The sequence below is a fragment of the Micropterus salmoides genome, unplaced genomic scaffold (genome assembly GCF_014851395.1).
Source record: "Micropterus salmoides isolate LMB-PRFRI ecotype aquatic unplaced genomic scaffold, ASM1485139v1 Ms_hic_scaffold_17, whole genome shotgun sequence".
Taxonomy (NCBI): domain Eukaryota; kingdom Metazoa; phylum Chordata; class Actinopteri; order Centrarchiformes; family Centrarchidae; genus Micropterus; species Micropterus salmoides.
The window spans coordinates 189,020-260,810 of NW_024040817.1; the positions used below are offsets into that span (position 1 = coordinate 189,020).

Here is a 71,791-nt window from a genome sequence, read left to right on the forward strand (position 1 = left end):
TAGGCTAAGGTTAGCTGCTCATGTTTAACGCATTGTACATGATATCTAGCAGAAATATTTTTCTGTGACTGTGGTAAATGGAGTTTATGGTCCCACAGCATAAACTAGACTTTAGACCACTGATATTACATTGGAAATATAGACTGTTATCTAGATTTTTGAGGTGTTGCTGCCTTGTTATGTTTTCTCCTTTAGATGTGACATAGAAGCATTTATTATACTCATTTATTTTCCTCCCACAGTTGCACTCTAGATCATTGGTGACAGCTATGTGCAGCATGAGAGCCAGAGAGCTGCAGAGAGCTTAGGAAGCATCTTCACCCTGCCGGATGTCTCTTGGTCTGACTGGCTTCTCCCTTTCTTTTCCCCTCCCTGCGAAGAAGTGCAGCACTGGATGTCCTCATCATCCACTGTGGCGGCAGCTGCACGGGGAGGTCAGCATTGTGAAGCTGGTCAACATGATGGAGGACCTGCACCGGCTTTACCTCCAGCACCCTGGCATGAAGATCCTGTTTTCATTTGTGACCCAAAGTGTTGGTGGAAGGCTGGTGCCCATCAGTGAACAGTGTTATGGCTGTATTTGTTTGTAGCTTAAATGATGCCATGATTGAGAACCGTCGCATCTGACATGGCAGCCCTGGGCTATATTTGAAAAATCTAATTCATTTCACAACTAGCATAATTATGTTTTTAAGTAAAGTAGGTAATTGCCTTAAAGGCCACCTCCAAATGCAGTGATCTGCTTTCAGTTGGCAGTTTCACAGCTTTTGAATTTTGCTTTTAGGACCCTTTTTTTGCTCCTAAACATAGCTGACCGTCATGGCTAATATTGTTTATTTATGTTCAAAATGGTTATTAAAAAAGTAACACGCCCACCTTTATCCCCCTTTCTCCCTACCACTCTATGGCCCAGTCTATTTATTTGAATAAATGTGTTTATTACATGTCCACATTTGTGAATATTTTAAAAATAACACATGGTTTACATTGCAATAAATTGTATTTATAAATTTCCACTCCTTTTGTCTTTTATACTGACTGGAAATGTTAAATTTCACATTCTGATATACTGTAATTCTAGTTCAAACACACAAGAACATGTGCACATCCAACAAACCTGTGGGCATAGTGCTGAATGAAAGGCCTTAGAGTGAAAATTTAAGAATGACCTGCACACTGCGTAATTATGAATCCCCGTAGGCAGTATCATTTATTGCAATGTTTCAAACTCTGAGGTCTTCTCAGGCAAATACACAGGTATTGTGAAATTTATACAGTGAGGTTTAAAAACAACCAGCTGATCAATAGCTGCCTTCTATCAGCAATGGCGCCACCAAGGGGGGCCCGGGGGGGCCACGGCCACCCTAAGAAAATGGGTGGCCACCCCAGTGGCGCCCCCTGGCAAGGAGCATATGCATAAAATGCTATATACTGTTTATGTATATAACCCCTGGGTTTGAGTTAAAATGTCAATAGCAGCTTTCCTACAAGTGTTCTCATGTTAGGCTCTGTCACTTTAAGAGGGTAACCTCTGACCCTGAGGTGTGACTATGGCTGTGTCCGAAATCCCCACTCATTCACTACTCCCTACCCCCTATGTAGAGAGTTGTATGTAGAGCATTAAATAGTGAGCTCACTCGCATTGTTAAAACACTTTCGTACCCCGATCGTTATTTCAGCGCCGTTAATTACGTCATTGCCATCGGCCAATCAGTCTGGTTTTAGGAAGTACCACAGCACTGAGACTGCCCTGCTTAAAGTCACCAATGACCTTTTAATGTCTGCTGATGAAGGTATGTGCTCAGTCCTGGTACTCCTGGACCTTAGCGCTGCTTTTGACACCGTTGTTCACAACATCATGTTAGACAGACTGAGGCACTGGGTGGGGATCTCTGGTACTGCTCTAGAATGGTTTTCATCCTACCTGTCAAATAGGAAGTTTTGCGTGTCTGTAAACAACTATGTCTCTTCGTTCTGTCCAGTTAAATATGGTGTGCCTCAGGGGTCGGTCTTAGGACCCATTTTGTTTTCCTTGTATTTGCTTCCCCTTGGACATATTATCCATAAACATGGCATTTCTTTTCATATTTATGCTGATGACACACAATATACTTGCCCGTCAGATCCACAGACCCTGGAATGCTGAGTTCACTTAACAACTGCCTAAGTTAAAAAATGGATGTCAAATAATTTCCTCCAGCTGAACTCAGACAAAACAGAAATCCTGGTCATCAGGTCTCAGCAGATGACAAATCAAATACTGCCATCTGCTGGTTCCCTAGTAAATCACATTAAGCCTGTGGCAAAGAACCTTTGTGTTTGGTTTGATAGTAATTTAAATTTCGAGCAGCACACCACAAAGCTTGTTCAATCATGTTTTTATCAACTTAGAAATATAGCTAAAATTAGATCTATGTTAACTTTTAAGGACACCGAGACCATTTTACACGCCTTCATCTCATCACGCTTGGATTATTGCAACAGCCTTTTCACCTGTTTAACCCAAAAATCTATTGATCGACTCCAGACTGTCCAGAACTCAGCTGCCAGGCTTTTAACCAGAACAAAGAAATATAACCACATTACTCCTATTTTAGCTTCATTACACTGGCTCCCAGTATGTTTTAGAATTGACTTTAAAATTCTATTGATCACTTTTAAAGCTCTTCATGGCCTCTCGCCTTGTTATATTTCTGACCTTTTAGTCCCATACGCACCAGCACGTACCTTGAGATCCTCGGGCAGAGGTCTTTGGTCTGTTCCAGAGTCTCGACTGAAAATTAAAGGGGACAGAGCGTTTTCTGTCAGGGCCCGAGGCTCTGGAACAGCCTGCCCGAGGAAATCAGGTCGGCTGAGTCGGTGAACTCTTTTAAGTCCCTTCTTAAAACATACTTTTATAGGAGAGCTTTTCCCGATCTTATTTAACTTTATTTTATCCCTTTTATTTTATTGTATTTTACTAATTTTATATTAATTTTTCATGCTCTTATCTTGTTTTTTTGTATTATTCTTTACACTTGTTAAAGCACTTTGTAACTTGTTTTGAAAAGTGCTCTACAAATAAGGATTATTATTATTATATTATTATTATATGTTTCTTATGATCGCAGGATCTCTGGATCTCTGGAATGTTTCCAGAGATCTACTGGATCTCTACTTCTGACTCGCAAGGAAAACCTTTTGCAAAACTATTTAACTTGCAAAACTTTCTGACTCACAAGGAAAATATTTAGTTTTCAAAGAGGACATATTAGCAATCAGAACTTTTCTGTGACACACAAAAAGGCCTGTTTATTTTTGATTACAAACTTTTTATTGCAGTGCGATAAATATGCTCTCAAAAAAATTTTTTTATTTGCTTGCATTAAAAAGACAAAAAACCTTATTATTATACAAGCCTTTCCTAACGTGTTATCCAAAATGATTTATCCAGAGCAGAAGGGGCATCAGTGGCAGGACAGATCTAGGTCTGATAAGAACTGTGCTCTATAATATTTTCATTTTTAGGCCTCCCATGGCTCTGTGGATGGAAATGTTGGTCAGTCCACTACTTTGGTCCATATTGAAATATGATGGATTGCAGTGAAATTTGTACAGAAACTTTGGTTGATGACGTTTCCTCCTCCGCCACCGGCAGGTCAATGTTTTCTTATTCTGTTAAATTCTCATTGCTTACACCATGTGGTCATTGAGAAAGCACTAACATTCAATATTGTTAACTCAATCAGCACAGATTGAGCTCAGTTGACCCTTCTACCACATCCCCCGACGATTGAGACAAAAGCCAACAATATGAACGACAACAACACTCTTCCTGTCAAGCTGGGTAGGCTGGGTTGTCCTCTATTCATTATTACATTAAAAAGCAGAACAGTAGGGCTTTATAACGTTACATTCAGTAGGAAGTTAGCTAGCGTTAGCTAACTAACATTAGGAACAATGCATTCTGGATTTATTTCAGGTTTTGGAAAGAGAGTAAATCGTACTTCTCCTTTCAACCTCTCTGGGTTGCGACTGTAATTATTATAAGGGCCCCAGCGTTTGACCATATCTTAGAAAAATACAGCCAAAAAAAGCTACAAAACAACTCCTTTTGCATTAGAGTCAATGGAGCGCAGCCATGAAAGTGTCGGACCTCAGTTAGAGAGAGTCCTATACTGCGCTGTGATTGGCCAGCTGCATATTCGGGGCGTGGCTTAGCGAAGGGTCAATTAGCACACAGTTACCCAGGTGGAAACACAAGGAGGAGGAAGAAGATCAGTATGGAGAAGATGAAGAGATGAAGGAAGAGGAGGAACAGTAGGAGTAAGAGGAGGAGAAGGGATAGGAAGAAGAAGAGGAGGAGGAGGAGTTTCGGAGGGCTTGTGTGTCATGTCTGAGGTCAAAGTTTGGTTTTTCTGCAAGATTGAATGGTTTTAATTGGAGAGCTTCATTTTGACCTGAAAATAGGATGTTTGGGAAATTGGTTGAGCAGTTGTGGATTTGTGTTTAGAGTTTCGAGAAAAAGAGGCATAATTTTAAGAAATGTGTTTAAGCAATCGAGAAAAAACTGTAATAGTGAGAGAAGACTTGTTTACTTTAGTGTCACGTACCCACGTACAATCTTTCCCTAACCTTTTGGATGTTTCATTCAGGATGTGAATCCATATTTCTAGTGTCAAAGTGCTGTGCTTTGTTCACCAACCATCCACCCTGATCACCTGCCTGTGCCGTCCAGAAACATAGCCCTTTCTACACAGCTGAAACAATTAGACACCTATTTACAACCTGACAATCAATTAATTGTTTACGTCATTTTACAAGCAAAAAATGCCAAAGACAAGTCCTATAGAGTCACAGTTGTGAATATTTATCTCTTTTCTCTGTTTTTTATCTTTTGGTTTGGGACTGAAAAACTCAAAAAAGTCAACTCTGGTAAAATTGGATGAACATTTTTCTATATTGTCTGAAGTTTCATTGACTAAACCATTGATCTGAGACAATAATCACTGAATGAATCGATAACAAAAATAACTTGTAAAAGAATGTGAACAGAATCCAGGCAGTGATTTTGTTTCTCAATAGCCTGTTGAAAACAGACGCATCGGTACCGGGGGCAACGGTGCTGTGGGCGAAATTACTAAATGAAGAAAAAATTTTTGCCTTTTTAAATAATGTTGTTGTTGTTAATGTTGTAGCTTCGAGTCTAAGCGGGCGCCATCTGGATCACTGCGCAAATACCTGCGAACTGTCTGCCTGCACTCGACATTTCTGCAGAGAGGAAACATGGTGGTGCAGTGGTTAGCACTGTCACCTCACAGCAAGAAGTTCGTGGAGTCAAACCCTGGCCTTTCTGTGTGCAGTTTGCATGTTCTCCCCGTGTCTGCATGGGTTCTCTCTGGGTGCTCCAGCTTCCTCCCACTGTGCTGGTTTGGATAATTGGTGTCTCTGAAATTGTCCTTGTGTAGTGGTTGTCTGTCTATGTGTGGCCCTGCGATGGACTGGTGACCTGTCCAGGGTCCAGGGCCCTGCTTTTGCTCAGTGTAAGCTGGGATTGGCTCCAGCCCCCACGACCCTGTACGGTGGTTGACGATGGATGGATGGAAATTTACATGTAAAGGATACTGAAAGGTTATTAGTCACCTAATCAAGTGATTTGTAACTGTTATAGTTTGTCTTTCTATTTTGGGAAACTTGTATTTTTGACAATGATAAGTGACACGAATATTTATGCATAGTGACTTTATTGGTTGTTTATAGTATAGATATTTCATCAGGTGAAGCAGTAATGAGTCATGAGTTGGTGCTAGGGCCAAGGATCTCTGATAAACTCCAGCCAGAAGTTTTTTTTTAGATATCATCATCAGTTACAGTTGGACAGATTGCCTCAAGTCCATTTTGTAATATCAGTGAGCAGTATTGTGAGGTTTATGCTGCACTTTGAGACTTCTTGCCCTTGTTGACTCAGAAGTTGAGACTGAAAGTTGATGCTTGACAGTAAAAATCATTTCACCACAAGTTCCATTCAGTAGCTCTTCTGGAGCTTTGGATCAATTACATGATCTTCTTCAGCAGATGGTGAAAACGCAGAGGTCAGGGAATATTTTAAGCCAAAACACAAAATCCCAGAAAATGATCAGAGGAATTAAAATTTGAAAATCTACATTTCAGTGTAAACATGCCGACTCCATCTGCTGAGAAACATCATGTGATGTAACTGAAAGATCCACAATAGTTTGTGGTTTATTTGTTTATTTGCTTTTACTTTCTTTCTATTCTTTGTACCATTTTGGGCTAGGGCAACGTGCAATAGTACTGGCTTCTGGAATTATACTGTAGTTTAGTCAGATGGTGGTGATCTCTGTACATGTTTAGTGACCTCGGATTGACCCACTTTTAATGTGAAGTGTAACAATGTGTGAGTGAGTGACTGGTGGAGCAGAAAAAACACCTGACAGAAACTTCTTAAAGGAGAAAATCAGCTCTCACACAGTAAAGGGGTTCTGCTGAGAGGGCAGTTTCCTACATATTCACATGTTTACATGTAGAGGATTCTGAAAAGTCTAGTAGTTAACTGATCTAGTGATTTGTAACAGTTTGTTTTGTCTTCTTTGTTTGTGAAAATTATATTTTTAAAAATATTAGTGACACTAATATAAATGCAGGTTTTACATATTTAGGTGTGTGTAATATGGAAATTTCTTCAAGTAAAGTAGTGTTGGGTGTTTCAGGGGATGCTGAGGCCAAGGATCTCAGAGAGCTTCCTCAAGAAACTCCAACCAGAAAACATGGAAGTCATCATCAGTTACATTACTGTTTTTATCAGCAGATGGAGTTCACCTAGCTGTCATAGAATATTTTAACTTAGTGGACATAAAGTCTGCATCTGCTGGATTTGGTCTGTTTTCTTTTTTTGTTGTTTCCAAGGTTAAGAATAATCATTTACTTCAGTATGTTGGTGGAGTTTGATTTGCATGTTAGAGAAAATGTGTTATTCCAAATTCTTTATATGTAATATTTACGGATATAGTTATAACAAGAAGGTTACTTATTTCTTTTGCATTTTTATGCTTTAAGTTAATATTTAGCTTTTCTATAGAGGACGTTTATATTATTTTGTGCTTTCAGGGATCTACTGGTTTTGTTTGGGCAGTCTCTGATCCTGAATGTTTCTGATGCTGATCTGTGTCTTCATATTTCGGATTAAATGTGTATTGTTGAAATTGCTTTAATCCAGTATGAGTCTGAGGTCAAAGGTCATGAACAAAACTTTTCTTATATGCTTTTCCAGGCTGGCTACTCTGGATTATTTGGCAAATCAGAAAAGACAGTGGGATTATAAAAAGATCTGAATAGATGGTAAGAAGCTGTGATGGAGAAAGTAATTTCATTTCAGATTTATATATATAATATATTCAGATAATATTATTTTGCTTTTTTTTTTTTTTTTAATTGAGCTTATTTTGCTACATGTTCATTGGTGGTTAAAGCAAAACTTGTGAAATCTTCAACCTTGTAGAAACATTGTGTGTGTACAGTATGTGTGTGTGTGTCCTCAGTGAAGTGTATCAGTCTCTGCAGTAGCTTCCAGCTGCAACAGTCAGTTCAGTTTCTGTTCAGTCTGACTGAGGGAGGTTTTTGTACGACGCTTTTTCACTGTGTGAACACATCCTGACTGTTGATATAGTGAAAACTCTGACAGTAGTAAACTGCTGCATCATCAGTCTGGACTCCACTATGGTCAGAGTGAAGTCAGAGTTTGATCCACTGCCTGTAAAACGATCTGGAATCCCTGATTCTCGAGTGCTAGCATAGTAAATGAGCAGTTTAGGAGTTTCTCCAGCTCTCTGTTGGTACCAGGCTAAAAGGTGGTTGTTGCTATAAACATAAACATTCTGACTGGTCCTACATCTGATGGAGACGGAGCCTCCCAGAGCAGAGCTCACTGCTCCAGGCTGAGTCACTGTGACCTGGCCTCTGGACTCTGAGGATACAGAGACAAGAACATAAAGCAGCGTCATGGTTTTGTGGGCTTCATTTCAGAGGGACGGATGTTCATAGAGGAGAGGAGTTTGATTCTCTGGACTTTACCTGTGAAGCAGCAGCAGAGGAGAGTCCAGATGAGGACGCAGGTCAAAGTCATGTTTTTGATGAGGAGGATTTCTGTGGCTTCTGTTGTCATGAAGGACAGCTGTCAGTCATCCAGTGTTCAACTCTCAGGACTATAAACTCTCCCAGAGCACTGGAGCATGGTGCTGCTGATGCAAAGTGGCTCTCTATGGAAATGCTCTGACTGACTCCAGCAGGGACTTGGATTACTCTGATGATGCTGTTTATCAATGGATCAATCAGTATTGATAAGACATTTAAAAAATATATTTTACATTATTTTGGTTTCATGCTTCTAGACACATACTGACTTATTTCAGTTAATTGCTAGAGAAGAAAATGTATAAATTTATTTTAAAATTAACAATTAAAACATTCATTCAAGTCTTATTTTCACATGTCAGCTGATAAAATGTTACAAACAGAAACTATTTTTGGTGAGTTTGTTTGTGTCAAAGTCAGAGAGCCGTGTCTCTCTACAGTGAGAGGTTTTTGTACGGCGGAGTTTGTATCAATGTGGGAAACGTTCGGTGGAGGAACCAGACTGGATGTTGGAAGTAAGTTTCTGCTCATATACTAAATACAATATTTTCAAGTCATACTTTAAATTCAGCTTTTGAAAGTTTAAGACAGTGTGGTATCCAATATATGTGCATTTGACTCATAACAGTTTAAGCACTTTAGCAGCAGGACAGAGGGTCAGTGACCTCCTAAGGGGAGAGCAGTGATTGGTGGTTATGTAGGGACTGAACCCTTCTATAGAATTTGACCTCCAACCCCTTGTTTTGTTACCTCAGAATAGTACTGTACCCTTCTATGGGTCGGAGCTTTATTTTGCAGACTCAAACCCTTCTATGGTTCCTAACAGATACCTACACATATCCTATATAAGCTGTGTTTGATGTGCAGAGAGACAGAGTGGCCATCGGGCTGGGTCACTCTCCAAGCTGCTGCAGAGCTTGTAATTGATGCTGAACTCCTTGATTTAATAAACTTTTATGATCAAGAACAGTGTCATTTCTTCTCAACACATCATCGCAGCATTATTGTTCGGACACCACAACAGGTAAATAGATCTTGGTTTAATTATAAAACTTTTATTGTTCATGTTTTAATTTCTCTTCCTTTACCATGGAGGCTAACTCAGAGCAGGGTTCGAATCATTGAATCACTCATCAATTATTGAAGTGGAGAAAATATAAAACTTTAATGTAAAAATGTTTAGATTAGTTTAGTTTAAAATGTTCACCACAATAATAGCTGTTGTTCTGATTAAATATAATTCACTTTCTACAGGTGAAATTGAAGTGAAGATAACAAAGGGTGTTTTAAAAATGTTGCATATTGTTATTTATTTGGAAAAAGAATACAATATTTCCACATATGAAAGTGAAAGGACAACTTGCACTACTTTTGTAAGTTAACAAAATGGTCAGAATATCTGTCAGTAAGTGAAGTTATATAGCTGAGGAGTGATACTTGAATGTTTGAATTTGCACTTGAACAGTAACGACGTTTAAACTGTATCTAGTGGTTCAACTCATCATTATAGCTGTTAATGTAAGTGAAGAAACACTTTGGTGATGATTGAAATCCAGATAAAGAACATCTTGTTGTTCTCAGTTCATTTCTGTTTTGGTTTCCACTGAAAAAATTATTGTATTGTTAAATTTGTTGATGATCTTGTTAAGAAAGTTTGTTATTATTTCCAGTGTAGTTTGATATATTTCAGGTCGTTCTGTATGATGATTCTCTCTGTGCTGATTTGCATGAGAGGCTTCTTAAAGGGAAGTGAAACAATGTGTGAGTGAGTGGCTGGTGGAGCAGAAAAACCATCTGACAGAAACTCCTTAAAGGAGAAAATCAGCTCTCACACAGCAAAGGTGTCCTCTAAGCTGATTGGTGTCTCCTTGGTGATGTCCGTCCCAGCCTGACGGTGCTGCCCCCTCCAGTGAGGAGCTGCTGCAGGGGAAGGCAAGAGGAGGAGGAAGAGGAGGAGTCCTGCTCATCTTGTGTCCTTCACAGTAGCATCCATAATTTGGACCTTCAGAAATTAGAACAGGTTGCAACAATCTAATGGTTATTTCTGCAGTACAGTGTTGTAAAAATATTCATTTTTGGCAATAAAGGTAAAAATTATACTTTTGGTTTACATACGTTTATGCTTTGCTTTTCTTGTATGTCACTGTATACAACACTGTGCTACTGTTACAGCAGTAATATTTTGACAAATAAATATATACCATGTGTGCAGCATTGGTGTTTACAGTGAACTTCTCAGCACATTTTAGCAGATTACTTACACTGTAAAACAATTTATGAAAGTGTACACATAGGCCTATGAAAGACAAAAGAGTATTAGATTTAGAACAATAGTGTGTAAATGGTATATCCAAAAACGTACTGTTATGAAAAAAGTGTTTGCCATTTGATGCAAGTGCTTCATTTTGGGATGTGTTTAAGGCATTTTGAATGCAGTGTTATATTTTGAAGGCGATATGAAGCATTTGCATTTTGTGTGTGCAGTTTTGCGAATTGTGTTTAGAGTTTTGAAAAAAGGAGACATAGTTTTGAAAATGTGTGTAAGCAGTTGGAATGAACTGTAATGTAATATTAATGCAACCAAGACATTATAAAAATCTGTTTATTCTAGATGGCAGAAACTGCTTCACGACACAAACTGCAAATTAGTTATTTAGTGACAAAGCTAATTTTTAAAAGTATTTCATGGTAAGTCAGATTTACAATATTTGACTCATAAATGAAGATGTGCTATTGGTAGAAACTCTCATGTTGAAATGGGTTTAGAAATGTCCTGAAAGTTTCATGAATCTAATTAATATAAAAAGTTTATGATTAATTTATTTCATTTGAATTATGAGGTAAGTTATTATCATCAAATTATATCAGTATCAGAATCAGTAGTTTGATCTCAAAATACAACATGTGTGTTTACGTTTGTAGAAAACTAAACTGTGTGACTTCAATATAAAACTTTTAATCTATTTTATTTGAAATGTAATCTATAAAGGAAATTAATGTGTTTGACTTCATTGTCAGTAAATTACTAAAGTATTTCTATAACTTTCCAGCTGAAGGAGGTTTTTGTACGACGTTGTATCACTGTGTGAACGGACGGCTGTAATACTGCTGACAGTAATAAACTCCTACATCTTCAGTCTGGACTCCTCTGATGGTCAAAGTGAAGTCAGTTCCAGACTGACTCCCACTGAAACGATCTGAAACTCCAGACTGACGGGTTTGAGCATCATAAATCAGGAGTTTAGGAGCTTCTCCAGGTTTCTGAAGGTACCAGTGCAAGTCATTAGTAACACCTGAACTGGCTTTACATCTGAGAGAGACAGTCTGTCCTGGAACAACAGACTGAACTCCAGGAGACTGAGTCAGGATGATTTCTCCTGATGAAAAGAGGAGAAGGGTTATTGAGAAAAATCCAGTTTGGAGAAAGATGATCAACATCCAAACAGAAGAGTCAGAACAGCTGAGAGCATTGATCTACATATTTACATATTTACGTGTTGAAGTTACTGAAAACTTTTCAGTAACTTCAACATGTAATATGGTGTTTTAGCCAATGATTAGTGACATTAATGTCAATGTAGGTTTGACATCTTTAGGTGTCTGTAATGTGGAAATTTCTTCAAGTAAAGTAGTGTTGGGTGTTTGAGGGGATGCTGATGCCGACGATCTCAGAGAGCTTCCTGGAGAAACTCCAACCAGAAAACATGGAAGTCATCATCAGCTACATTACTGTTTTTATGACATGATCTTCCTCAGCAGGGAAGGTGGATGAAAGGGGTCGAGGGAAGGTGGAAAAAGAGAACCCGGGGGTCGAGACTCAGGGTGGGGACTCGTCTCTGTAGAGGCTCGCTTGTGGAGCAGCTAATGGGAGAGAGAGTTTGGGCGATCTTATGTATGGTGGTGATTGGATTAGCAGGTGTGTGTGATGGGACACTGATGTGGTTTAATCAGTGAGGGGGAAGAGGGAGGCGTGGTCCTGTTCCTGGACCTCAGTTTACATAACGCCATAAGTGGACATCCATCCATCATCAACCTTATCCTGCGTACAGGGTCGCGGGGGCTGGAGCCAGTCCCAGCTGACTTTTTCATTTTGGAGAAAATGTGTTATTCGACATTCGTTAGTATATGCGGATATAGTTATATCAAGGAGGTTACTTCTTTCTTTTGAATTTTTATGATTTAAGTTGATATTTAGCTTCTCTATAGATAACATGCGTTTATATATTTAAAACACTATATTGTGCTTTCAGGGATGTACTGGGTTTTTTTGGACAGTCTCTGATCCTGAATGTTTCTGATGACGATCTGTGTCTTAATATTTTCAATTAAATGTACATAGTTGAAATTGCTTTAATCCAGGATGAGGTTGAGGTCAAAGACATTAACAAGACTTTTCTTATCTGCATTCCCAGGCTGGCTACTCTGGATTTTTGGCAAATCAGAAAAGAGAGTGGGATCATAAAAAGACATGAATGGATCGTGAGAAGCTGTGATGGACAAAGTAAGATTTCTTTCGTTTTTTTTAAATTGAGCGTATTTTGCTACATGTTCATTGGTGGTTAAAGCAAAAGTAGAGAAATCTTCAACCTTGTAGAAAACATTGTGTGTGTGTGTGTGTGTGTGTGTGTGTGTGTGTGTGTGTGTCCTCAGTGAAGTGTATCAGTCTCTGCAGTAGCTTCCAGCTGCAGCAGTCAGTTCAGTTTCTGTTCAGTCTGACTGAGGGAGGTTTTTGTACGACGCTTTTTCACTGTGTGAACATATGCTGACTGTTGATATAATGTTACTCTGACAGTAGTAAACTGCTGCATCTTCAGCCTGGACTCCACTGATGGTCAGAGTGAAGTCAGAGTTTGATCCACTGCCTGTAAAACGATCTGGAATCCCTGATTCTCGAGTGCTAGCACGGTAAATGAGGAGTTTAGGAGTTTCTCCATCTCTCTGTTGGTACCAGGCTAAAAGGTGGTAGTTGCTCCAAAATTGAACATCCTGACTGGTCCTACATTGATGGAGACGGAGCCTCCCAGAGCAGAGCTCACTGCTCCAGGCTGAGTCACTGTGACCTGGCCTCTGGACTCTGAGGATACAGAGAAAAAAATAAAGCAGCGTCATGGTTTTGTGGGCTTCATTTCAGAGGGACGGATGTTCATAGAGGAGTTTGATTCTCTGGACTTTACCTGTGAAGCAGCAGCAGAGGAGAGTCCAGATGAGGACGCAGATCAAAGTCATGTTTTTGATGAGGAGGATTTCTGTGGCTTCTGTTGTCATGAAGGACAGCTGTCAGCCATCCAGTGTTCAACTCTCAGGACTATAAACTCTCCCAGAGCACTGGAGCATGGTGCTGCTGATGCAAAGTGGCTCTCTATGGAAATGCTCTGACTGACTCCAGCAGGGACTTGGATTACTCTGATGATGCTGTTTATCAAAGGATGAATCAATATGTGAGAGTATTGATAAGACATTTAAAAAATATATTTTACATGATTTTGGTTCCATGTTTGTAGGCATAGTTGGTTTAAAAATATCTTCTGCCTTAATTGCCAAAGAAATAAAAATATTAATTGAATTTAACATTGATATGTCAAATTAAAACATGCATTTTGCATATTATTATGTCTTTGGAAAAAGAATACAATATTTCCACATTTCAAGTGAAAGGACAACTGGCACTAATTTTCGTAAGTTAACACAGTGGTCAGTATATCTGTCAATAAGTGAAGTGATACAGCGGAGGAGTGATAGGAGTAAAGGGAAGTGAAACAATGTGTGAGTGAGTGACTGATGGAGCAGAAAAACCATCTGACAGAAACTCCTTAAAGGAGAAAATCAGCTCTCACACAGTAAAGGTGTCCTCTAAGCTGATTGGTGTCTCCTAGGTGATGTCCGTCCCACCCTGACGGTGCTGCCCCCCTCCAGTGAGGAGCTGCAGCAGGGGAAGGCCACGCTCATGTGCCTGGCCAACAAGGGCTTCCCCTCAGACTGGAGTCTGGCCTGGAAGGTGGACGGCAGCAGCAGCAGCAGCAGCTGGGAGGAGAGCAGGAGCCCCGGGGTGCTGGAGAAGGACGGCCGCTACAGCTGGAGCAGCACCCTGAGGCTCCCTGCAGACCAGTGGAGGAAGGTGGGCTCTGTGACCTGTGAGGCCACCCAGGGCTCCCAGGCTCTGGTCTCAGAGACACTGAGGAGAGACCAGTGTTCCCAGTCCTGACCTGACTCACTGGGACTCTGCTACTGGTTTTACTCTGCTCTCTGAACTCTGTAACTCTCTCTGTGTCTGTGTCTCTTTCTTTCCTTAAGTCATTCTCTAATCACATGTTTCATGGTTAAAGTTTGTTTACTGGATTTAATTTGGATTATTTCAACACAATAAAGACCAGTTCATTCAAATCTGTTGTTTTCTGTTATAGTGACTGTACTCTGTTACTCATATCAGATCATATTAACAATATTCAACTTTAAGTAGTGAAGCTTCATTGATGTAATAATGCTCATGCTGTTAACACTGTAAGAAAATAAAAAAAGTTATTTCAAATTAAATAATATTTCATGATAGTTTTATTTTTTACTAACAAAGATGCATTTTCCTTCATTTTATCAGTGCAGGATTATATCTGAGGTAATTTCTTCTTCTCCTTGAGTCTCACCTTACAGAGTCTCTGTTTAGCAGAGACACTGTAAAGTTTCTCTTTATAGCTGCATTAAGAGAACTTTCTAAATGCAGGTATAAACAATGTGAATAAAGAATGAAAGCAGGTGTTTTCATGAATTCATTTAAAATGTAGTTTGTACAAATCTACATTACTCAATACGTTTCAAGGATTAAAAATAATATAAAGTACTTTCAACATGAGATGGTTCTTATCTCAGATTTTCAAACCAAAGATTTTATGTCAGTGTTGCATATACCACACAGTGACACATTGGTCTATTCTGATGAAGCATGCAGGGTGAAACAGTAAACACAAATATCAAATTCCATCACATACTCCTCCCTTGTGAGCATTCTTTGATCACTCAAGAATATACAGCATTACAAAAAGATCATCAGGTCATAGAAAGGCATCATGATGTAATCTACACCAGTTTAACCAAGACAACGAATCTGGGTCCTTCCTTTCATCACAGTTCTGCTGCTGCAACAATGGCATGTTCACTTGTTCATGGAGTGTGATCATTTGAATAGACACACATTTATCAATAGCTCTTACAGTCAAACCTCTGGCACATGGAATAATGCAACATCCACAGAGAGGTAACAGCGCTACAGCAATCATTAGGCCTGCTAGTATGGGCATCACTAAGGCTTTTTATTTAGCAAATACAGAATCAGACCAGTCAAACATATTAGTGTCCACTTCAGAGTTCTCTGCAAGTTCTTCTCGTAGCGAACGCATTCCTTCCAGCACTGGGGTCACCGAACCATCTGGAGCTGTATTGTTGGGCACAAACGTACAAGAGGAGTTATTAAAATTATCCAAGCATCCCAGCCTCTTTGGGTGCTTCTCTTGCCTCTAACACTGCTATGTGATGTCAATGCCTGTGTGTAGTTCACTGTGGTGTTCTGTTGTGGTGGCTTTTGTGCATCATGCTTGTGATCTAAGAACTGCAACAGAGGAACTGTTAATGCTATTGCAATGGCAGCAAACATCTGTGTTGTTCCTCGTAGGCCCACACATGTCTGGGTGTCTGACTGGGTCCCATGGATGTCTCCTTCCAGAGACAAACATGCTACTCACTCTTAAGTTTTGATGGCGTCACTTAAATCAGCAGGAGTTTTCCCACTAGCTCCCTTGTGTTGATGTTTGCTGTCTAACAGCCTGTGAGTCCGAGACAAAGGGTGCCTAAGCGTTCCCAATCCCTCTTTCACTTACAACACAAGGTCAGGGAAAACAGTGGTTCAGTTGCTGATTGTGCACGCTTGTTGATCTGTTACTGTTCTGGTGCAGGCACCTTCCTGCAGTGGCTGGTATGTATCCATGTAGCTCTTTCAGCCTCCACAACCACCACAAAACCTCCTGACGGGAGACTGCATCGGCTTTGTTGCTGGAGAGGGAAAAACTTCTATCCATTTTGGAAACATATCAACTATCATCAACAGTACTTTTTTGCCTTTGCTTGGGTTTAGCTAAAAACCTCCCTCATAAGGTGGTTAAATGGTTCATCTGGTGGTGGATGTGCTGCTAATGAAACCTGTAATCCCCTCCCTGTGTTGTGTCTTAGGCAGATTGAGCATGTTTGACAAAAGTTGTGAGGGTGTGTTGTGAAACCTTTCATGAACCAGTGGCAGTTTCCTAAACTCTTTGTGGTTATCATTCATCACCAATGTAGGCTGTTCAAGCTCATCAGCATTTACTAATAAATTAATATAGTATTACTTTGTTTTTTTTTACCTTCAATGTGCTTAAGATTTTATTTTTCTGTGAGAAATTGTGACTCACCCAGTGTGTGTGTGTCCCAGTTGTTTCCTGTCACTAGCGTCCGTCCCGCCCCCTCCAGCTCAGTCCATTTGGATCTGTTTTGTATCTGTCCAGACAATCTCTGTGTACCAATGTCCATTTTTGTCCACCGGTCTCTCCTACTGTCCATTTTCTCGTACTGTGATTGGTTAGTACAGAGTTCTTCAGCCCCTTTTGATGGCTATTTTATCACTTTGTCCTCTTTGTATAAATCTTCAGCTTGCATGCCCTATCAAATTTCAAAATATATATCAAAAAAATATCAAATTTTCATCACACCTATTTCATCAGTGTTTTATTTGCATGAAGACAATTTACTCAGTCCTGTCAATACATCTACCAAAGTTTAAACAAAAAATATTTTAAGCTTTATGATGAGAAGCAAAAAAACAACAACACAGAATATATCAAATTAACAAAATATGAAAGTGATTTCACATTTTACAAATCAACATGGAGGTGCATTGAATTTGAATAACATACTCACCTAAAACAAAGGAAAACTTACGAAATGACATTTCTTATTATTGTAACCTCTCAGTGTGTTTCAGTAAAATGTAACTTTACAACTTTTAACTGCATGAGTTTCATTCTAATTAAAGTACATTTACATACATTACATTACAGTGTGGTTATGTTTTTGAAATATCTAGTGTTATGGTTTCTGTGCAGCTGGTGATTCAGATCAGTTCCTCTCCAGCTGAGGGAAGATTTTGTACGACGTTGTATCACTGTATGAATGGGAAGCTGTGACCACCCTGGTGACAGTAATAAACTCCTGCGTCTTCAGCCTGGACTCCACTGATGGTCAAAGTGAAGTCAGTTCCAGACTGACTCCCACTGAAATGATCTGAAATGTTGCTACTGATCCTTGAACTGGCTTTACATCTGAGAGAGACAGTCTGTCCTGGAACAACAGACTGAGCTCCAGGAGACTGAGTCAGGATGATTTCTCCTGATGAATCTGGAAAACATGAAAAAGAGGAGAAGGGTTATTGAGACAAATCCAGTTTGGAGAAAGATGATCAACATCCAAACAGAAGAGTCTCATTTCTTTAACATGGAGAACAGATGGAAGAAGGTAAATGCTGCTTGTTTCAGTGTTTCTCCATCACAGCAGAACATCATTGTGGTGAACCTGGTTGCATCCTGAAGCAAAGTTTTCAGAAGAGAGTCTCACCCTGAACAAGGAGCCCCAGGGTGGCCAGCAGTAGAATCAGTGACATCATCATTGTGCTGCCGGCGTGTCAGTGGCTCTGAAAGGCCTGGACAGCCACTGATCAACACTGGCCTCTTAACGGCTGGGAGCAGAGAGGCAGGACACATATGCAAACACACAGAGTCAGTGAGCTGTAGCTGTCCTCAACATATCATGGTGTTTCCCCCTCAGTGCTGAGAGCGTTGATCTACATATTTACATATTTACATGTAGACGATACTGAAAACACGTCATTTTTAGTAACTTCTACATGTAATTTGGTAATATGATATTTGAAACAATTATTACTGACATTAATATCAATGTTGGTTTGACATCTTTAGGTGTCTGTAATATGGAAAGTTCTTCAAGTAAAGCAGTGTTGGGTGTTTGAGGGGATGCTGAGGCCGATGATCTCAGAGAGCTTCCTCGAGAAACTCCAACCAGAAAACATGGAAGTCATCATCAGTTACATTACTGTTTTTATGACATGATCTTCCTCAGCAGATGGAGTTCACCCAGCTGTCATGGAATATTTTAACTTTGAAGCCAACGTGGACATGAAGTCCTAAAAATGCTCAGAGGAATGTGAATTTAAAAATCTACATTTAAATGAAAACCGGGTGACTCCATCTGCTGAGGAAGATCATGTGATGTGATTGAAAGCTCCACAACAGTTAGTGGATGGATGTTGTTGATGATGAGGATGAGTTTGTTTGCTGTTTCCAAGGTTAAGAATAAAATTTTAGTTTCAGTGTATTTGTGGAGTTTTGATTTGCATGTTGGAGAAAATGTGTTATTCCATATTGTTTAGTATATGTGGATATAGTTATATCAAGAAGGTTACTTCTTTCTTTAGAATTTTATGATTGAAGTTTATGTATTTAAAATATTATTTTGTGCTTTCAGGGATGTACTGGTTTTGATTGGACAGTCTCTGATCCTGAATGTTTCTGATACCGATCTGTGTCTTCATATTTTCAATTAAATGTATATCGTTGAAATTGCTTTAATCCCGTATGAGTCTGAGGTCAAAGGTCATGAACAAGACTTTCCTTATCTGCTTTTTCAGGCTGGCTACTCTGGATTATTTGGCAAATCAGAAAAGACAGTGGGATCATAAAAAGATCTGAATGGATCGTGAGAAGCTGTGATGGAGAAAGTAATCTGATTTCATATTTTTTGTAAAAAAATTTTCCTACATGTTTATTGGTGGTTAAAGCAAAAGTTGTGAAATCTTGAACCTCATAGATGACGTGTGTGTGTGTGTGTGTGTGTCCTCAGTGAAGTGTATCAGTCTCTGCAGTAGCTTCCAGCTGCAGCAGTCAATTCAGTTTCTCTTCAGTCTGACTGAGGGAAGTTTTTGTATGACGGTTTTTCACTGTGTGAACACATGCTGACTGTTGATATAGTGTTGACTCTGACAGTAGTAAACTGCTGCATCTTCAGTCTGGACTCCACTGATGGTCAGAGTGAAGTCAGAGTTTGATCTACTGCCTGTAAAACGACCTGGAATCCCTGATGCTCGAGTGCTAGCAAGGTAAATGAGGAGTTTGGGAGTTTCTCCATCTCTCTGTTGGTACCAGTGTAACCTGTTAGAATTGTAAACATTCTGACTGGTCCTACATCTGATGGAGACGGAGCCTCCCAGAGAAGAGCTCACTGCTCCAGGCTGAGTCACTGTGTACTGGCCTCTGGACTCTGAGGATACAGAGACAAAAACATAAAGCAGCGTCATGGTTTTGTGGGCTTCATTTCAGAGGGACGGATGTTCATAGAGGAGAGGAGTTTGATTCTCTGGACTTTACCTGTGAAGCAGCAGCAGAGGAGAGTCCAGATGAGGACGCAGATCAAAGTCATGTTTTTGATGAGGAGGATTTCTGTGGCTTCTGTTGTCATGAAGGACAGCTGTCAGTCATCCAGTGTTCAACTCTCAGGACTATAAACTCTCCCAGAGCACTGGAGCATGGTGCTGCTGATGCAAAGTGGCTCTCTATGGAAATGCTCTGACTGACTCCAGCAGGGACTTGGATTACTCTGATCATGCTGTTTATCAATGGATCAATCAATATATCTGAGTATTAATTATAAATCTTTTAAAAACTATTTTGATATAATATATACTATTTTAATATATATATTATAAATTATTTTGGTTTCATGCTTCTAGACATATGTTGTTTCAAACTGACCTTTATCTTATTTAAATAAGAATAAGAAACTTTCATTTTAAAATAATATATCAAATAAAAACATGCATTCTGGAAATTTGTTACACTGTCTTATTTTCACATTTAACATAGAGCTGAAGAAACAGCCATGTTGATGAGTTTGTTTGTGTCAAAGTCAGAGAGCCGTGTCTCTCTACAGTGAGAGGTTTTTGTACGGCGGCTCAATGAGTTTGTATCACTGTGGTGGACTTTTGGTGGAGGAACCAGACTGGATGTTGGAAGTAAGTCAAATCTTTAACAAACTTTTATTTTAAGAGCTGTTTTTGTTCTTTTATATTCAGCATGCCAAGAAAATATTTGACTTTCTAAATTAATGTATAATATTTAATAAAATATTATGCACTAAGATTAAATGTTCACTTCAGCAAATCCAATTCAAAAACTTGTTCCATTAAATATAGAACAGTAGGCTAAACCTGAGGAGAAATCACTATTTACAATATTAAAGGTAAAGTTGTAGCTTGAAGGCTTGTAGCCTTAGTTTAGTTTGACAAAGTCAGACAGCCGTGTCTCTCTACAGTGAGAGGTTTTTGTATGGCGGCTCAATGAGTTTGTATCACTATGGTGGACTTTTGGTGGAGGAACCAGACTGGATGTTGGAGTTTCTGCTGAAATACTAAATACAGCATTGTCAAATCATGCTTTAAATTCACGATTTGAATGTTTGAGGCACAAAACTTTTATTGTTCATGTTTTTATATCTCCTCCTTTACCATGGAGGCTAACTCAGAGAAGCTTGACTAAACTTTTCTTTACACATACCTGTCATACTGAAATTCAAACACCCTGAAGTGGCGAAAAGATCAAACTTTAATCTTAAGGTAAAAATGTATGCCAAGATTAGTTTTGAAATTTCCACTGCCATAATAACTGTTGTTAGGATTTAATAAAATTAACTTTCTTCCGGTAAAATTGAACAGATAGAAGATAAAGATGTATACTTCCAAATGTTGCATATATTGTTAGAAATTTTGTTTGAAATCATTTAAAAACGTTGGTAACGATGAGTGAAATACATATGAAGAACATTTCCTTCTGGTCAGTTCATTTTCTGTATTTGTTTCCTCTAAATGTTTTAAATTAATGTATAGTTGAAATTATTGAAGAGAAATTTGATATTTTAAATCTGTAGTTTGATATATTTCAGGTCGTTCTGTATGATGATTCTCTCTGTGCTGATTTGCATGAGAGGCTTCTTAAAGGGAAGTGAAACAATGTGTGAGTGAGTGACTGGTGGAGCAGAAAACCATCTGACAGAAACTCCTTAAAGGAGAAAATCAGCTCTCACACAGTAAAGGTGTCCTCTAAGCTGATTGGTGTCTCCTAGGTGATGTCCGTCCCACCCTGACGGTGCTGCCCCCCTCCAGTGAGGAGCTGCAGCAGGGGAAGGCCACGCTCATGTGCCTGGCCAACAAGGGCTTCCCCTCAGACTGGAGTCTGGCCTGGAAGGTGGACGGCAGCAGCAGCAGCAGCAGCTGGGAGGAGAGCAGGAGCCCCGGGGTGCTGGAGAAGGACGGCCGCTACAGCTGGAGCAGCACCCTGAGGCTCCCTGCAGACCAGTGGAGGAAGGTGGGCTCTGTGACCTGTGAGGCCACCCAGGGCTCCCAGGCTCTGGTCTCAGAGACACTGAGGAGAGACCAGTGTTCCCAGTCCTGACCTGACTCACTGGGACTCTGCTACTGGTTTTACTCTGCTCTCTGAACTCTGTAACTCTCTCTGTGTCTGTGTCTCTTTCTTTCCTTAAGTCATTCTCTAATCACATGTTTCATGGTTAAAGTTTGTGTACTGGATTTAATTTGGATTATTTCAACACAATAAAGACCAGTTCATTCAAATTTGTTGTTTTCATTTCTGTTATAGTGACTGTACTCTGTTACTCTGTCATCAGATCATATTAACAATATTCAGCTTTAAGTAGTGAAGCTTCATTGATGTAATAATGCTCATGCTGTTAACACTGTAAGAAAATAAAAAAAGTTATTTCAAATTAAATAATATTTCATGATAGTTTTATCTTTTACCAACAAAGATGCATTTTCCTTCATTTTATCAGTGCAGGATTATATCTGAGGTAATTTCTTCTTCTCCTTGAGTCTCACCTTACAGAGTCTCTGTTCAGCAGAGACACTGTAAAGTTTCTCTTTATAGCTGCATTAAGAGAACTTTCTAAATGCAGGTATAAACAAGGTGTGAATGAAAGAATGAAAGCAGGTGTTTTCATGAATTCATTTAAAATGTAGTTTGTACAAATCTACATTACTCAATACAGTTTCAAGGATTAAAAATGAAATTTAAAGTACTTTCAACATGAGATGGTTCTTATCTCAGATTTTCAAACCATAGATTTTATGTCAGTGTTGCATATACCACACAGTGACACATTGGTCTATTCTGATGAAGCATGCAGGGTGAGTATCAAATTTCAAATTTCCATCACATACTCCTCCCTTGTGAGCATTCTTTGATCACTCAAGAATATACAGCATTACAAAAGATCATCAGGTCATAGAAAGGCATCATGATGTAATCTACACCAGTTTAACAAAGACAACGAATCTGGGTCCTTCCTTTCATCACAGTTCTGCTGCTGCAACAATGGCATGTTCACTTGTTCATGGAGTGTGATCATTTGAATAGACACACATTTATCAATAGCTCTTACAGTCAAACCTCTGGCACATGGAATAATGCAACATCCACAGAGAGGTAACAGTGCTACAGCAATCATTAGGCCTGCTAGTATGGGCATCACTAAGGCTTTTTATTTAGCAAATACAGAATCAGACCAGTCAAACATATTAGTGTCCACTTCAGAGTTCTCTGCAAGTTCTTCTCGTAGCGAACGCATTCCTTCCAGCACTGGGGTCACCGAACCATCTGGAGCTGTATTGTTGGGCACAAACGTACAAGAGGAGTTATTAAAATTATCCAAGCATCCCAGCCTCTTTGGGTGCTTCTCTTGCCTCTAACACTGCTATGTGATGTCAATGCCTGTGTGTAGTTCACTGTGGTGTTCTGTTGTGGTGGCATTTGTGCATCATGCTTGTGATCTAAGAACTGTAACAGAGGCACTGTTAATGTTATTGCAATGGCAGCAAACATCTGTGTTGTTCCTCGTAGGCCCACACATGTCTGGGTGTCTGACTGGGTCCCATGGATGTCTCCTTCCAGAGACAAACATGCTACTCACTCTTAAGTTTTGATGGCGTCATCAGCAGTGGATGAGACCAGGAGTTTTCCCACTAGCTCCCTTGTGTTGATGTTTGCTGTCTAACAGCCTTTGAGTCCGAGACAAAGGGTGCCTAAGCGTTCCCAATCCCTCCTTCACTCTGTAATGGGAATTCCAAACATATTGCATGTAACCCTGGACTCAGGAAGACTCATCTGATATGGGGAACTGAATCCGTGTAAACGTAACAGTCAAACTATCTCTGTTCTCTGTGGTATCCAGACTTCAGGGACAATGTGTCTCTGTGCGATGATAAGGTTGACCCTAAAGCTGGATAAATAGAGACACAGAGCTCTCCTCACTCATTCGAACATACATGTACACGGCGTATGTGTTTTGCTGTGAGTCCTTCTGCAGAAGACTTGAATAAAATTCACAGAAAGACAAGTGTTTGCCTGAGCTGTTTATTTAAACACGCAATTCCCACCACAATTTTGCCGTTGTCGGCTCGTCACACGCGTGAGAGGACTCAGACACTCGGAGCTGCAGGTGAAAAACCGTACGGCCAGAGTTTGACATTCTGGGACTTCAAACCTCCCCTCCAAAATACGGGTGAGACGTTGAGGGCCTGACGCCTGAGTGTCTGAGGCTCCCTCACCACTGTGATCCACAAAGAACCTGGTGGCTGGCAACACCAGGTTCTTGACAAGGTGCAATGGACACCTGAAGCAGAAAAGGCTTTTGTTGATTTAAAGCTAGCTCTTCAGTCCCCTCCAGCCCTGGGTCTCCCCGACTGTAACAAACCTTTCACACAAACTGTTGACGAAAAGGGAGGGTACATGACCTCAGTACTACTACAGGACCATGGGGAACGACTGAGACCAGTAGCTTATTTTTCGTCCAAACTGGACTCTGTTGCAGCAGGGCTGCCAAACTGCTTGAGAGCCGTGGCAGCTGCTGAGAAAGCAGCCATGGCTTCACGTGACATTGTGGGTTATTCAGACTTGACATTGTCGGTTCCACATGCTGTTTCGATGATTTTGCTCGAACAAAAAACATCTCATCTCTCCACAGCCACAACACTGTGTTACTTGATATGCCAAACATCACTGTTAAGAGGTGCACTGTGTTAAATCCGGCTACTCTCCTCCCAACTCCAGGTGAAGTACAACCCCATGACTGTGTTGCAGTCATAACAGAAGCCTGCTCCCCAAGGGCAGACTTGCAGGAGACTCCTCTAACAAACCCAGACAAGGAATTGTTTGTGGACGGCTCAGCATCACGTGATCCAGCAACTGGTAAAAATCGAGCAGGGTTTGCAGTAACAACTTTGCATGACACAATTTTAGCAAAACCGCTCCCTTCAAACTATTCTGCACAAGTAGCAGAGTTAGTTGCACTGACAGAGGCATGTAAATATGCAAAGGACAAAACTGCAAAAAGTAGTTATTCTTGGAGTGTTATTCATGATTTTGGGAGATTGTGGGCAAACAGGAAGTTTTTAACATCCACAGGCAAACCTATTGCTCATCACAAACTGGTTGCTGAACTACTTGATGCTGTGCTGTTGCCCAAAATGATTGCTGTGTGTAAGTGTGACGCTCTGCAAATGGACTTCATTGAACTGACACCGTCACAGGGGAAGAAATATTGTCTTATCGTGGTAGATATGTTCTCTAAATGGGTAGTGGCATTTCCAACATCTAAACAGGACGCAGCAGCAGTTGCGAAAGCTTTGATAAGCCAGATCATTCCTCGCTGGGGAATCCCAGCTAAAATCTCCAGTGATAACGGCAAACCTTTCATCAGCGCAGTATTGAAAAGTGTAGGGGAATATATGGGGATTGATCTGAGGCAACACTGTGCCTATCATCCAGCTAGCGGAGGTGCAATTGAAAGAGAGGGACGTTGAAAAACAAGCTTGTTAAATGCTGTGAAGAAACAGGGTTAACATGGACAAAAGCCTTGCCGATCGTTTTAATGCACATGAGGAGCAGGATGAGGGGCAGAGGGGGTCTCAGTCCTTTTGAAGTCCTATTTGGCAGACCATTGAACACGGGGATTGGACCAGTAAAAAGACAAATCCCTGACACCAGCCAATGTGAGGATGAAAAAGAAACTGCATGATCTGGAGCCAGGGGACTGGATTGTTGTAAAGGACTTCAGGAGAAAGAACTGGCAGGCTCGCAGGTGGACTGGGCCATTTCAGATACTGCTAACAACAGAAACAGCAGTAAAAGTGGCTGAAAGAGCAACTTGGATTGACGCCACCCACTGCAAACGAGTGCCGAAGCAACTAGACGGCCTAAAACCATCGAGATCGAGATCAGTGAGTGAGCTGAGCTTTCCCCTGCCTTGTGTTCCTAGGGAGGGAGGGGAGTGGAGGTCTCTGAGACCACCTAGAACCACTAATCTCCCAAACACTCACCGCGGGCACACTGATTACAGGGGTAGGCAAGGTGACACTGAGATATGATGCCAGAGATCAACACATAGCTCTGGAGAGGTGACAGGCCGAGAGAAAACGGAGGTGTTGTTCTGCTCACTGTCATCATCATCCTGTCATCATTTCCAAACATGAAAACAACAAACTTTGGCCTGACTGAGGGAAAGATCCAGGCTGAAGAGGAGGAGTCACACATCCTCCCTGACAGCCCGGCTGGGCTGAAAGACAATGCATGGTACGCAACCATGATGGCCACTTCAAGAAAAGTGACCAATCTGAGCTGTTATGTGTGTGCACAGCTCCCTCATGGAGTGTGGACCTCCATACCAGTGAAACCCAGACCATTAAGTGTTTCAGAGACACTTGGAGCCCTGTTAACTTTCACTCAGGGGTTCCCAGAAAGGGCCGAGTAGTCAAGGATATGACCCAGGCACTCAAACTGTGTAATATCAGCATGGTCAATTTTGGGGGCTCCACGACCCAATTCTGGAACACGTCTCAGATAACGGAGAAAAAAATCTGCAAGCCCATCATGACAACGAATCCAACAGCCCGAACCGGAGCAGTGTGTTTCACCATACAATGTCTCACACCAAGAGATCAGTTCCTGAGAACATCATCATGTAAGCAGACGGTTACAGCAATCTGCGGCACCAAATGGGATAATGGAGCCAAGAAGGAGTGCAGGTGGAAGCAGCCGTACCTAGCACCACTGAACCTGACAGACACCATAAGCTTTCACTGCCCAGGGAGGGACAACCCTGTTCTCACAATTCCGTCTTCTGATGGCTATGGAGCACTGAGACAACAAGTGTGGGTTTGTGGGCAACATGTGTATCAAATCTTGAGACCTGGATGGTGTGTTATCTAGCCCAACTGATGACCTCTGTCACCATCCTGCCCACTCTGAGCCGTTTCCACACTCACTACGCCCACTACTATGTGCCTCACAGAACCAGGCGCTCAAACACCAGAGTTCCGCCAGCAGAGAAAGGTATTGGGGGTTTTCTCCGCTGGTGGGGGACTGTGAACAATGCACATAAGATAGATGGACTGGCTATTGAACTGGAGAACCTGACAGCCCTGGTGGAAGTAGGTTTTTCCACCCTCACGCCCACTGTGCAGGGCCTCAGAAATGTGGCTCTGCAGAACAGAATGGCACTGGACCTGATGCTGGCGACTCAAGGCGGAGTTTGCCACATTATTGGAACGGACTGTTGTACATACATCCCAGATGTCTTGGACAACATGACTCATGTTGTCTCCCACCTGAATGATCTACTGCACGAGAAGAAGAGTCAGGACTCACAGGACTCTGGGGGATGGGACATGTGGTCGTGGCTGAAAACAGGCGGATGGAAGAATGTGTTGTTTAAAATGTTGACCCCACTCTTTGTCATTCTTGGTGCTTTCCTCCTCCTGACATGCTGTGTGATCCCTTGTGCTAGACCTATGACTTCTACATCTATTAAATCATCTATGGGTCAGTATATGCAATTACATACTGCACCCACCGATTCGATGGAGTGGATCCCACCTTTCAGCGGGGATGAAAATTAAGTTTAATCTGAATCATTTCTAAGTTTCTTAGCTATATTCTGAATCATTAGTCTTTGCAAATATAATGAAATTCCACATTTTGCATAATTTCAAGTGTTTGTATTGTGTCTTATATTCCCCCTTATATTCTTATATTCTTAAATTGTCTATTTCTTATACCTAATTACCTACTCTGCAAGTACTGCTAAGGTTAATCGAATGTTTGTATTCTTATTTGGTTGGTTTGGTTAGCATAAAATGCTAAAAGGGAGTAATGTAATGGGAATTCCAAACATATTGCATGTAACCCTGGACTCAGGGTTGCACGCTTGTTGATTGGTTACTGTTCTGGTGCAGGCACCTTCCTGCAGTGGCTGGTATGTATCCATGTAGCTCTTTCAGCCTCCACAACCACCACAAAACCTCCTGGCGGGAGACTGCATTGGCTTTGTTGCTGGAGAGGGAAAAACTTCTATCCATTTTGGAAACATATCAACTATCATCAACAGTACTTTTTTGCCTTTGCTTGGGTTTAGCTAAAAACCTCCCTCATAAGGTGGTTAAACGGCTCATCTGGTGGTGGATGTGCTGCTAATGAAACCTGTAATCCCCTCCCTGTGTTGTGTCTTAGGCAGATTGAGCATGTTTGTGTTACGGCTGTATGTATTTCCCTGTGCTGTGTCCATGTTTTCTGTCTTCCAGTTCTGTTCTGGGAGTGCTCCAGCTAATTACCGAATAAGGTCCACCTGGCCTTTGAAGGCGGGCTTTAAAAGCTGCTGTGCAAGTGTCAGGAGGGGACCCTTCTTGATTTGGGACTGCTAGCCTTGCTGCCTCCCAGCTGGGGCATTTTTGTGTTGTGTTTTTGGTGTTCTTAATTATTGTCTAGTTATGTTAATAAATTCACTTGATTTGGTTGTTTTAAAGGTGTTTATTTGTGTTGAGTTTGGGTCAGTGTTGGGATGTTGTTCGTCCCATGTTGCCACCAAAGGGTGGGACGTAACATTTGACAAAAGTTGTGAGGGTGTGTTGTGAAACCTTTCATGAACCAGTGTCTTGCTTCACCACAATATTTCATTAGTGATACAGTTACAGTTTTGCAACACCAGCACTCTATAGTTTTCTAGTAAGGCTACAACTAAAAAGGAAGAAGAAGAATTGGTTAGTGTTAGATGACAACAAGACAGTAATTCTTTCACAAACAAATTATGGCACGTTATTCTGGGTGACACTCTGCTCCGTGTGTGTAAAACAGCCTCTCTGAATGAGTTTCAACCTTGAGCTTCCAGGCTGTCTGATAACACATCTCACACACAGAGTTGTTGTTGTTCACATTACATTCCATCTCTAACACTGAGCGACTTAGATTTGCATTCAGTTCCCCCTTTTCTCTGTGGAGGAGAGTGCATGGGCAAAACTCCGGACCATGTTTAAACAATAACATCAAACAACAAGGAACGAGCAGGCAGCAGTCTTTTCCTGTAAAAATGGCGTCAATCTGTTAGCGTGCATCACATTTTATCATCAACACAGCAGCAGCACACAAAGAAACATCCAGCATAACATAAAAGCAACAGACACAGCAAGCAACATGACAATAAGCACCGGGCATCTGGTCTGCTTCCAAGATGTAGTGTCAAAACAGGTCATGTGATCGTCCTTTGGTCAGCAGCCTAAGTCCAAACGTAGGTCATGTGTTTGTAGTACCTGAGTACAGGCAGACTATAGAGAGCCATTTCAGTCAGTGAGGCTCTGTCAGCTCAGCTTCGTCAGTTCAAGTTAGTCAAGTGCACTGTTAGTTTACCATGAATCATGGGAGAGAGATTTATCTCTCTGTTCATCTTTTTTAGTAATAGGATCTCTTGTCCATAAAATCATCATCACCTCTTTATGGTGATTGGTTCTGGAATAGATGAAAAGGCTTGAATGCATTGGGAGAGAGAGCTTTACTCTCATTGTGATCGCATTCCCAGATAAGTTATTCTGTCTATTCGAATTGCAATTAGAGACAGACAGACTAACCTTGTGTGAGGCCATTGTGGGCGAACCGCTTTAGCAACACAATGGTCATCTCAGCATGCTGTGTGTGATGGACTGCAGAACGGAAACCGACCAGCCGCGTGGGAAATATAAAATTTAAAAAACAGACCTTTGCCCAATCACCAACAGAGAAATGTGTAGTCTTTGATGTAAAGCTGTGAAACCTGCAGTGCTCACTGGTGCACTAATGCATTTACCACCACTTTGTTGCTCTGTTGGTTGGCCTTCAGCACAATCTTTTTGAAAATGTGGGTGCGTACAGGTCACTCCAGCCTGTAGCAGTGAACAAAAAGAAAACATGTTTAATATTTCCAAGCGCTTCTTTTTTTTAGTAAATATTATTTCACACATCAAATCAAATCAAACTTTGTGTTAACTATAGCTATACACTCTCATTCAATTTGCACCTCAGACATGAGGTCACTACAGTGGCCTGTAGGTTTCAGGCCTAATACAAAAGCCACAACACAAATACAATTAAAGCTGCAAGCAGCGTTGGGCGGGCCCTCGCACGTGTAGCGTGTTGGTGTGTGAGGCGGCCGTGTTACATATTCTGGATCTCTGCCGGTGCAGCTGTGAATTTGCTACGCTTCCGACGCTGCATGAAGGTGTTTTACTGCACTTCCTGTGTCCCCTTTGTGGCACTACATCGCACTTGGCGCTATGAATATAAATTAATATTGGCGTGTGGGTGTCTTCGGGGTGGAACAGTTATCAAGCACGTAAAGTTTTGTTCAGATGTGAGCATGTACACTGAAGTTACAACAACTTCCTGTGTCATGGCGAAGAGTTGATCTTTGACGCCACACCACCGACATGCCCATCGACGAAAACTCACAGAGAGCACAACTTTCCCTGCCGCCGCTCGACTGCGGTAATGTTTACGTTTATCTTGTGGGGAGCCCCTCACCTAACACAGCTCAGGCTTGTCTCTTCCTCGATTTGTGCATCAGAAAGTACAACTACCATCCAGCATTTTGGCAATGCAAAAGTAAAAAACTCATAGTAACAGTGGATCACTTGCTTCCTGGCAGTGGAAAATAACGTCTTTTTTGTCCTCCAAGGGAGTGTTTTTCATGGAATGTGATGTCACGTCAAAACTATGAATAGGGGGTGCTGCAGCACCTCCGCACCCCTTTGTATAAGTATAAAGTCATCTCCATGGTAACCTGAGACTCCTTGCTTTTTGTTTATGATGCTAATCTGCACAGACAGCTGTTTAATTCACACAAATATCCCGCTGTATATTATTTGACCAGAACAGAAGTATTACTTATTTATCAAACGGGTAAGAAATTCTTCTTCCATGTAGGCCTACATTTACTAATTTGGCATTATGCGGGAAAAAGTCACAGGAAGAAGAAAGTTCTTTCTATAATTTGAACCCGGACCTCTTGAATGTGGAACAGCTACATAGTCGCTGTACTACTGTATAGCTGTGTTCTGCAGACAGTAATCCACTGTTACTGAGCGTCTCTTTCGTTGTCAACTTCCGTTGTGGCTTTTTGTTCGTGTTGTGGCTTTTTGTGTTCGTGTTGTGGCTTTTGTATTAGGCCTGAAACCTATGGGCCACCATAGGTCACAGTTTAATGTTTTAACCAGTGTACTCAAATTCCAACTTATGGGCCTGTTGTCAGTCAGCCAACTCCGGGCGGACTTGCATCCCCAAATCCATCCGTTTCCAAATCACTTTGCTTCGCCATGTGTATATGTCCCCCTTGGTACTGCTAAGATCAGAGAAGGAGAAAAAGAAACAAAACAACAGCGCAGCACTCCTTGATCCAGATGTTGAAATAATTCTCTCTCTCTCTTTTTTTTCACTGTCTCTATTCCATAAATAATTAAAAATTGTTGCATCCTGTCCATCAGAACTGTGTACTGTGCAGTGTAATGAGTCTATGTGCATGTATCCAAAGGTCTCTTAGTGTGTGTGTGTGTGTGTGTGTGTGTGTGTGTGTGTGTGTGTGACATGGGGGTCACTCATTCAGTGCTCTGATAACTGAAATAAGTGTTTAACAACTATGTCATCGAAATTCATTATTATGATACCTTATATGCAATACCTGCCGCTCTGTTGGGCTGTTTTCAACATATCATGTAGCAATATTATCCCCTGCTGGGGTTAAATTTACTAACAGCTACTTTGGCAGTTTCCTAAACTCTTTGTGGTTATCATTCATCACCAATGTAGGCTGTTCAAGCTCATCAGCATTTGCTAATAAATTAATATAGTATTACTTTGTTTTTTTACCTTCAATTTGCTTAAGTTTTTATTTTTCTGTGAGAAATTGTGACTCACCCAGTGTGTGTGTGTCCCAGTTGTTTCCTGTCACTAGCGTCCGTCCCGCCCCTTCCAGCTCAGTCCATTTGGATCTGTTTTGTATCTGTCCGGACAATCTCTGTGTACCAATGTCCATTTTTGTCCACCGGTCTCACCTACTGTCCGTTTTCTCGTGATGGTTAATACAGAGTTCTTCAGCCCCTTTTGATGGCTATTTTCTCACTTTGTCCTCTTCGTATAAATCTTCAGCTTGCATGCCCTATCAAATTTCAAAATATATATAAAAAATATATAAAATTTCCATCACACCTATTTCATCAGTGTTTTATTTGCATGAAGACAATATACTCAGTCCTGTCAATACATCTACCAAAGTTTAATCAAAAAATATTTTAGGCTTTATGATGAGAAGACTCATCAGTAAAAAAACAAAAACACAGAATATATCAAATTAACAAAATATGAAAGTGATTTCACATTTTACAAATCCACATGGAGGTGCATTGAATTTAAATAAAATACTCACCTAAAACAAAGGAAAACTTACAAAATGACATTTCTTATTATTGTAACCTCTCAGTGTGTTTCAGTAAAATGTAACTTTACAACTTTTAACTGCATGAGTTTCATTCTAATTAAAGTACATTTACATACATTACATTACAGTGTGGTTATGTTTTTGAAATATCTAGTGTTATGGTTTCTGTGCAGCTGGTGATTCAGATCAGTTCCTCTCCAGCTGAGGGAAGTTTTTGTACGACGTTGTATCACTGTATGAATGGGAAGCTGTGACCACCCTGGTGACAGTAATAAACTCTTCAGCCTGGACTTCAGACTCCAGCCCAGTTCCAGACTGACTCCCACTGAACAGATGGAAGAAGGTAAATGCTGCTTGTTTCAGTGTTTCTCCATCACAGCAGAACATCATTGTGGTGAACCTGGTTGCATCCTGAAGCAAAGTTTTCAGAAGAGAGTCTGACCCTGAACAAGGAGCCCCAGGGTGGCCAGCAGTAGAATCAGTGACATCATCATTGTGCTGCCGGCGTGTCAGTGGCTCTGAAAGGCCTGGACAGCCACTGATCAACACTGGCCTCTTAACGGCTGGGAGCACAGTGTGTGTGTGTGTGTGTGTGTGTGTGTGTGTCCTCAGTGAATTGTATCAGTCTCTGCAGTAGCTTCCAGCTGCAGCAGTCACTTCAGTTTCTGTTCAGTTTGACTGAGGGAGGTTTTTGTACGACGCTTTTTCACTGTGTGAACACATCCTGACTGTTGATCCAATGATAACTCTGACAGTAGTAAACTGCTGCATCTTCAGTCTGGACTCCACTGATGGTCAGAGTGAAGTCAGAGTTTGATCCACTGCCTGTAAAACGACCTGGAATCCCTGATGCTCGAGTGCTAGCACGATGAATGAGGAGTTTAGGAGTTTCTCCATCTCTCTGTTGGTACCAGGCTAAACGGTCAGAGCTATATACATCCTGACTGGTCCTACATTTGATGGAGACGGAGCCTCCCAGAGCAGAGCTCACTGCTCCAGGCTGAGTCACTGTGACCTGGCCTCTGGACTCTGAGGATACAGAGACAAAAACATAAAGCAGCGTCATGGTTTTGTGGGCTTCATTTCAGAGGGACGGATGTTCATAGAGGAGAGGAGTTTGATTCTCTGGACTTTACCTGTGAAGCAGCAGCAGAGGAGAGTCCAGATGAGGACGCAGATCAAAGTCATGTTTTTGATGAGGAGGATTTCTGTGGCTTCTGTTGTCATAAAGGACAGCTGTCAGTCATCCAGTGTTCAACTCTCAGGACTATAAACTCTCCCAGAGCACTGGAGCATGGTGCTGCTGATGCAAAGTGGCTCTCTATGGAAATGCTCTGACTGACTCCAGCAGGGACTTGGATTACTCTGATTTTTATCAATGGGTCAATCACTTTATCAGAGTATTGATAATATTTTTAAAAAACCTCTTTTATATGATTTTGCTTTTATTTTGTTTAAAATATAATAATAAGTTATTTCAGTTAATTGAAAATGTAAATTTTATTTAAAATGAACTAGTGCTGGGCAACGATAACATTTTTTAATTACAATTAATCGCATGATTTTCTTGAAAATTAAATGATGAATTCTAAAGTGGTGTATTGCTTGACTTAAATTTACTGCTACATACACAAAATGCATTAACATGTGGTTTGCAAAGAGCTTTTTACCAGCAGTATTCCCTTTACACAGCAGCAATAAAATATTTTTTTTAAATCTCAACTTAAACATTAATGTAATCAAATAAATATTAAACCACAGCTATTTACCACTGCCAGGGAATTACCTTTTATCTAGCTTGTTAAAACAAGTTACCATCAGAGTCCAGTTTTCTTGGGATTGGGAACATAGAAACAGTCTATGTTCAGTAGAAAGTGTCCCTGTTACAGTGAGGTGAAGTGGTCGAGCACAAGGTGTACTGGGGTTCCCGTGAAACTGTTGTGGTCGTGGTCGCCTCACGCACACGCCCGCCTGCTGCCAAAGTTGAGTTGTCTTGAACTTTTTGTACGCGACGCGCAGCACAAATCATTGGAAGAGAGACTGATCCTCGCTGTTTGTGAGTTTCCAGAATCTAAATAGTTATCAGGACGTCAACAGGAGGGAATTCACATGGCAGAGCATCCCTGCAAAACTAAATGCAGGGATGTTAATTAATGAATGCTTTAATGCGATAATAATGCGTTAACGCAGCCCTAAAATTAACATATCAAATTAAAACAATTTTCATTTTATTTATATTTTCACATGTCAGCTGATAAAATGTTACAAACAGAAACTATTTTTGGTGAGTTTGTTTGTGTCAAGTCAGAGAGCCGTGTCTCTCTACAGTGAGAGGTTTTTGTACGGCGGCTCAATGAGTTTGTATCACTGTGGTGGACTTTTGGTGGAGGAACCAGACTGGATGTTGGAAGTAAGTCAAACCTTTAACAAAACTTTTATTTCAATAGCTATTTTTCTACGTATATAATCAGAAGGCCAGAAAACTGTTTGACTTTCCATATTAATGTATAAAGTTTATTAAAATTATTTGCACTAAGAAACAAAGTTCACTTTAGTAATAGAAATTTACCAACTCATTATATAAATAGTAAATATACAATATTAAGCCACAGAGGAAATCATTATTTCCAACCTTAATGGTAAAGTTGCATCTTGAGGGCTTGTAGCTTTAGTTCAGTCTGACAAAGTCAGAGAGCCGTGTCTCTCTACAGTGAGAGGTTTTTGTACGGCGGCTCAATGAGTTTGTATCACTGTGGTGGACTTTTGGTGGAGGAACCAGACTGGATGTTGGAAGTAAGTTTCTGCTCAAATACTAAATACAATATTATCAAGTCCTGCTTTAAATTCAACTTTTCAATGTTTAAGGCAGATAAATATATCTTGTTTTAATTATGAAACTTTTATTGTTCATGTTTTTATTTCTCTTCCTTTACCATGGAGGCTAACTCAGAGCAGCTTAACTAAACTGTTCTTCACACAGTCCTGTCAAAATGAAATGTAATCAACTTGGAAGTGGAGAAAATATAAAACTTTAATCTTAACGTAAAAATGTTGAGTTTAGTTTAAAATGTTCACCACAATAATGGCTGTTGTTATGATTAAATACAATTCACTTTCATGTTAAACTGAAGTAAAGATAAATATGAGTGTTTTAAAAATGTTGCCTATTGTTATGAATTTGAAAAAAGAATACAATATTTCCATATTAATAGTGAAAGGACAACTGGCACTACTTTCAACACAGTGGTCAGTGTATCTGTCAGTAAGTGAAGTGATACAGCTGAGCAGTGATACCTGTGTGACTGAATTTGCACTTGAAAAGTAACGACGTTTAAACTGTATCTAGTGGTTCAACTCATCATTATAGCTGTTAATGTAAGTGAAGAAACACTTTGAAATCCAGATGAAGAACATCTGATTGTTGTCAGATCATTTCTGTTTTGGTTTCCACTGAATAAATTATTGTACAGTCAAGTTTTTTGATGATCTTGATAAGAAAGTTTGTTATTTTATTTCCACTGTAGTTTAATATATTTCAGGTCGTTCTGTATGATGATTCTCTCTGTGCTGATTTGCATGAGAGGCTTCTTAAAGGGAAGTGAAACAATGTGAGTGAGTGACTGGTGGAGCAGAAAAAACATCTGACAGAAACTCCTTAAAGGAGAAAATCAGCTCTCACACTGTAAAGGTGTCCTCTAAGCTGATTGGTGTCTCCTAGGTGATGTCCGTCCCACCCTGACGGTGCTGCCCCCCTCCAGTGAGGAGCTGCAGCAGGGGAAGGCCACGCTCATGTGCCTGGCCAACAAGGGCTTCCCCTCAGACTGGAGTCTGGCCTGGAAGGTGGACGGCAGCAGCAGCAGCAGCAGCTGGGAGGAGAGCAGGAGCCCCGGGGTGCTGGAGAAGGACGGCCGCTACAGCTGGAGCAGCACCCTGAGGCTCCCTGCAGACCAGTGGAGGAAGGTGGGCTCTGTGACCTGTGAGGCCACCCAGGGCTCCCAGGCTCTGGTCTCAGAGACACTGAGGAGAGACCAGTGTTCCCAGTCCTGACCTGACTCACTGGGACTCTGCTACTGGTTTTACTCTGCTCTCTGAACTCTGTAACTCTCTCTGTGTCTGTGTCTCTTTCTTTCCTTAAGTCACTCTCTAATCACATGTTTCATAGTTAAAGTTTGTGTACTGGATTTAATTTGGATTATTTCAACACAATAAAGACCAGTTCATTCAAATCTGTTGTTTTCTGTTATAGTGACTGTACTCTGTTACTCTGTCATCAGATCATATTAACAATATTCAACTTTAAGTAGTGAAGCTTCATTGATGTAATAATGCTCATGCTGTTAACACTGTAAGAAAATAAAAAAAGTTATTTCAAATTAAATAATATTAGTAGTATAGTTTTATTTTTTACCAACAAAGAAGCATTTTCCTTCATTTTATCAGTGCAGGATTATATCTGAGGTAATTTCTTCTTCTCCTTGAGTCTCACCTTACAGAGTCTCTGTTTAGCAGAGACACGGGTTGGCCGTTAATCGGAAGGTCCGCGGTTCGATCCCTGGCTCTGGTTGCGTGTCGAAGTGTCCTTCTGTCCTACTGAACCCCGATTTGCCCCTGGCGGCTGTTCCGCCAGTGTATGAATGTGTGTGAATGCTAGTTTCCGTTTGAGCACTTAGGCTCAGTGTATGAATGTGTATGACTGGTGAATGCAGATGTAGTGTAAAAGCACTTTGAGTGGTCGAAAAGACTAGAAAGGCGCTATACAAGTATGGAGCATTTACATTTTATGTCAGTGTTGCATATACCACACAGTGACACATTGGTCTATTCTGATGAAGCATGCAGGGTGAGTATCAAATTTCAAATTTCCATCACATACTCCTCCCTTGTGAGCATTCTTTGATCACTCAAGAATATACAGCATTACAAAAAGATCATCAGGTCATAGAAAGGCATCATGATGTAATCTACACCAGTTTAACCAAGAAAACGAATCTGGGTCCTTCCTTTCATCACAGTTCTGCTGCTGCAACAATGGCATGTTCACTTGTTCATGGAGTGTGATCATTTGAATAGACACACATTTATCAATAGCTCTTACAGTCAAACCTCTGGCACATGGAATAATGCAACATCCACAGAGAGGTAACAGCGCTACAGCAATCATTAGGCCTGCTAGTATGGGCATCACTAAGGCTTTTTATTTAGCAAATACAGAATCAGACCAGTCAAACATATTAGTGTCCACTTCAGAGTTCTCTGCAAGTTCTTCTCGTAGCGAACGCATTCCTTCCAGCACTGGGGTCACCGAACCATCTGGAGCTGTATTGTTGGGCACAAACGTACAAGAGGAGTTATTAAAATTATCCAAGCATCCCAGCCTCTTTGGGTGCTTCTCTTGCCTCTAACACTGCTATGTGATGTCAATGCCTGTGTGTAGTTCACTGTGGTGTTCTGTTGTGGTGGCTTTTGTGCATCATGCTTGTGATCTAAGAACTGCAACAGAGGACTGTTAATGCTATTGCAATGGCAGCAAACATCTCTGTTGTTCCTCGTAGGCCCACATGTCTGGGTGTCTGACTGGGTCCCATGGATGTCTCCTTCCAGAGACAAACATGCTACTCACTCTTAAATCAGCAGTGGTGAGACCAGGAGTTTTCCCACTAGCTCCCTTGTGTTGATGTTTGCTGTCTAACAGCCTTTGAGTCTGAGACAAAGGGTGCCTAAGCGTTCCCAATCCCTCCTTCACTCACAACACAAGGTCAGGGAAAACAGTGGTTCAGTTGCTGATTGTGCACGCTTGTTGATCTGTTACTGTTCTGGTGCAGGCACCTTCCTGCAGTGGCTGGTATGTATCCATGTAGCTCTTTCAGCCTCCACAACCACCACAAAACCTCCTGGCGGGAGACTGCATCGGCTTTGTTGCTGGAGAGGGAAAAACTTCTATCCATTTTGGAAACATATCAACTATCATCAACAGTACTTTTTTGCCTTTGCTTGGGTTTAGCTAAAAACCTCCCTCATAAGGTAATAATAATAATAATAAATTTTATTTATAATGCACTTTACATTTCAGGGAAATCTCAAAGTGCTACAGCAACAAGGGGTTAAAAACAGTTCCAGAAAATAACAATCGCAATAAAACACCGTAACAAAAGATTTAAAACCATGACTGTTAAAAGGCCTTTTGAAATAGAAAAGTCTTTAAGCCCTTCTTAAAAACCTCCAGAGTTTGTGGGGCCCTTAGGGGCTCTGGGAGGGCATTCCAGAGCCGTGGGGCGACTGCCTGGAAGGCCCTGTCTCCCATGGTGGAGAGTTTAGTCCTTGGTTGGTGCAGGCAGTGGGTAGAGGTGGAGGAGCGGAGGTTTCTTAAGGTGGTGAGTGGGGTGAGGAGTTCACTGAGGTAGGCAGGGGTAGTTCCATGTATGCACTGGTGGGTAAGAAGACAGATTTTATATTGAATTCTGTATTGAATGGGCAGCCAGTGGAGGGATTTCAGGACTGGAGTGATATGGTCATATTTGCGCCTCCTCGTCAGGACCCAGGCAGCGCAGTTCTGAATATGCTGGAGCTTTTGCAGTCTCCTGCCATGGATCCCGACGAGGAGGGCATTACAGTAGTCCAACCTGGAGGAGATAAAGGCATGGATCAACTTCTCAGCATCTAGTTGTGAGAGGGAGGGGCGGAGTTTGGCGATGTTTTTGAGGTGGAGGAAGGAGACCTTACAGAGGTGACGGATGTGAGTGTCGAATGTGAGATTTGAGTCAAGTCTGACTCCAAGGTTTGTAACAGAGGTAGACAGGGGAATGTGATGACCAAAAATGGATATACTGCTGAGGGAGGAGGACTGGGTTTGATGTGGGGTACCGATCAGGATGGCTTCGGTTTTGCTGCTATTTAGTTGAAGAAAGTTGTCAGCCATCCATGCCCTTATCTCCTCCTGGCAAACCTGAAGTGCAGATGGCAGAGCTGAGGGGAGTGTGGAGTCCATTTTTATGTATAGTTGTTTATCATCTGCGTAACAATGGAATGAAACTTTGTGTTTATGGATGATGTGACCGAGGGGTAGTAAGTAGATGGTAAAAAGGGTTGGACCAAGGACGGACCCTTGTGGCACTCCACAGCTGACTGTGTGGGGTGATGATTGGGACTGTCCTAGAGCCACATACTCCGTCCTGGCTGTGAGATAAGACTGGAACCAGCCTAGTGTGGTCCCAGAAAGTCCTACCATAGACTGGAGACGGTGAAGCAGGATGTTGTGATCCACAGTGTCAAAGGCGGCCGACAGGTCCAGTAGGAGGAGGTGGTTAAACGGTTCATCTGGTGGTGGATGTGCTGCTAATGAAACCTGTAATCCCCTCCCTGTGTTGTGTCTTAGGCAGATTGAGCATGTTTGACAAAAGTTGTGAGGGTGTGTTGTGAAACCTTTCATGAACCAGTGTCTTGCTTCACCACAATATTTCATTAGTGATACAGTTACAGTTTTACAACACCAGCACTCTGTAGTTTTCTAGTAAGGCTACAACTAAAAAGGAAGAAGAAGAATTGGTTAGTGTTAGATATTAGCCTCTGGCCGCTGCTCCTGTTTAGGAGAGGGAAAACTTTCAACAATGACAACAAGACAGTAATTCTTTCACATCTTAGCATCACATTTTATCATCAACACAGCAGCAGCACACAAAGAAACATCCAGCATAACATAAAGCAACAGACACAGAAAGCAACATGACAATAAGCACCGGGCATCTGGTTTGCTTCCAAGATGTAGTGTCAAAACAGGTCATGTGATCGTCCTTTGGTCAGTAAAGTAAAAACGTAGGTCATGTGTTTGTAGTACCTGAGTACAGGCAGACTATAGACAGCCATTTCGGTCAGCTCAGCTTCGTCAGTTCAAGTTAGTCAAGTGCACTGTTAGTTTACCATGAATCATGAGAGAGAGATTTATCTCTCTGTTCATCCATTTTTAGTAATAGGATCTCTTGTCCATAAAATCATCATCACCTTCTTTATGGTGATTGGTTTTGGAATAGATGAAAAGGCTTGAATGCATTGGAAGAGAGAGCTTTACTCTCATTGTGATCGCATTCCCAGATAAGTTATTCTGTCTATTCGAATTGCAATTAGAGACAGACAGACTAACCTTGTGTGAGGCCATTGTGGGCGAACCGCTTTAGCAACACAATGGTCATCTCAGCATGCTGTGTGTGATGGACTGCAGAACGGAAACCGACCAGCCGCGTGGGAAATATAACATTTTATAACAACAGACCTTTGCCAAATCACCAACAGAGAAATGTGTAGTCTTTGATGTAAAGCTGTGAAACCTGCAGTGCTCACTGGTGCACTAATGCATTTACCACCACTCTGTTGCTCTGTTGGTTGGCCTTCATCACAATCTTTTTGAAAATGTGGGTGCGTACAGGTCACTCCAGCCTGTAGCAGTGAACAAAAAGAAAACATGTTTAATATTTCCAAGCGCTTCTTTTTTTAGTAAATGTTATTTCACACATAAATCAAATCAAACTTTGTGTTAACTACAGCTATAGACTCTCATTCAATTTGCACCTCAGACATGAGGTCACTACAGTGGCCTGTAGGTTTCAGGCCTAATACAAAAGCCACAACATGAATACAAACACCACAACACAAATACAATTAAAGCTGCAAGCAGCGTTGGGCGGGCCCTCGCACGTGTAGCGTGTTGGTGTGTGAGGCGGCCGTGTTGCATATTCTGGATCTCTGCTGCGCAGCTGTGAATTTGCTACGCGCTTCCGACGCTGCATGAAGGTGTTTTACGTCACTTCCTGTGTCCCCTTTGTGGCACTACATCGCACTTGGCGCTATGAATATAAATTAATATTGGCGTGTGGGTGTCTTCGGGGTGGAACAGTTATCAAGCACGTAAAGTTTTGTTCAGATGTGAGCATGTACACTGAAGTTACAACAACTTCCTGTGTCATGGCGAAGAGTTGATCTTTGACGCCACACCACGGACACGCCCATCGACGAAAACTCACAGATAGCACAACTTAACCTAACCTAACAGCTCAGGCTTGTCTCTTCCTCGATTTGTGCATCAGAAAGTACAACTACCATCCAGCATTTTGGCAATGCAAAAGTAAAAAACTCATAGTAACAGTGGATCACTTGCTTCCTGGCAGTGGAAAATAACGTCTTTTTTGTCCTCCAAGGGAGCGTTTTTCATGGAATGTGATGTCACGTCAAAACTATGAATAGGGGGTGCTGCAGCACCTCCGCACCCCTTTGTATAAGTATAAAGTCATCTCCATGGTAACCTGAGACTCCTTGCTTTTTGTTTATGATGCTAATCTGCACAGACAGCTGTTTAATTCACACAAATATCCCGCTGTATATTATTTGACCAGAACAGAAGTATTACTTATTTATCAAACGGGTAAGAAGTTCTTCTTCCACGTAGGCCTACATTTACTAATTTGGCATTATGCGGGAAAAAGTCACAGGAAGAAGAAAGTTCTTTCTGAAATTTGAACCCAGACCTCTTGAATGTGGAACAGCTACATTGCCGCTGTACTACTGTGTAGCTGTGTTCTGTGGACAGTAATCCACTGTTACTAAGCGTCTCTTTCGTTGTCAACTTGTTGTATGTGGCGGTTGTATTCGTGTTGTGCTGGGTTTAAATTTACTAACAGCTACTTTGGCAGTTTCCTAAACTCTTTGTGGTTATCATTCATCACCAATGTAGGCTGTTCAAGCTCATCAGCATTTACTAATAAATTAATATAGTATTACTTTGTTTTTTTACCTTCAATTTGCTTAGGTTTTTCTTTTTCTGTGAGAAATTGTGACTCACCCAGTGTGTGTGTGTCCCAGTTGTTTCCTGTCACTAGTGTCCGTCCCGCCCCTCCAGCTCAGTCCATTTGGATCTGTTTTGTATCTGTCCAGACAATCTCTGTGTACCAATGTCCATTTTTGTCCACCAGTCTCACCTACTGTCCGTTTTCTCGTACCGTGGTTAATACAGAGTTCTTCAGCCCCTTTTGATGGCTATTTTCTCACTTTGTCCTCTTTGTATAAATCTTCAGCTTGCATGCCCTATCAAATTTCAAAATATATATCAAAAAAATATCAAATTTCCATCACACCTATTTCATCAGTGTTTTATTTGCATGAAGACAATTTACTCAGTCCTGTCAATTCATCTACCAAAGTTTAAACAAAAAATATTTTAGCTTTATGATGAGAAACTCATTAGCAAAAAAACAACAACACAGAATATATCAAATTAACAAAATATGAAAGTGATTTCACATTTTACAAATCCACATGGAGGTGCATTGAATTTAAATAAAATACTCACCTAAAACAAAGGAAAACTTACAAAATGACATTTCTTATTATTGTAACCTCTCAGTGTGTTTCAGTAAAATGTAACTTTACAACTTTTAACTGCATGAGTTTCATTCTAATTAAAGTACATTTACATACATTACATTACAGTATGGTTATGTTTTGAAATATCTAGTGTTATGGTTTCTGTGCAGCTGGTGATTCAGATCAGTTCCTCTCCAGCTGAGGGAAGTTTTTGTACGACGTTGTATCACTGTATGAATGGGAAGCTGTGACCACCCTGGTAATAAACTCTTCAGCCTGGACTTCAGACTCCAGACTGACTCCCACTGAACAGATGGAAGAAGGTAAATGCTGCTTGTTTCAGTGTTTCTCCATCACAGCAGAACATCATTGTGGTGAACCTGGTTGCATCCTGAAGCAAAGTTTTCAGAAGAGAGTCTGACCCTGAACAAGGAGCCCCAGGGTGGCCAGCAGTAGAATCAGTGACATCATCATTGTGCTGCCGGCGTGTCAGTGGCTCTGAAAGGCCTGGACAGCCACTGATCAACACTGGCCTCTTAACGGCTGGGAGCAGAGAGGCAGGACACATATGCAAACACACAGAGTCAGTGAGCTGTAGCTGTCCTCAACATATCATGGTGTTTCCCCCTCAGTGCTGAGAGCGTTGATCTACATATTTACATATTTACATGTAGACGATACTGAAAACTTCCCCTACATGTAATATGGTAATATGGTGTTTTAGACCATGATTAGTGACATTAATATCAATGTGGTTTGACATCTTTAGGTGTCTGTAATATGGAAAGTTCTTTAAGTAAAGTAGTGTTGGGTGTTTGAGGGGATGCTGATGCTGACGATCTCAGAGAGCTTCCTCGAGAAACTCCAACCAGAAAACATGGAAGTCATCATCAGCTACATTACTGTTTTAATGACATGATCTTCCTCAGCAGATGGAGTTCACCCAGCTGTCATGGAATATTTTAACTTTGAAGCCGTTCACTAACAGGACGCACCAAGTTAGAGGTGGTTTATGTGATCATGTTTACGAGGAGGGGTCAAGAGGGAAGGGATGAAAGGGGTCGAGGGAAGGTGGATGGGAGAGGGTCGTATAGTGCTACTGAGAACCGAGACCGGGGTCGAGACTCAGGGTGGGGACTCGTCTCTGTAGAGGCTCGCTTGTGGAGCAGCTAATGGGAGAGAGAGTTTGGGCGATCTTATGTATGTGGTGGTGATTGGATTAGCAGGTGTGTGTGATGGGACACTGATGTGGTTTAATCAGTGAAGGGGAAGAGGGAGGCGTGGTCCTGTTCCTGGACCTCAGTTTACATAACGCCATGAGTGGACATCCATCCATCATCAACCTTATCCTGCGTACAGGGTCGCGGGGGCTGGAGCCAATCCCAGCTGACATCGGGCGAAAGGCAGGGTACAACCTGGACAGGCGCCAGTCCATCGCAGGGCCAAAGTGGACATGAAGTCCTAAAGATGCAGGAATTTAAAAATCTACATTTCCATCAAAATGACTCCATCTGCTAAGAAAGATCATGTGATGTGATTGAAAGCTCCACAACAGTTAGTGGATGGATGTTGTGGGGAGTTTTTTTTTTTTTTGCGTTTTGCGAGGGCGTTTATATATTTAAAACACTTTTTTGTGCTTTCAGGGATGTATTGATTTTGTTTGGACAGTCTCTGATCCTGAATGTTTTTGATGACGATCTGTGTCTTCATATTTTCAATTAAATGTACATAGTTGAAATTGCTAATCCAGTATGAGTTTGAGGTCAAAGACTTTTCTTATCTGCTTTCCCAGGCTGGCTACTCTGGATTATTTGGCAAATCAGAAAAGAGAGTGGGATTATAAAAAGACATGAATAGATGGTGAGAAGCTGTGATGGACAAAGTAATTTGATTTCATATTTTTTTGTAATATTATTTTGCTACATATTCATTGGTAGTTAAAGCAAAAGTTGTGAAATCTTGAACCTCATAGATGACATGTGTGTGTTTGTGTGTGTGTGTGTGTGTGTCCTCAGTGAAGTGTATCAGTCTCTGCAGTAGCTTCCAGCTGCAGCAGTCAGTTCAGTTTCTGTTCAGTCTGACTGAGGGAGGTTTTTGTACGACGCTTTTCCACTGTGTGAACAACCACTGACTGTTGATATAGTGATTACTCAGACAGTAGTAAACTGCTGCATCTTCAGTCTGGACTCCACTGATGGTCAGAGTGAAGTCAGAGTTTGATCCACTGCCTGTAAAACGATCTGGAATCCCTGATTCTCGACTGCTAGCATAGTAAATGAGGACTTTAGGAGTTTCTCCATCTCTCTGTTGGTACCAGGCTAAAAGGTGGTTGTTGCTCCAAACATGAACATCCTGACTGGACCTACATCTGATGGAGACGGAGCCTCCCAGAGCAGAGCTCACTGCTCCAGGCTGAGTCACTGTGACCTGGCCTCTGGACTCTGAGGATACAGAGACAAAAACATAAAGCAGCGTCATGGTTTTGTGGGCTTCATTTCAGAGGGACGGATGTTCATAGAGGAGAGGAGTTTGATTCTCTGGACTTTACCTGTGAAGCAGCAGCAGAGGAGAGTCCAGATGAGGACGCAGATCAAAGTCATGTTTTTGATGAGGAGGATTTCTGTGGCTTCTGTTGTCATGAAGGACAGCTGTCAGTCATCCAGTGTTCAACTCTCAGGACTATAAAGTCTCCCAGAGCACTGGAGCATGGTGCTGCTGATGCAAAGTGGCTCTCTATGGAAATGCTCTGACTGACTCCAGCAGGGACTTGGATTACTCTGATGATGCTGTTTATCAATGGATCAATCAATTTACCTGAGTATTGATAAGACATTTTTTAAAAAACTCTTGTTTAAAATATGTTATGAGTTATTTCAGTTAATTGCTAGAGAAAAAAAATGTACCAGCAGTATTCCCTTTACACAGCAGCAATAAAATATTTCTTGTAAATCTCAACTTAAACATTAATGTAATCAAATCAAATATTAAACCACAGCTATTTACCACTGCCAGGGAATTACCTTTTATCTAGCTTGTTAAAACAAGTTACCATCAGAGTCCAGTTTTCTTGGGATTGGGAACATAGAAACAGTCTATGTTCAGTAGAAAGTGTCCCTGTTACAGTGAGGTGAAGTGGTCGAGCACAAGGTGTACTGGGGTTCCCGTGAAACTGTCGTGGTTGTGCTCGCCTCACGCACACGCCCGCCTGCTGCCAAAGTTGAGTTGTCTTGAACTTTTTGTACGAGACGCGCAGCACAATCATTGAAGAGAGACTGATCCTCGCTGTTTGTGAGTTTCCAGAATCTAAATAGTTATCAGGACATCAACAGGAGGGAATTCACATGGCAGAGCATCCCCGCAAAACTAAATGCAGGCCTATCAGGTAAAGTTAGTCTGTGTACAATTTTAATTTATGTTAAAGGCTGCGGCTGTGTAGCGCACAGAAGCCGTTGCCATGGTTACTATCCATAGAGCGCCGGCCGTTCACTCGCAGAGAGCTGTCTCCCTGTCTGTTCACCTGAGAACCTGCCGAAGCCTCTCCGCTGCTTGTTTGGGTTATTTTGCAGGCTGATCAACATCCCACCTCTCCTGTGACCCATGGTTTGATTGTAGTCCTATGTGTATTCAGAGCCAGTGAGCAACGGACTTTCAAAATAATAATTTAAAAAACTGTCGCCGTTAATTAATGAATGCTTTAACGTGATAATATGTTAAGGCAGCCCTAAAATTAACATATCAAATTAAAACAGTCTTATTTTCACATGTCAGCTGATAAAATGTTACAAACAGAAACTATTTTTGTTGAGTTTGTTTGTGTCAAAGTCAGAGAGCCGTGTCTCTCTACAGTGAGAGGTTTTTGTACGGCGGCTCAATGAGTTTGTATCACTGTGGTTGACTTTTGGTGGAGGAACCAGACTGGATGTTGGAAGTAAGTTTCTTCTCAAATACTAAATGCAATATTATCAAGTCCTGCTTTAAATTCAACTTTTCAATGTTTAAGGCAGATAAATATATCTTATCTTTTAATTATAAAACTTTTATTGTTCATGTTTTTATTTCTCTTCCTTTACCATGGAGGCTAACTCAGAGCAGCTTAACTAAACTGTTCCTCACACAGTCCTGTCAAAATCAAATATAATCAACTTGGAAGTGAAGAAAATATAAAACTTTAATCTTAATGTAAAAATGCTTAGATTAGTTCATTTTAAAATGCTGTCTACAATAATGGCTGTTGTTGTGATTAAATACAATTCACTTTCATGTAAAACTGAAGTAAAGATAAATATGAGTGTTTTAAAAATGTTGCTTATTGTTATGAATTTGGAAAAAGAATACAGTATTTCCATATTAATAGTGAAAGGACAACTGGCACTACTTTCAACACAGTGGTCAGTGTATCTGTCAGTAAGTGAAGTGATACCGCTGAGCAGTGATACCTGTGTGACTGAATTTGCACTTGAAAAGTAACGACGTTTAAACTGTATCTAGTGGTTCAACTCATCATTATAGCTGTTAATGTAAGTGAAGAAACAGTTTGAAATCCAGATGAAGAACATCTGATTGTTGTCAGATCATTTCTGTTTTGGTTTCCACTGAATAAATTATTGTACAGTCAAGTTTTTTGATGATCTTGATAAGAAAGTTTGATATTTTATTTCCAGTGCAGTTTGATATATTTCAGGTCGTTCTGTATGATGATTCTCTCTGTGCTGATTTGCATGAGAGGCTTCTTAAAGGGAAGTGAAACAATGTGTGAGTGAGTGACTGGTGGAGCAGAAAAAACATCTGACAGAAACTCCTTAAAGGAGAAACTCAGCTCTCACACAGTAAAGGTGTCCTCTAAGCTGATTGGTGTCTCCTAGGTGATGTCCGTCCCACCCTGACGGTGCTGCCCCCCTCCAGTGAGGAGCTGCAGCAGGGGAAGGCCACGCTCATGTGCCTGGCCAACAAGGGCTTCCCCTCAGACTGGAGTCTGGCCTGGAAGGTGGACGGCAGCAGCAGCAGCAGCAGCTGGGAGGAGAGCAGGAGCCCCGGGGTGCTGGAGAAGGACGGCCGCTACAGCTGGAGCAGCACCCTGAGGCTCCCTGCAGACCAGTGGAGGAAGGTGGGCTCTGTGACCTGTGAGGCCACCCAGGGCTCCCAGGCTCTGGTCTCAGAGACACTGAGGAGAGACCAGTGTTCCCAGTCCTGACCTGATTCACTGGGACTCTGCTACTGATTTTACTCTGCTACTGCTCTCTGAAATCTGTAACACCCTCGTTCTGTGTCTCTACTTTCCCCTCAGTCACTCTCTAATTGCGTTTTTCAATTGCAAGTTTATTTTCTTGATGTAATTTTGATTATTTCTACACAATAAAAACCAGTTCATCACAATACTTGTTTTCATTTATGTTATTGTGAAAGTAACAGTTCAGTGAGCGGCTGGCTCACTTGGTAGAGCACTTGCCCCATTTATAAGGCTGAGTCCTTACTGCAGCAACCTGGGTTTCACTGTTCTATTGAAAATACAGGCTACAAATGGCCAAAAAATATCTTTAAAAAAAGAACAGATCATGCTGTGTTAAAAGTTCCATAATAACCCCGAAATGTTTAATTAAGCTAAGTTAAAAGGCATGTATTCATCCTTTGTGGATTCCTTAAAGCTTTAGGGACACCAGCTTTATTAAACTTATTGTTCTTTTTTGTTTGGTAGAAAAGGTAATTTAATACATATTTAAATGTAAATGAGGTAATACTGTATGTTATGAAGTGTGTGATTGGCAGAAAGTGTTGAAACGGGCTTCTTCTTTACATAGAAATAAATATTCTATTTTAAAAAACTAAACAAATGTTAAAATGTTGCTACTACTAGTAACTTATCTACTTTTCAACTCATCTACAGTAGATATGTATATATAGCATTTCCCTACATATTTACATATTTACATGGAGTGGACATTGAAAAGTCTGGTAGTAAATTGATTCATTGATTTGTGACAATTTGTTTTGTCCAGTTTAATCTTTTTATTTTTTACAGTAATTAGTGGCATGAGCTTGCTGGATGTCACTGGTCAAAGTATTCAAATTTGAAAACAGAGAGGCATGTGGAACGGGAGATGACACGGTGAGCATTTGTGTAATCTCGTGAGACTTGGTGTAATTCAAACATGGCAGCGCGCAGCTAAACAAACAATCCGCCAATTTAAGCCAACAAATATTAACAGTCAAATCGCTCTGGAGGACCTCGAAGATGAGTGTTTGGAGGACCTTGAAGTTTACATTGATGAGTGTTTTCACAGAGTGGCCATGGGGAAATCAAAGAGAAACTACACTGAAGATTCACCTGGAGCATCACCGGAAGCAGTCTCCTCACAAGGCGCAGATTTCACAGAAATCCTGGATTCAATAGACAAGAAATTGTCTAGCTTTGATGCCCGATTAATTCTGGGCAGAAAACAAGGTCCGCCAAGGTTTGGTTAAATCTCTCACGGAGGGAATGATGAGGCTCTCGGCGGAAAATAAAAACATTAGAGGAGCGATCATCAATCTCCAGGCTCGTAGTATGCGGGATAATCTGGTAATTTTGGGCATCACGAGCAGGCCCGCCGTCAGGGGGCGGTCAAAGGGTATAGATGACCCGGCCCGAGGCCTTGGGGCCCATGCAAAGGTCTATGGTTAACCCTTAAATGTGATCAAGTTAGACACTTTACTAACGGTCTTTTATAAATAACAAAACTTTTTAAATGTATTTACATGAAAAATAAATTTATTGTTGTCATTAAAACATATTTCAAACTTGTCATTTCAACTTTTCATACTTTCTCACAGTACACATCCATTTTCTTACGCAGTGAAAAACAAATGTATAACTTATAATAACGAGTCGGGGCTAGTGAACTCCTCACAGCTGAATCGATGCGATATCGCGCTGTGAGTCACGGTAAATAACTGAAAGAGTTTTCAGAGGCTAAAATCTGAGGCGCAGGTCTCCTCTGTTTGGGACTGTGAGCTGCTCTTTATCTGAGGTGCTAAAGTGAACATTTTTGTGGATTTGTGGTGAGATTTCTGCCTGAACAAAAGTGTTTTCAGTTAGTTTCAGTTAGTTTCGTTTACCTCCTCCTATCATCTGGTAGTACAGTCCCAAACGGTTCTGTGTCTGCAGACGTTCAGCAGCGCAACATCGCAGGTGTATGCACAGCAGAGTATAGGGCAGGTAGACTGTTAAAGTATATTATTAATTCTCATACATGATTGATTACATTGTTGTAATATTATGACTTTTTTTCTGGACCTGTCAGAGAACACAGATATGTGGGGGATATTCTGAATGTTCAGAAAAAATTGAACATCAGCAGAAACCTGCTGAAACACATGAGCTAAAGTGCAGGAGTTTCTAACTGAACTAAAATTATTTAATATCATTGAGGTGAGTAAAGGGCCCTGCGATGGACTGGCGACCTGTCCAGGGTGTACCCCGCTTTTCGCCCAATGTCAGCTGGGATAGGCTCCAGCTTATATGTGAGCATGGCCTGGATGAGTCTATAACACTGAATTTGGATTTTTTTTTTTTTTTATTTATTGAAACAGGAAAAGATTAAGAGCAATCGGGCCTGACTCAGTATAGAACTGATTTTCAGCAGGTTCCTGTTCTGCAGAACATGAATACCTCAAACACAACAAAACTCCAAGACCATACAATAACAAACACACAGCAACAAGCACACAAACTACGATGTGGAGGTCATAAAGCTATCACAGATATACCTGTCCATCAGATGGCGAGCAAAAGTTTGTTTAAATAGTCTTATTGATGTTATAGATCTGATGTGCTGTGGAGTATCATTCCAGGCTCTAGTGAGTAAATTAAAGAAAGATTTCTGTCCATAGCAGTTTCTAAAAGCTGGTATAGGGAGAAGTCCATTTGCAACAGATCTTGTAGTGCGTTCGGGCCTTGAGCTGAGTTTTGGAGCTAGCGCAGACAATCCTGCAGTAGTGTGTCCATTTAAGATCTGATAAAAAAGGTTCAAACCATGGCTTATTCTATAGTTCTGAAACGTCAAGGCATTACTCAAAGATAGTGCAACACAGTGGTGAGTCCAGCCTGGAAGCCTGTTGTGAATCTTATAGGCTCTATTGTAGAGTCTCGCTACAGGTTCAAGGATCTCATTTGTTGTGAGTTACCAAACAGGTAAACAATATGACAGAGTGGACAATATAATGGCATGAAGATATGTTTTAGAAACAGAATGCAGTAAATATGGTCTAATTTTACTATAAACAAATAACTTTTGGTTTAACTTTCTGGTTAAAATTTGGACATGGTCACGATAAGTAAGATGTGAGTCAAGAGAGACTCCCAGATACTTATACGTGGATACAATTGAAAGTTTTTGATTAGAAAAGGTGATGAAATTTGATATAGACAGTTGTTTCCTAGATGAATAAAAATACATACATTCTGTTTTCTTAGTATTAAGTGTTAAATGGTTATCCTGTAGCCAATCATGTAAATGCTATAGGTCTGAGTTAAGTTTGTAATTAATTGTATCAATATCTGAGCCAGACAAAAAAATGACAGTGTCATCAGCATATAACAAAGTACTAGAAACATCAAACACATTAGGAAGATCATTAATGTACATAAGGAAAAGTAAAGGACCTAAGATGCTGCCCTGTGGAACTCCCATAGAACACACTTGTGACTGTGATGTTACCGAGCCGATTCTTACAGTCTGAGATCGGTCACTTAAATATGATTTAAACATATCTATTGCAGAGAAGGACAAATGAAAAGAAAGAAGTTTATTTAACAAAATTTGATGGTTAACTTTTCGAAAGTCTATGTATATGACTCCAGTAACCTGACCTTTATTTAAAGACACCATCTGTGTCACTATAAGGCTAATGGCCAAGAGCTTCTATGAAATTGCCCTTGTTTGTTTTAGAACTAAGAAGTTGGTCGAGGTGGTGCTGGATTGGGTGTCGATGAGGGGCCCAGTTTGGAAAATGTTGTCCCCCTGTCCAAAATTCCTTACAGCGGGCCTGTCCCGGAGCAGGCGGATTTAGCCCCAGAGGAGCTTCATTCAAAATCATCTGAAGCTCCCGGACGCTTGCCTTTGATCGAGTACACCGCCTGGGAGAACCCAGGCCCATGGTCGCGAAGTTTGAACACTTCAAGCAGAAGGAACTGGTTAAAGGCCGCGGCAGGGAGCTGAGAGGAACCAACTGCAGCATGAACAACCGGTTTCCCCAGGAGATCCTGTTCCTGATAAGAAAGAAGCTTATTGCAGATGATGAATAAACTTTACGTTTGATGGCCAGCTGTACCGCGACAGAGACACCACTCCTTTTTTTCCACTAAGAACCAAATCCAGCAACGGGTGAACTTTATCACTATGCAATAATTTTTTCCCTCTTTCCTTCTCAGTTAATTTCTCCGTGACAGATGGCAGGTTAATAGGCCTAGTTATAAAATACAGTTCACGTCTCAACACTGTGGTTATCTTACTAGACTGTCTGATAATGTTTTGTGGGTTTTCCTCTGTTTTTGTTTCACTGTTTCTTTCTTTTGTTAATGGTGCTCTTTCTCCTCCGTTTACACGTTGATCAGCCGCGCTATTTTCATGCTGTTTAATTCGGGCACATCGCTAGCACACACACACACAGGTGCATACAACATGCACACATAGACACACACATACAGGCGCATACAACACACACACACACAAGGATACAACACACACTAGCCTACACTACATCCCTTAAGTATAATTTATACTTCTGCAACAAATTGATGGCGTAGCCTCTGCGTAGCCCCCTACCCTACACTGTCACCTACGCCATAGCCTGACGTGCACTTCTTCAAAAATGTAACCACACATCGAGGTAACGCAAACCGTAAGCACTGTGATTTGTCGGCTGCGTAGCCTCACAATACCTCAGAGCCGATAGAAAGTGTCCTGTGCTTTGAAGTAACTTTTACTAGCGGCCAAAACAGTGGCTGAACTCGTGGATCAATATATTTGACCATCAAACCCGAGCGAAATGACTCGTTTCACTATCAGAATGTGATCCATTCGGTCGATATCATTTGAAAAGGCTACACCAGCCACACGTATACAATTCGTGAAAGAGACGGACAAGAACGCACAAGTATAAATGCATGGCTACGTGCGTAGCCTACAGGGTAGCTTCGCACATAGATCCTAGGCAGGAGTATAAATCAAGCTTAGTTGAATGATGACCACACTTAAGCTCACCTCTTGGAATGTTCGCGGAGTTGGTTCAAGGGAAAAGAGATTAAATTGTTTTAATCTAAATAATGTGCAAGCAGACATTGTCCTACTACAGGAGACTCATTTATCCAAGACTGCAGATAAACTAACCTCACCACAGTTTCCTCACTCGTACTCTGCCTGTTTTAACTCAAAACAAAGAGGTGTCACCATTATGATAAACATCATCTGAACCTGTTTGGTCTGATGGCCTTCAGCACATAAGCCTTTATTGTTGTTTTGTATCCTTACTGTGAGTCGGTGGTTTTATGGTGTTAGTGGAATGCATGTCTTTAACTGCCGTGTTGTTGCTGTAGTATGAAAGAGGCTCAGGAGCGCGAACAGAGCTGAATCTTACCCGGTGTCCCCACATTACAAGCAGAATAGTGTCTGATGCAACCAGGAGAGAAAACAGGCTTGTGCTTCGTTTCTAACTGAGTTTTGAGCCCATTGACAATAAGGCAATGGAAGCTGGATTAATTTCATTGAAAAACTTACATATAGTCCCATTAAGAATGAACTTTTGATCTCGATTCACTTGTCTGGTTTTGAGCTTTTTATTTACAGTCTATAGTTTTGAGGTGCATGTAAAAGAACATGTGTTATTGCACATATTTCATAAAAAGTATATGCAGTTATAATTAAATTATATACATGTAAATGTGAGCCATTTTGATTATGAGGTTTTCTGATGCTGATCTTTGCCTGAGACTGAGGTAAAAGGTCATGACAGAGACTTTTCTTCTTAACGGTCCCAGGGTGGCTCCTTTGGATGACTTGGCAAATAAGACAAGAGAATGGCACATTAAGATATGAATGGATGGTGAGATGTTGTGATGGAGAAACTAATTTATTATTCAACAATATATTTTTATCATTGACCTTGTTTTGTTTAATCAAGGTCAATGATATGTGTGTGTGTGTGTGTGTGTGTGTGTGTGTGTGTGTGTGTGTGTGTGTGTGTGTGTGTCCTCAGTGAAGTGTATCAGTCTCTGCAGTAGCTTCCAGCTGCAGCAGTCTGTTCAGTTTCTGTTCAGTCTGACTGAGGGAGGTTTTTGTACGACGCTTTTTCACTGTGTGAACAACCACTGACTGTTGATGTAATGTGCACTCTGACAGTAGTAAACTGCTGCATCTTCAGTCTGGACTCCACTGATGGTCAGAGTGAAGTCAGAGTTTGATCCACTGCCGGTAAAACGATCTGGAATCCTGATGCTCGAGTGCTAGCACGATAAATGAGGAGTTTAGGAGTTTCTCCAGCTCTCTGTTGGTACCAGGCTAAAAGGTGGTATGGGCTGCTATAGTAAACATCCTGACTGGTCCTACATCTGATGGAGATGGAGCCTCCCAGAGCAGAGCTCACTGCTCCAGGCTGAGTCACTGTGACCTGGCCTCTGGACTCTGAGGATACAGAGACAAAAACATAAAGCAGCGTCATGGTTTTGTGGGCTTCATTTCAGAGGGACGGATGTTCATAGAGGAGAGGAGTTTGATTCTCTGGACTTTACCTGTGAAGCAGCAGCAGAGGAGAGTCCAGATGAGGACGCAGATCAAAGTCATGTTTTTGATGAGGAGGATTTCTGTGGCTTCTGTTGTCATGAAGGACAGCTGTCAGTCATCCAGTGTTCAACTCTCAGGACTATAAACTCTCCCAGAGCACTGGAGCATGGTGCTGCTGATGCAAAGTGGCTCTCTATGGAAATGCTCTGACTGACTCCAGCAGGGACTTGGATTACTCTGATGATAAAGATGATCAGTGGATCAATCAGTTTATCAGAGTACTGATTATGAATGAGTGAGAGTTCATTTGAATGTTGGGATGGAAATTGTAAATATACTTGTGAAGAAACAAATAAATAAAGAAGTTACAACAAACTGATGCCTTTGTGATATTTATTAAAGATAAAGGCAGAGCTCACACTTATTAGGGCCACTGGAGGTTAAAGAAATTAATAATTTACCAAGGACTGTGAGCATTAAGACTTAGTTTTAGTGTCAAGTTAAAGGTTTTAGTTAAGGTGAGGTTGTGGCTCGGGAATGTGTGTGTTTGTTTGTGCCTTTTCCACATACATTTTGTCACAAGGACAACATAGTGTTGCTTGTCTGTATCTTTAAACAATAACGATCACTCACCAATCAGCCATAACAGTATGACCACCTGCTGGTCATTTAGGTCTCCCTTTTGCCGCCAAAACAGCCCTGTCCCGTCGAGACCGGGACTCTGTCAGAACCAGCTTAAACTTTTTCACCAATTTGAACTACAGTAGCTCGTCTGTGGATCGGGCCACACGGACCAGCCTTTGCTCCCAACATGCATCAATGAGCCTTGGCCGTCCATGACCCTGTCGCCGGTCCAGTGCTTTTTTTCCTTGGACCACTTTTGATAGGTACTGACCACTGCGGACCGTTTTGGAGATGTTCTGACCCAGTAGTCTAGCCATCACAATTTGGCCCCTTTGAAAGTAGCTCAAATCTGTACACTTGCCCATTTGACCTGCTTCTAACATTTCAACTATGAGGACTCAATGTTCTCTTGCTGGCTAATATTTCCCACCCACTGACAGATGTCATGAAAATGAGCTCATCAGCTTGATTTACGTCCCCTTTCACAGCTCATATAGTTATGGCTGATCGGTGTAATTATAAAGATCAGTTGTGTTGCTGTCTTCCTGAAAACAGTAGATTATTTAATTCCACAAAGAATGAGTCTGCCTCTGTGTTTATAAAGTCACAGACTTAAAATTATAACCATTTCCCATCTGTAGTGTTATCTGGACAGTTGCAAACCAGTACTGTCCTCTTGTGGAATTGTTTTGGTACTACACAAGTGTTCAAGTCACTAATATAAGCTTTTCCCTCAAGTGTTAATCAGAGTTATTTAAACAGATCCAGTATGTAAAAGTCCAAACATTGTTTCGTCTGGAGAATCAATATTGTCATTCAAAAACAGTGTCCATCTTAATTAGGTCAATGGATAATCCACAGAACGTAGTCATACAGGGACAACTTTACTTAGAGAAATAGTCCCTATGAAGGGAGGTTGTGGAAATTGAATTAACCTCCTCTCTATGGGGTTGAGAAATCTCAGAAACATTTTAAAACCATGACAAATAAAACATAACTGCTGCATTTTATGAAGAGAGCAGGATGGAGGAGAAGGACGGCCGCTACAGCTGGAGCAGCACCCTGAGGCTCCCTGCAGACCAGTGGAGGAAGGTGGGCTCTGTGACCTGCGAGGCCACCCAGGGCTCCCAGATTCCGGCCTCAGAGACACTGAGGAGAGACCAGTGTTCCCATTGCTGACCTGAATCACTGGTACTGGTTTTACTCTGCTAGTGCTCTCAGTCTGTCTGGTTCTCAGTTTCTCTCATGAGATGTTTCAATATGGACCTCAGGTGGTTAATGTGCTTGTGTTGATCGTTGATTGATTTTTATCATGTAGACTATATTATAAAGTAACACATCTTGTTGACTTACTTTCTTTGACATATATGTTAGCAACATTAGTAAGTTTCATAATATCAAGTTTATTTTTACCAGGTTACATTTTGATGGTTTGTGTTCTTTGCTATTACTAATGTCACCATTGGATAACATACACATACCTAGAAATTATTAAAAGTAGAATTTAAAAGAAGGAAGGTATTATCTGCATAAAGTGATTTGATATATTCCACCAAATAATATTTAAATGAGACTTTGTCACTTCACCAAAAGAGAACGACTGTTTCTGTCTCTTGGTGTCAGCACAATTAACACATTATGATTTTTCACTGCTTATAGTTTACACCCATCCCATTTACCAAATCAGCTGTATCCCTGCACATTATAAACATATAACTGTTGTTGCTGTCTTAAATTAAAACAATGGATCCATTTAATCCGAAGAGACTGGATTATTCTTAGAGTCAGATCACCAGGATTTTATAATTTTATGTGAACATTTTACACAGAAATAATGCTCAGTGTCCTGCTCTGTTCTGAAATGCTCTCTGTTATATAGAGGTATATCATGTATGAGTTTGACAGTCTTAAGGTAGTTTTTTTTCAAAGCAAAGAAAAGTTAAAGTTAAACATTTTTACCAAAATTAAGTTATTGATTATGTGGTAATGTTACTTAGTCTATAATTAAAAGCTGAAATAAAACAGTTTTGGTTCTGACTTTGAGCAAACTTACAGTGTGCACAAACTGCATAAAATATACTCCTAAAAGTGTACTTAAATATATGTATTTTTCATGCTGAAAGCATTGCTGGTGTATACCATAAAAATGTATGTTAATCCAATATCTAGTGTTATAGTTTCTCTGCAGCTGTTGATTCAGATCAGTTCCTCTCCAGCTGAGGGAGGTTTTTGTACGACGTTGTATCACTGTGTGAGTGGCCAGCTGTAACAGTGCTGACAATAATAATCTCCTGCATCTTCAGTCTGGACTCCTCTGATGGTCAGAGTGAAGTCAGTCCCAGATCCAATTCCAGTAAAACGATCTGAAACTCCAGACTGACGGTTTGTAGAATAATAAATCAGGAGTTTGGGAGATTCTCCAGCTTTCTGAAGGTACCAGTTGAGGCAAGTACCAGCACTTGAACTGGCTTTACATCTGAGAGAGACAGTCTGTCCTGGAACAACAGACTGAGCTCCAGGAGACTGAGTCAGGATGATTTCTCCTGATGAATCTGGAAAACATGAAAAAGAGGAGAAGGGTTATTGAGACAAATCCAGTTTGGAGAAAGATGATCAACATCCAAACAGAAGAGTCTCATTTCTTTAACATGGAGAACAGATGGAAGAAGGTAAATGCTGCTTGTTTCAGTGTTTCTCCATCACAGCAGAACATCATTGTGGTGAACCTGGTTGCATCCTGAAGCAAAGTTTTCAGAAGAGAGTCTCACCCTGAACAAGGAGCCCCAGGGTGGCCAGCAGTAGAATCAGTGACATCATCATTGTGCTGCCGGCGTGTCAGTGGCTCTGAAAGGCCTGGACAGCCACTGATCAACACTGGCCTCTTAACGGCTGGGAGCAGAGAGGCAGGACACATATGCAAACACACAGAGTCAGTGAGCTGTAGCTGTCCTCAACATATCATGGTGTTTCCCCCTCAGTGCTGAGAGCGTTGATCTACATATTTACATATTTACATGTAGACGATACTGAAAACTTCCCTACATGTAATATGGTAATATGGTGTTTTAGACCATGATTAGTGACATTAATATCAATGTTGGTTTGACATCTTTAGGGGTCTGTAATATGGAAGTTTCTTCAAGTAAAGTAGTGTTGGGTGTTTGAGGGGATGCTGAGGCAGATGATCTCAGAGAGCTTCCTCAAGAAACTCCAACCAGAAAACATGGAAGTCATCATCAGTGACATTACTGTTTTAATGACATGATCTTCCTCAGCAGATGGAGTTCACCCAGCTGTCATGGAATATTTTAACTTTGAAGCCAACGCGATCATCCATCCATCATCAACCGCTTATCCTGCGTACAGGGTCACGGGGGCTGGAGCCAATCCCATGTTTAATGGACAGGCCGCCAGTCCATCGCAGGGCCAACGTGGACATGAAGTCCTAAAAATGCAGAGAAATAGGAATTTGAAAATCTACATTTTCCTGAAAACTGGGTGACTCCGTCTGCTAAGAAAGATCATGTGATGTGATTGAAAGCTCCACAACAGTTAGTGGATGGATGTTGTGGGGAGTTTTTTTTTTTGCCATTTCCAAGGTTAAGAATAAAAATTAGTCTCAGTGTATTTGTGGAGTTTTGATTTGCATGTTGGAGAAAATGTGTTATTCGATATTCTTTAGTAGATGCGGATATAGTTACATCAAGGAGGTTACTTCTTTCTTTTGAATTTTTATGATTTAAGTTGATATTAGCTTTTCTATAGATAATACGCATTTATATATTTAAAATACTTTTTTGTGCTTTCAGGGATGTACTGGTTTTGATTGGACAGTCTCTGATCCTGAATGTTTCTGATGACGATCTGTGTCTTCATATTTTCAATTAAATGTACATACTTGAAATTGCTTTAATCCAGGATGAGGCTGAGGTCAAAGACATGAACAAGACTTTTCTTATCTGCTTTCCAGGCTGGCTACTCTGGATTATTTGGCAAATCAGAAAAGAGAGTGGGATTATAAAAAGATCTGAATAGATGGTGAGAAGCTGTGATGGACAAAGTAATTTGATTTCATATTTTTTGTAATATTGTTTTGCTACATGTTCATTGGTGGTTAAAGCAAAACTTGTGAAATCTTCAACCTCATAGATGACGTGTGTGTGTGTGTGTGTGTGTGTGTGTGTGTGTGTGTGTGTGTGTGTGTGTCCTCAGTGAAGTGTATCAGTCTCTGCAGTAGCTTCCAGCTGCAGCAGTCACTTCAGTTTCTTTCAGTCTGACTGAGGGAGGTTTTTGTACGACGCTTTTTCACTGTGTGAACAACCACTGACTGTTGATGTAATGTGCACTCTGACAGTAGTAAACTGCTGCATCTTCAGTCTGGACTCCACTGATGGTCAGAGTGAAGTCAGAGTTTGATCCACTGCCTGTAAAACGATCTGGAATCCCTGATAGTAGCTGATTAGCATACTTAACAAGCAGTTTAGGAGTTTCTCCATCTCTCTGTTGGTACCAGGCTAAACAGTTCCCATTGTAAACATTGTGACTGGTCCTACATCTGATGGAGACGGAGCCTCCCAGAGCAGAGCTCACTGCTCCAGGCTGAGTCACTGTGTACTGGCCTCTGGACTCTGAGGATACAGAGACAAAAACATAAAGCAGCGTCATGGTTTTGTGGGCTTCATTTCAGAGGGACGGATGTTCATAGAGGAGAGGAGTTTGATTCTCTGGACTTTACCTGTGAAGCAGCAGCAGAGGAGAGTCCAGATGAGGACGCAGATCAAAGTCATGTTTTTGATGAGGAGGATTTCTGTGGCTTCTGTTGTCATGAAGGACAGCTGTCAGTCATCCAGTGTTCAACTCTCAGGACTATAAACTCTCCCAGAGCACTGGAGCATGGTGCTGCTGATGCAAAGTGGCTCTCTATGGAAATGCTCTGACTGACTCCAGCAGGGACTTGTATGTGAAATATAGTCATCATATACATAACAAACAAATTATCTTTTTAGCACCACTGTTACTGCTTTGTATAACAATTTGTAAGATGCCTGCTTCTGTTTTTTTAATGGAGTTATTGCACTTTCCAATTCTAATGTTGTGTCAGTACCAGAACAGGTAGAGGTTACAAAGAACTGTCAGTCACCTGCTGTGCTGTGGAAACACCTTGACACTGCTGTGTAACTATTCATTGTTTGAATTTTAATGCATCATTTGCAACACTTGTTTGCTGTCAGTGAAACCATACTGGATGTTAACTGTAAGTATATTTGATCTTTTAATAACCAAGATTCCACTTTTTAGCCTACTGTATTTTAGCTGACAATTGAAATTATAAATAATTGTAGTGATTTTTGAATGTGCTACTTTAAATCCTTAAACTGACTAAAATATTATTCAGTTAACCAGTTTTGTTTCACTGGAATTTAAATTCATAGTTATATGATATCACATTTCCCAATAAAATTATTCTTACTGAAAAAAATATTCAAAAATTTATCCCAAGTACTGGGCCAAGTATTATATTTTACTTGATCTATGTGAAATTCATTGATTTTTCATTGTATTTTATAAATTATTATATTAAAACATCGCTTGTAAAATTTATTTTTTGTTTCACTTTAAACCTTACTTATGTTTGTAGTTTGCTATTAAATGTCTAGTGTGAAATATTTAGGAGGATTTATTGACAGAAATGCAATACAATATCCTTAACTATGATTTCAGTAATAGACCTTACATAATGAACCATTATGTTCTTATTACCTTAGAATGAGCAGTTTCTTTGTACATACACACCAGGTCCACTAACATGGACTTCGTCATGTTTCCGCAGTAGCCCAAACGGACAAACTGCTCTACAGAGTGTATTTCATCATTACGTTGAATACTTACGAAAAACAAGCAGAAGATGAACAACAAGTAAAGTTAGTAGTATTTTTAGTAGTTGTATGGTTTATTAGATGTAAGAAGAGAAGTGAAATTTTGACATATGGAGGATCACAAATATTATTTAGCACAAGAGCCGACAGTGTTTCAGCCACCTCAACTTCTGCTCTGTGAGTGCAAAGGAACTGACTGATGATGCATTCATGTGGTGTCACAATAAGTGGATTTTTTTTTTCTTTCTTTATGCAAAAATTGGAATAAAATGTAAATAGGACATAAAGAAGTATGGAGAACAGCATACAAATATGAGAAGACACAAATAAAAGTTTGAAAGTTTGGTAGACTATATTATATAAAGATAATAAAAGAGGACCATGTGTTGAAAGTTTTGACAGCCTTTTTTTGTTGGATTTAGAAATGAAATAAGTAGAAGTAATTCCAACACATCTTTGTAGTGGTCTCCATGTTGATTCCACATTCCAACTTAAGACCACATGAAGTCAGAGGAATGACTTCTGGAAATGGGACCATCCGAGGAGCACGTGAAAGCACCATGAGCCAACCCCCACCACTGGATGCTACAAAAACTCTCACACTGAACCTTCAGACATGAATGCATCAAAAGAACAAAATGTCACTTAATTTTTTATCTTTACTTATCTTTACGTACTGAAACCTGTCTGTTGTCATGGTTTCTGAGCTCAGCAGATGAGAAAAGAAACCTTTGTTTTACACATGACTCAATATCTTTAACTCTCATTTGTAATTTACTGAATGTTTACTGTGTGTTGGATGCTGCTTTTTTATTGTTTATCAAAAAGGCACAGACAAAAAAAAGTTTTATCCAAATTCATGAAAACGTCACATCTGCTCTCTCTCTGTCTCTCTCTTTCACTGGTTCTTTCTCTCTCCTTTTACACATGTTAACATTAATTTGTTCTTGCTTGTTGTATTATTGGTGGTTTTAATAGATCAAATAAATCATAAAATTGACAGGTTATGATTTTTTTTTTTGCCATGCATCTAATATTACCAGTCATTTAAATAAGGTATGAAGACACAATAATAACAAGACTGTCTTTTTAAAATCTTACTTCTTCATTCTTTAATGACTGGGGTAAGACTAACCATAATGATTAAAGCATTTTAATATAAAACCACCCATTTATCTTGTACTACAGGAGATTCCTCTTGATGAAGATCCACATGTTGTTTAGACTGAATTTGTACAAAGAAATTATGGTAAGTTTTATTTCTCTGAACAAAAATAAGAATGTTGTGAATTGTATATTTTAGCATTAGAAATAAAGAGCAGGATATCATCAGCATAAAGTGATACAACATGACTGATGTAAGATTTTACAGTTTTTCTCCATTGCTTAAACACTATAAACAGGCTTTTGAACTAAAATTTCAAAACCATAACTTCATTTTTCAAAAAGCACAGCCATTTCTCTAAACTCTACACACAAATCCTTAATTTTTTCATTGCCTTCACAATGTGGTCATTGAGAAAGCACTGACATTCAATATTGTTCACTCAATCAGCACAGGTTGAGCTCATTTAGCACACAGCTACCCAGGTGGAAACACAAACAGTCAAAATTGATAACACACCAATCGGAAGCTGCAATAGATAGATAAAAGGGCCAGAGTCAGTTCATTCAGTTTTGGAGCAATGGATCCAGAGAAATCTGAAGGAAGAGGTGTAGGACACTAGAGAGGGGAAGAGGAGCAGCAGTATGGAGAGGAGTAAGAGGTGAAGGAAGAGGAACAGTAGGAGTTGGAGGAGGCGATGGGATGAGAGGAAGATAAGGAATTGGGAGGAGGCGGAGCAGGAGGAGGGAGGAGGAGGAGGGAGGAGGAGGAGGTGGAGAAGAAGGTGGAGGAGGTAGAATGAGGAGGAGGAGGAGGAGGAGGAGGAGGAGGAGGAGAATCACTGGCCTGTCCCAGACCAAAGACAGCACCAGGGGTAGAATATTTTCTTGTTTGGTGTGCTGTACGGCACACTTAAGAATAAAAAATGTGCAAATGTTTACATTTGTGTTAATGATGTGAAAAGGTTTTTGAGGGGGAGAATCACAAGCAATATTACTAATAAGCAATTTTTTTAGCATTGTTTTGAATTTATCTCACAAGTGTGTAAGACTGTGTTGTAGTGTGTGTTTTTGAGGGCTTGTTTGTTATGTCTGAGGGCAAAGTTTGGTTTTTCAGCAAGATTGAATGGAATTGAATTTTGAGTGGAGAGCTTTATTTTGACCTGAAAATAGGATGTTCTGAGAATTGGGTGAGAAGTTGTGCATTTGTGTTTAGAGTTTCAAGAAAAAGAGGCATAATTTCAAGAAATGTGTCTGAGCAATCGAGAACAATTGTAATCTACGGGCCTGTAATTCCACCTCAGGGATAGATTTGAAAATGATGATGGAAGATTGATTTTGGGATTTATATATACTATATTTAAATGATACACTTGTAAGTATAGTTTTATGGTTTCATGACTTCAGTTGATATTGAAACGTTTTTAAAATTACATTAGTTTGTATATTGAAAAACAGTTTTGTTTGGGCCATCTTTGGTTATGAAGGTTTCTGGTGCTGATCTGTGTTCATATTTTCTTTTAACTGGAAATCATTAAAATAGCTGTGATCCGGTAAGAGACTGGGTCAAAGGTCATGAGCAAAACCTTTCTCATTACAGTTTTTCACAATTGCTAAGATCAAATCAAACACTTGCCTCAAAACCATTTGATCTGTGCTCAAAATCAAACAATGCTTTCAAAACATAAACACAGCCAGTCAATAGGTTAAACACTACAGAGCATCTCGTCCAGGGCATGTAGTTACAGAAAATGTTTTTTTGCGTAGAGGAAACAATTCTCCAATTTAAAAAGTATAGTAATCACAACTTAGTACAGTAAATATGTAGTATACTGTAAGTACTGCAAGTAATACAGTATTGAATATCTGTATATTTAAATACAGTAAGCCCAAAGAACAAAGAAAACTATAAATGACAAGCACATTACACTCAAAAATGTTGTGTAACTGCGGAATCAAAGTCAGTACAGTAAGAGACTTCATCCACATCACATGCAATCTTGTCCCTCGCCAAGCAAAGGAGGAAAACCCTCTGTAGTACTGGAAGCAGACTGACTGTAACAACACTCCACACCTATCTCACCACAGACCATTTATATTGGCCGTAAGAGATTTTCCATTGTAAATGAGTTTCGGTCATAGACCTTCCACCATCAGGCAGAGAAACATTATTCTGTTGGACTGAAGTAAGGTCTGTAGGTTGAAGGTAATCATTTATGAATCACTGGTTGCTGGTTTACGTTGAACCACTTGCTTTGTGGGACACCACAGTGAAAGCTGACATTGTCACATAGACAGGATGTACTGCCAGCTGATGGACCTGCAGCTCACGCTCAAACACAAAATTCCAACGACAACCCAGAAAAGTAAGAAGATGATCAGTTATAGCCCCAAGGTTGAATAAGGGTAGAGAAACTGTCCCTTACTTATAGCTTGGTCAAAGGGTGACATTGCCCTATGCTGGCCAGGGACTTGACCACATATTGGTTTGATCACATCATTAGAAACAAGTGTGCAGAATTATGAGTTGTTGTGTGTAAATGATGACAGTTGTGTAGTTGTGTTTAACTTTTGGCGCATGTATTTAACATTTTGCAACACAAGTGCATCACAGTGCAAAATGTGTTTTAGTGAGTGAGAATGTGTTAAGAGTTTTGCAAAAAGAGTGGATGAGATTTGCTAACAGTGTCTAAACTACCTGAATTTGTTTAAGGTTTTGCACAATGAGCCTGCACAATGGAGCAGCTTTTCTCCCCAAAACAGAGTGCACAGTGCCTGCTCCAGCAGGTACTATCTTGAGGCCACGAGATAGTATTGTGAGGCCACGACGTAAAGTGGACCTTGGGGGACTCCGTAGTTCTCCTCCTCTGAAAATGTAAATGTTGTTTAATGACTTGCTTGGATCCTGATCATTGCCCCTTGCGGCTATATTTTTTATTGAAGTTGTTTTGATACATGTTCATTGGTGGTTAGAGCAACAGTGAAATGTTCAATCTATTTGATGAAATTGTGTGTGTAAAGCATGTGTGTTGTGTGTGTGTGTGTGTGTTTGTGTGTGTGTGTGTGTGTCCTCAGTGAAGTGTATCAGTCTCTGCAGTTCAGTTTCTGTTCAGTCTTACTGAGGGAGGTTTTTGTACGACGCTTTTTCACTGTGTGAACACACACTGACTGTTGATATAGTGATTACTCAGACAGTAGTAAACTGCTGCATCTTCAGTCTGGACTCCACTGATGGTCAGAGTGAAGTCAGAGTTTGATCCACTGCCTGTAAAACGATCTGGAATCCCTGATGCTCGAGTGCTAGCAAAGTAAATGAGGAGTTTAGGAGTTTCTCCATCTCTCTGTTGGTACCAGGCTAAATAGTGGTTTGGGCTGCTATAGTAAACATTCTGACTGGTCCTACATTTGATGGAGACGGAGCCTCCCAGAGCAGAGCTCACTGCTCCAGGCTGAGTCACTGTGACCTGGCCTCTGGACTCTGAGGATACAGAGACAAAACATAAAGCAGCGTCATGGTTTTGTGGGCTTCCTTTCAGAGGGACGGATGTTCATAGAGGAGAGGAGTTGATTCTCTGGACTTTACCTGTGAAGCAGCAGCAGAGGAGAGTCCAGATGAGGACGCAGATCAAAGTCATGTTTTTGATGAGGAGGATTTCTGTGGCTTCTGTTGTCATGAAGGACAGCTGTCAGTCATCCAGTGTTCAACTCTCAGGACTATAAACTCTCCCAGAGCACTGGAGCATGGTGCTGCTGATGCAAAGTGGCTCTCTATGGAAATGCTCTGACTGACTCCAGCAGGGACTTGGATTACTCTGATCATGCTGTTTATCAGTGGATCAATCAGTTTATCAGAGTATTCATCTGAAATGGTTTAAAATCTTTTTTACATGTTTTTGGTTTCATGCTACAAGATATTTTGTTTCAAAATATCTTCTGCCTAAACTGCCATTATCTACTCTGGTTTTAAATTATGACAGAATTGTTCTTTGTGGCGATTTCAATATTCATGTTGATGACCCCAACAATGTTAATGCAACTGACTTTTTAAATATGGCCACTTCTTTTAACTTCAAACAACATGTCAAAGGGCAAACACATAACCGTGGTCATACACTGGACTTGGTTTTTACCCTGGGTGTCCGCATTTGGAATTAGTGGACATGACCATATCTGACCACAGATGTATTGTTTTTAGCTGCGATTCGCCTGTTACTCATGCCGCCTCACCAAGCTCCGTGTGTTGTCGCATCTTTAATGAACAAAGTTTTGCGCATTCTTTCAGAGCCAAAGCCAACACCTGTCTGATTCCAACACCAACAATCTGGTTGATCACTTCAATCATATCTGCTTGTCGTCACTAATATTACTGGGGGCGGCTGTGGCTCAGGAGTTGGCCGTTAATCGGAAGGTCGGCGGTTCAATCCCTGGCTCCCTGGTTGCGTGTCGAAGTGTCCTTGGGCAAGATACTGAACCCCGATTTGCCCCTGGCTGTTCCGCCAGTGTATGAATGAGTGTGAATGCTAGTTTCTGTTTGAGCACTTAGGCTCAGTGTATGAATGTGTGTGACTGGTGAATGCAAATGTAGTGTAAAAGCGCTTTGAGTGGTCGAAAAGACTAGAAAGGCGCTATACAAGTACGGAGCATTTACAGCATTTACTGCTCCTCTAAAGGTTAGGCCTACGTCTAAAGCTAGTAAGCAACCCTGGATAAATGACAGCATTCGCAGCCTAAAAAGGGAATGCAGGAAAGCAGAGCGCAGATGGAAAAAATCCAGTCTCCAAGTCCATTACCTCAGTCTGAAGGATTTAGTAAGTAAGTAAGTTTTCTGAACTCATTACTACACATAAACACAATCCCAGGTTTCTGTTTAAGAATGTGGATCAGCTGGTAAACCCAACCCCTCATTGTGCCTCAGAAGTAATGATGACTGTGAATTGTTTTTATCTTATTTTACCAATAAGGTGGTGTCAATCAGAGCCTCTATTACCCCCGCGGCCTCTTACTCAGAGGTTCCTCACCAGCAACAAGAGAGTTTTAACCAGTTTTATCCCATCGACTTGTCTGAGCTTTTAAAAACAGTATCACAAATGAGAGTGTCCTCCAGCCCACTTGATATAATACCTACAAAATTTTTACTGAAAGTAATAGATTCTCTTGGGCCCCATTTGATCTCTTTTTTCCACAGCTCCCTATCTACTGGTTGTGTCCCTGATTATTTTAAAACGGCTTGCGTGAACCCACTTTTAAAGAAACCTGGTTTAGATCCCTCCCTCCCACATAATTTTAGACCAATTTCAAAACTGCCTTTTATTGCAAAGATTCTAGAAAGAATTGTGTCCAAACAGCTGCGCACTGTACTGGAAAATAACAAATTATTTGAAAAGTTTCAGTCTGGTTTTAGGAAGTACCACAGCACTGAGACTGCCCTGCTTAAAGTCACCAATGACCTTTTAATGTCTGCTGATGAAGGCATGTGCTCAGTCAATAGGAAGTTTTGCGTGTCTGTAAACAACTATGTCTCCTTGTTCTGTCCAGTTAATATGGTGTGCCTCAGGGGTCGGTCTTAGGACACATTTTGTTTTCCTTGTATCTGCTTCCCCTTGGACATATTATCCATAAACATGGCATTTCTTTTCATATTTATGCTGATGACACACAAATATACTTGCCCGTCAGATCCACAGACCCTGGAATGCTGAGTTCACTTAACAACTGCCTTTGTGAGACATTTGAGAAGTGAGACATTTGACATAGGACACGGCGAGTTCACTTAACAACTGCCTTTGTGAGACATTTGAGAAGTGAGACATTTGACATAGGACACGGCGAGGAGATGACACGGTGAGCGTTTGTGTAATCTCGTGAGACTTGGTGCAATTCAAACATGGCAGCGCGCAGCTAAACAAACAATTCATTAAACAAACAATCCAATTTTAAGCGAATTAACAAATAAAGCAGTCAAATCGCACTGGAGGACCTCGAGGACGAGTGTTTGGAGGACCTTGAAGTTTATATTGACCAGTGTTTTCATCGAGTGGTCATGGGGAAATCAAAAAGAAACCGCACTGAAGACTCACCTGGAGCAGTCTCCTCGCAAGGTGCAGATTTTACAGAGATTCTGGATTCAATAGACAAGAAATTGTCCAGCTTTGATGCCCGATTATCTCTTGTGGAAGTACTTCACAAAGAGTTTCAGGCTCTGCGGGAATCCCTGGAGTTCAGCCAGAAACAGGTGGTTGAGCTCGCGGCAGAAAACAAGGTCCTCAAAGGTTCGGTTAAATCCCTCACGGAGGGAATGACGCGGCTCTCGGCAGACAATAAAAACATTAGAGAAGCAATCATCGATCTCCAGGCTCGTAGTATGCGGGATAATCTGGTCATTTCGGGTATCCCGGAGCAGGCGGATGAAACCCCAGAGGAGACCGTTAAAAGCTTCATCCAAAATCAACTGAAGCTCCCGGCCGAGACCGTAAAGAACATCAGCTTCCACCGGGTGCACCGCCTGGGAGGACGGCGACAGGAGAACCAGAGGCCCAGGCCCATCGTCGCGAAGTTTGAACACTTCAAGCAGAAGGAACTGGTTAAAGGCCGCGGCAGGGAGCTGAGAGGGACCAACTTCAGCGTTAACGACCAGTTTCCCCGGGAGATCCTGGACCGACGCCGAGTCCTGTTCCCGATAAGAAAGAAGCTTATTGGAGAAGGATCACGGGCTGTCATCGCGTGGATAAACTTTACGTCGATGGCCAGCTGTACCGCGACCGAGACACCACTCCTTGGCTCTACTAAGAACCAAGTCCAGCAACAGGTGAACTGTATCACTATGCGATCATTTTTTCCCCTATCAGTTAATTACTCCGTGACATATGGCAAGTTAATAGTTATAAAATACAGTGCACGTCTCAACAGCCTATACTGTGGTTATCTGACTAGTCTGTCCGATAATGTTTTGTGTATTTTCCCCTGTTTTTGTTTCACTGTTTCTTTCTTTTGTTAATGTTGCTCTTCCTCCGCCGTTTACACATCGATCAGCTGCGCAATTTTCATACTGTTTAATTCACAAACAGTCGGGCACACCGCTAGCACACACACGCAGGCGCATACAACATGAACACATAGACACACACATACAGGCGCATACAACACACACAATGATACAACACGCACACTGCACACACTAGCCATCACCACATCCCTTAGTTGAATGATGACCTCACTTATAATCACCTCTTGGAATGTACGCGGAGTTGGTTCAAGGGAAAAGAGATTAAAAATTTTTAACCATCTAAATAATCTGCAAGCAGACATTGTCCTACTACAGGAGACTCATTTACCCAAGACAGCAGATAAACTAACCTCACCACAGTTTCCTCACTCGTACTCAGCCTGTTATAACTCAAAACAAAGGGGTGTCACCATTATGATAAATAGAAAAACACACTTCAATCATAATAACACTACTATTGATCCAGAGGGTCGATTCATTATTGTTAACATTTCGATTCAAAATACTCCTTTATGCATTGCTAACATCTATGGCCCAAATGTTGACGACCCCTCCTTTTTTCATGCTTTCTTCAACTCACTCTCTGCTCACTCAGACACAGCTCTTATATTAGGAGGGGACTTCAACATGGTATGTAATCCAGCAGTTGACAGGCTCAGTACGGCAGGTGGTCACCGTATTTGGAAATCAACAGACATCCTTAAACAATACATGAGCGATTTTGGTCTTTGTGATGTTTGGCGTTCTCACCACCCCACTCTTAGAGAATATACCTTCTTTTCACCAGTCCACCACTCATTTTCTCGCCTTGACTATTTTTTGGTTAGCAGCTCAATTATGACAGACATTTCCAACACTCAGATTCACCCTATCACTATCAGTGATCATGCACCGGTTTCTATCACTCTTACTAAAAAAAGGGTCACACAGCCAACTAGAAGTTGGAGATTTAACGCATCATTGCTTAAAGACCTAGATTTTATAAATTACTTCAAAAAGGAGTGGGCAATATATATGGAAACTAATGACCTGCCAGGAACCTCGCCATGTCTTCTTTGGGAGGCAGCAAAAGCAGTCATGAGAGGTAAAATAATCTCCTATTCATCATACAAAAAAAGAAAGAGAGATCTTGTGAATTACAGCTAGAACAAAAAATAAAAACATTAGAAACTACCCTTGCTGCCTCCCCACAGGAACACATGCTGAATGATCTGAGAAAATCAAAACTTGAATTAAATGAAATTATTAATAAAAAGACCCAATTTCAGTTGCAAAGACTACGCTTGGAGAACTTTGAACATGGCAATAGATCCGGCAGATTCTTAGCCAGCCAATTGAAATTGAATAAAGAAAAAATAACTATTTCTTCCTTAAAGGACTCAGCTGGGAATCTGACTTATAACCCAGAAGAAATCAACAATGCATTCAGAGATTATTATAAAAACTTATATACATCACAAATTGACCCATCTAGCTCTAACATCGATGCATTTCTGAACAATATAGATTTGCCAAGGTTAGATGATGAACAGATCAGGGCTCTGGATTCACCTGTTTCAATGGCTGAACTCCAGGAAGCTCTCTTACATATGCCGAATAATAAAGCCCCTGGGCCAGATGGTTTTCCCGCTGAACTCTATAAGGAATTCTGGGAAATACTTGCGCCCACATTCTATAGGATGGTTATGCAAATTAGGGGTACTTGCATGTTGCCTCCAACAATGAATTCTGCTAATATCAGCCTGCTCCTTAAACCAGACAAAGACCCCACACTCCCGTCCAGTTATCGCCCAATATCACTTATTAACGCAGATCTTAAAATCATCTGCAAAACCCTAGCAAGAAGGCTAGAGAAGGTCACTCCTGGTATAATACACTCTGACCAAACAGGATTTATTAAGGGTAGGCACTCCACCAACAATACACGCAGGCTACTTAACGTAATAGACTATGCCACTATTCATAACCTGGAAACTATAGTTGTTTCTTTAGATGCAGAGAAAGCATTTGACAGAGTAAATTGGAAATTTCTATTCGCTACTTTATATAAATTTGGATTTGGAAACTCTTTCATAGATTGGATTAAAATCTTATACAGTTCCCCAAGAGCTTCTGTCAAAACAAATGATCATACTTCTCCATGCTTTAGTCTCCAGAGGGGTACCAGGCAGGGTTGCCCACTCTCTCCCTCGCTATTTGCTATTTTTATAGAACCACTAGCAGCTGCGATCAGACAAAATAATAATATTAAAGGAATTCAAACAGAAAATATACACCATAAGATAAGCCTTTATGCAGATGATGTATTACTTTTCCTCCTAAACTCACAAACTTCTCTTTCTGAGACAATCACACTTATAGATAAATTCTCATCCATCTCAGACTACTCCATTAACTGGAGTAAATCCATAGTTTTACCTGTAAAGTGTGATTTCCAGAGTATATCTACCACACCGCTAAAGTCTGGGAATATTAAATATCTGGGTGTCAATATTTCCTCCAGGCTGTCAGAACTGACATGGCTAAACTACACGCCTTTACTTAAATCTATAGAGGATGACCTTGTACGGTGGACATCATTACCTATATCACTCATGGGAAGAGTCTCCACCATAAAAATGATGGTCCTACCTAAAATCAATTATCTGTTTTCAATGTTACCCACCAAACCCTCTGCTGTCTGGTTTAAATCACTGGACTCAAACATCTCAAAATTTTTGTGGAAAAATAAACCCCCACGAATCAGTCTAAAAACTATGCAAAAAGCAAAAGACTGTGGTGGTTTAGAACTGCCAAATTTTTATCATTACTTCCTGTCTAATAGACTACAATATATCTCAAAATGGATCAATCAGAGCCCCCTGGACCACTCATGGATGGACATAGAACAAACCTTCTGTAATGAAATTAAAATTTCCGATATGCCATTCATCAGTTCCAGCATCAAACGTCATACCTGCTTTAAAAGCATTAACATAAGCACTTCCTTGGCAGCTTGGTGGGAACTTCTCAAAATATCTGGGTCTTCACCTATCCCATGCAGATTTACCCCAATCTGGAATAAT

The 71,791-nt window shown here is 40.8% G+C and overlaps 3 long non-coding RNA genes, 1 pseudogene and 9 gene segments (V, D, J or C); 5 read left to right on the forward strand and 8 right to left on the reverse strand.

Moving 5' to 3' along the window:
• The first annotated feature begins 8,602 nt into the window (after nt 1-8,602).
• LOC119907619 lies at nt 8,603-14,661 on the forward strand. The segment is given in 2 exon segments: nt 8,603-8,645; nt 14,004-14,661. Coding segments are annotated over 2 exon segments (372 nt in total).
• Nucleotides 14,662-15,410: 749 nt separating this feature from the next.
• LOC119908141 lies at nt 15,411-17,821 on the reverse strand. Its single transcript, XR_005445197.1, has 3 exons — nt 17,761-17,821; nt 16,563-17,544; nt 15,411-15,553 (listed from the first exon to the last, which is right to left on the reverse strand). It is a non-coding gene; the product is annotated as an uncharacterized LOC119908141 (long non-coding RNA).
• A 2,378-nt stretch (nt 17,822-20,199) lies between these two features.
• On the forward strand, nt 20,200-22,001 carry LOC119908140 (the record flags this gene model as incomplete). The annotated part of the segment is given in 2 exon segments: nt 20,200-20,230; nt 21,337-22,001. Coding segments are annotated over 2 exon segments (360 nt in total), but the record flags the coding sequence as incomplete, so codon positions are not given.
• A 748-nt stretch (nt 22,002-22,749) lies between these two features.
• Nucleotides 22,750-31,580, reverse strand: LOC119906776. The gene is made up of 2 exons (XR_005445029.1): nt 31,500-31,580; nt 22,750-22,892 (listed from the first exon to the last, which is right to left on the reverse strand). It is a non-coding gene; the product is annotated as an uncharacterized LOC119906776 (long non-coding RNA).
• A 1,118-nt stretch (nt 31,581-32,698) lies between these two features.
• LOC119906849 lies at nt 32,699-33,207 on the reverse strand. The segment is given in 2 exon segments: nt 32,699-33,048; nt 33,156-33,207. Coding segments are annotated over 2 exon segments (375 nt in total).
• A 1,191-nt stretch (nt 33,208-34,398) lies between these two features.
• Nucleotides 34,399-36,397, forward strand: LOC119906749 (the record flags this gene model as incomplete). The annotated part of the segment is given in 2 exon segments: nt 34,399-34,429; nt 35,738-36,397. Coding segments are annotated over 2 exon segments (360 nt in total), but the record flags the coding sequence as incomplete, so codon positions are not given.
• Nucleotides 36,398-37,192: 795 nt separating this feature from the next.
• LOC119906711 lies at nt 37,193-41,877 on the reverse strand. Its single transcript, XR_005445011.1, has 2 exons — nt 41,846-41,877; nt 37,193-37,335 (listed from the first exon to the last, which is right to left on the reverse strand). It is a non-coding gene; the product is annotated as an uncharacterized LOC119906711 (long non-coding RNA).
• Nucleotides 41,878-44,436: 2,559 nt separating this feature from the next.
• On the reverse strand, nt 44,437-44,966 carry LOC119907648 (the record flags this gene model as incomplete). The annotated part of the segment is given in 2 exon segments: nt 44,437-44,807; nt 44,915-44,966. Coding segments are annotated over 2 exon segments (423 nt in total), but the record flags the coding sequence as incomplete, so codon positions are not given.
• Nucleotides 44,967-46,260: 1,294 nt separating this feature from the next.
• Nucleotides 46,261-47,739, forward strand: LOC119907492 (the record flags this gene model as incomplete). The annotated part of the segment is given in 2 exon segments: nt 46,261-46,294; nt 47,229-47,739. Coding segments are annotated over 2 exon segments (363 nt in total), but the record flags the coding sequence as incomplete, so codon positions are not given.
• Nucleotides 47,740-53,689: 5,950 nt separating this feature from the next.
• On the reverse strand, nt 53,690-54,179 carry LOC119907620 (annotated as a pseudogene).
• A 2,808-nt stretch (nt 54,180-56,987) lies between these two features.
• Nucleotides 56,988-57,566, reverse strand: LOC119908067. The segment is given in 2 exon segments: nt 56,988-57,295; nt 57,512-57,566. Coding segments are annotated over 2 exon segments (360 nt in total).
• Nucleotides 57,567-64,869: 7,303 nt separating this feature from the next.
• Nucleotides 64,870-65,358, reverse strand: LOC119907621. The segment is given in 2 exon segments: nt 64,870-65,201; nt 65,307-65,358. Coding segments are annotated over 2 exon segments (384 nt in total).
• A 2,726-nt stretch (nt 65,359-68,084) lies between these two features.
• The window catches only part of LOC119907622, a 15,990-nt gene continuing 12,283 nt past the window's right edge, over nt 68,085-71,791 (forward strand). Inside the window, 1 exon segment of the C gene segment in view lies at nt 68,085-68,216. Coding sequence covers nt 68,085-68,216 — 132 coding nt within the window.